The sequence below is a fragment of the Xyrauchen texanus genome, chromosome 39 (assembly GCF_025860055.1).
Source record: "Xyrauchen texanus isolate HMW12.3.18 chromosome 39, RBS_HiC_50CHRs, whole genome shotgun sequence".
NCBI classification, from domain to species: domain Eukaryota; kingdom Metazoa; phylum Chordata; class Actinopteri; order Cypriniformes; family Catostomidae; genus Xyrauchen; species Xyrauchen texanus.
Window position 1 is genome coordinate 22,035,323 of NC_068314.1, and position 72,089 is coordinate 22,107,411.

At 40.1% G+C, this 72,089-nt stretch overlaps 2 protein-coding genes across 8 annotated transcripts in view; one reads left to right on the plus strand and one right to left on the minus strand.

The window, feature by feature from the left end:
* Positions 1 to 9,168: 9,168 nt before the first annotated feature.
* LOC127632552 (microtubule-associated serine/threonine-protein kinase 3-like) lies at positions 9,169 to 58,789 on the plus strand. Of its 7 annotated transcripts, none has more exons than XM_052111187.1 (28): positions 9,169 to 9,453; positions 12,825 to 12,911; positions 14,855 to 14,937; positions 22,790 to 22,865; positions 23,067 to 23,087; positions 24,309 to 24,387; positions 25,401 to 25,558; positions 26,915 to 26,990; positions 27,099 to 27,308; positions 34,714 to 34,815; positions 34,914 to 35,046; positions 35,139 to 35,209; positions 35,302 to 35,390; positions 35,609 to 35,817; positions 39,088 to 39,226; positions 39,312 to 39,444; positions 39,983 to 40,148; positions 40,290 to 40,391; positions 41,131 to 41,253; positions 41,435 to 41,547; positions 44,157 to 44,326; positions 44,903 to 45,024; positions 48,067 to 48,267; positions 48,393 to 48,619; positions 49,078 to 49,200; positions 52,120 to 52,256; positions 52,367 to 52,548; positions 54,494 to 58,789. In XM_052111187.1, exons 1-28 carry the CDS (start codon positions 9,410 to 9,412, stop codon positions 55,519 to 55,521), a joined length of 4,404 nt encoding a protein of 1,467 aa, XP_051967147.1. In that variant the 5' UTR covers positions 9,169 to 9,409; the 3' UTR covers positions 55,522 to 58,789. The 7 variants fall into 7 exon arrangements, with proteins under 7 accessions (XP_051967147.1, XP_051967148.1, XP_051967144.1 ...); XM_052111188.1 differs by having other exon boundaries at positions 35,305 to 35,390; XM_052111184.1 differs by lacking the exon at positions 9,169 to 9,453 and having other exon boundaries at positions 12,622 to 12,911; positions 35,305 to 35,390.
* Positions 58,790 to 64,692: 5,903 nt separating this feature from the next.
* Positions 64,693 to 72,089, minus strand: part of LOC127632573 (bile salt export pump-like) — a 14,961-nt gene continuing 7,564 nt past the window's right edge. Inside the window, exons 21-28 of the mRNA XM_052111227.1 lie at positions 69,937 to 70,098; positions 68,635 to 68,838; positions 68,054 to 68,295; positions 67,700 to 67,856; positions 67,303 to 67,500; positions 66,952 to 67,158; positions 65,504 to 65,650; positions 64,693 to 65,424 (exon numbers count right to left, since the gene is read on the minus strand). Coding sequence (XP_051967187.1) covers positions 65,224 to 65,424; positions 65,504 to 65,650; positions 66,952 to 67,158; positions 67,303 to 67,500; positions 67,700 to 67,856; positions 68,054 to 68,295; positions 68,635 to 68,838; positions 69,937 to 70,098 — 1,518 coding nt within the window. The 3' untranslated portion in view covers positions 64,693 to 65,223. The remainder of the gene's footprint in view (positions 65,425 to 65,503; positions 65,651 to 66,951; positions 67,159 to 67,302; positions 67,501 to 67,699; positions 67,857 to 68,053; positions 68,296 to 68,634; positions 68,839 to 69,936; positions 70,099 to 72,089) is intronic.

Sequence of the window (72,089 nt, forward strand, 5' to 3'; positions counted from 1 at the left end):
CATAACAGTGGACAGCTTATTTTAAACTTCACAACTAAGAAATACAATTTGTCAATATAAATGTAACAAAAACGGCTCTATATTTTATGATTAGTTTTCTGCTGAACAGACTTCAAAGTGGTTTCTGAATGAAAGTATATGCTTTAAGTGTATGAAGACAAAACTTCTTACTGTGTTCTGTTGACATTTTCAATTATTTGTTGCTTTTTCCCTCCACTTAAACATAGACTAAACAAAGAGAATGCTGCGTTAGTCATTATTAGAGTTATTGTTTCAAATTTTAATTTAGTTTTTATTTCTACTTCATTTTCAATTTGTCAATTTAATTTAATTTAAAATGATCCCTATCTAAAGAAATAATAGTCTATAGTGAGATTTCTTTCTGAACCTTTTTTCTCTATCTGTCGACTAATTTGGGAAAATACAGTACAATACATACAAGCACTCGCTGAGAAGTTACATCTCACGATTTCACTGCAAATGCTACATCCAAAACACTGGAAAAGCCCACTGAAACTACTGTATTAGGGCCATGTCATCACAGACATGATTTTCTAGTTAATTTGCAGGAAACAGCACAATGCAGGGCAGATCTGCGTGCTGCTCGTATACTTAAATCCCTGATGCGTCCATGTGTGTCTTACAGCAGCTGCCGCAGAAGATAGAAAAACTATTATGATTGATATTTGCTTGAGTGGCAGCCATGTTGGTTTAAATACCAACCAAAGAAAATGTAATTGAGCTCTTCTTAAACTCAAAAATCTGGAGACTATTAATTCTGAGTAATACATTTAACAGAATTGTCCTTTAAAAATGTCAGAGATATAGGCTAAAAAAGACGTGCGTAAGTTACCCGGTGGTTTACAATAAAATTTTTATAATTTTATTTAAATAAAAATGTCATAATCAACTTAATTCATCTTGTAACATGAAGTTTAACTTCATACACAAACTCTGTCATTGAATAATATTTATTTAATTAGGGCGGCTGTGGCTCAGTTGGGATTGGTGGTTTGAATCCTGGCCCACACGACTCCACATGCCAAATTGTACTTGGGCAAGACACTGAACCCCATGTTGCTCCCAATGGCAGGCAAGCACGAGTGTGTGTGTGTGTGTGTGTGTGTGTGTGTGTGTGAGCGTGTATTTATCACTTTGTGGGGACCAAATGTCCCCATAAGGATAGTAAAACCCGAAATTTTTGACCTTGTGGGGACATTTTGTCGGTCCCCATGAGGAAAACAGCTTATAAATCATACTAAATTATGTTTTTTGAAAAGGTAAAAATGCAGAAAGTTTTCTGTGAGGGTTAGGTTTAGGGGTTGGGTTAGGTTTAGGGGATAGAATATAAAGTTTGTACAGTATAAAAACCATTATGTCTATGGAAAGTCCCCATAAAACATGGAAACACAACATGTGTGTGTGTGTGTGTGTGTGTGTGTGTGTGTGTGTGTGTGTGTGTGTGTGTGTGTGTGTGTGTGTGTGTGTGTGTGAATGAGTCACAGTGTAAAGCGCTTTGAATACCATTAAGGTTAAAAAGGTGCTACATAAGTGCAGACCATTTACCATATTTAAATTATAAACCAAAAATGTCACTGCCCAAAACATTCTAATATTTTATTGTGCATGGTTGAATGTTGTGAATGGTGGACAAATGCTGTAAAAGAAAGTATTTTAAGCAGCTCATCAATGCTTTGAAAATAGTAAATCAGTAATAAATAGGTGCTGTTTATCTGTTTAGAGTTGCTGTCTGCTTTAGCAATATCACTTTTTTCCCAGAATATTTAAAAAGACAGAGTTAATTCATCAAGCTATGGGCCAGTTCAAGCTGAATACATAATGCGAGCACCGTCTTGGCTGCACAAATGCCACACGCAATTTTACCAGTTGTCAGGTCCCGTGTCATGTAAAACTGCCTTGTTTAGTTTCTATTTGTTTTCGTCATGCAAGCCACCTCGGTAGTCAATGTTATACATTAGTCTCAGTAGTAACATTCAAGCATATTGATTTGAATGATGAGTGTGCCTGTGCACGTGTGTAAATGTGTGTGTGCATGTGTTTGCTTAAACTCAGTGAAACAACTCTGGTTATGTCTACGATTTCAGAGGCTAATACAGCTGCATGCAGACAGAGATGTGTTCGTTAATTTCTGTTTTGTTATTTGTATTTTTTTCATTGCATCACAAATGTCATGGACTCGGCTGGACCCAGTCCCAAAGGCTCGAGTCCGAGTCAAGTCTGAGTAAAAATGCATCCGTGTCCGTGACAAGTCCAAGTCCATTAAAATTGGACTTGTGACTCGTACTCGAGTCAGAGTGTAAACTTGAGTACCCCAACTCTACTTTCTAAAAGTGTAAAAGTGACAAAAAAAATAAAATAATACAAATAAAATACATGAAAAGTAAAAGCATATGCTGTTGCATCAACTTGATGATGTTCAGAGTGAAAGTTTCACATTCAAAAACAAGGGCATTCACAACAGTGCAGCTGTCTCTAAAATAAAATGTCAGTGTCCGTAAACTGAAGATGCAATGCAATGTGATGCAAAGGACGCCCTCCAGTCTGAACAACATTTTGTATTATAATGGGAGGATTTAGTTAACATCAAGTGACAGAGTAAAGTTGTGTTTTTGCTAAATTGATATATTGAGAGTTGTGGGACAAAATTGCAATTAAGTAATTAGTTATAATATAGTTGAAGTGTTATTAGCTATATTAGAGTACTATTATTCTTGTTTTACAGTCCCTTTTCGTCCAGCAATGCAACTTGGTCTGCTGGGCAGCATTTCTTCATCCCTTTACAGCAGTATGCTAATGATGAGGACGCATGATTAGTAGCCAAATTTATAAAACATACTAACAGCATATTCTGGATACAATTTGGGTATTCTCTATAGTTATGAGAAAAAAAGAAAAGAAAAAGAAAATAAATACATTGTTCATAACTACAGATTTGGATTTATTATGACTAGTAATGAGAGTCTAAACCTAACCCAGTATATCATTCTATTAAAGGGCACCTATTATGGCATTTAAAATGTTCCTAATATTGTTTTGGGAGTCCCCAACAACAGTTTTACATGCATGCAGTGACAAAAAATACTTTTGTTGTCTTATAATTGTAACGATGCAGGAGGAGGCAGACAAGGGGTTGGATCCAAATGCAGTGATTTTATTAACAACAGTAAAAACTAAACGGAAAAAACACAAACAAAGGAAATACCCGCGATGGGGAAACAAAACGCAAACACGGGAAACATCAAAGGCAGAACCAGCGGGATGAACATGAGGAGGAGCACGGAGACAGGCGTCCACAAACATCAACGATAGACAAGGGAATGGAGAACAAACAGGGTATATATACACTGGATACAAGATGATGACAAACTACAATCAGGTGAGCACAATGACACACGGCTGGCAGTGATGAGTGCTGGGGATCATGGGAAATGTAGTTCTAACACGAAGACAGTGAAACACGGGGCGGGCAACAAGGAAAACGTGACATGGACTGTGAACAGAGACGGGAGAAACAGAAAACACGGGACAGACAACAAGGGATCATAACATAGGCCCCCCTCAAAAGGACCGGATTCCAGACGGTCCTAGAGGGGAAAAGACCCACAAGAACAACAACAAGAAAAAATGACCAAGGAGTGAGGGGGTAGACCCGGGGGGAAAACAGACAGATGAAGGGGGCACAAGGGACACAGAGACAGACCAAGGAGATACAAGGGACAATTAGACAGACCAAAGGGAGGCAAGACAGGCAATCCCAGGGGGGCAACGTGGGGCAGATAGACAGTCCGGGGAGGCAACGAGGGGCAGGCAGGAAGTCCAAGGGGGCAAAGAGGGCAGGCAGGAAGTCCAATGGGGTACAAAGGGCAGGTAGGAAGTCCAAGGGGGCACAGAGGGTAGGCAGGAGGTCCAGGGGGGCACAGAGGGCAGGCAGGAAGTCCTGAGGGGCACCAAGGGCAAGGACAGGTTCAGGTGGTCTGGGAGCTGGCCACCGGGCAAGGACAGGTTTGTGGGGCCTGGGAGGAGGCCACCGGACAGGGACTGGGTCAGGGGGCCTGGGAAGAGGCCACAGGACTGGGACTGGGTCAGGAGGTCTGGGGGGAGGCCACAGGACGAGAACAGGGTCAGGAGGCCTGGGAGGAGGCCACAGGACGGGAACAGGGTCAGGAGGCCTGGGAGGAGGCCACAGGACAGGGACTGGGTCAGGAGGCCTGGGAGGAGGCCACAGGACAGGGACTAGGTCAGGGGTCCGGGGAGAAGGCCACACTAAGGGGACAGGTTTGGGTGGCCCGGGAGCTGGCCACAAGGCAAAGGCCAGTTCAGGGGACCTGGGAGGTGGCCATCGGACAGGGACAGGCCCAGAAGGCCTGGTAGGCAGCCTCAGGACAGGGCCAGGTCCCGGAGGCAGAGCTGAGAGGGGCTCTGGAGATGAAGCTGTGGGAGGTTCTGGAGGCCCAGGAGGCGGAGCCAAGAGAGGCGGACCCATGGAAAGCTCTGGAGGAGCAGGGGGCAGAGCTGAGGGAGGCTCTGGAGGCTCAGGAGGCGAAGCCGTAGGAGGCTCAGGAGACGGAGCTGAGGAAGGCCCAGGAGACGGAGCCGAGGATGGCTCAGGAGGTGGAGCCGAGGGCGGTGGCACCGCAGGAGGCTCCAGAGGCGAAGCTCTGGGAGGCTCGGGGTGAAGAGCCGAGGGAGGCCCCGGAGGCCGGGCCGAGGCAGGCCCAGGAGGCGGAGCCGAGGAAGGTTCAGGAGGTGGAGCCGAGGAAGGCTCAGGAGGCAGAGCCGAGGGAGGCTCTGAGAGCTCAGGAGGCAGAGCTGAGGGAGACTCCTGAGATGGAGCTGAGGGCGGTGGCGCCGTAGCGCAGCTCTAGAGGCAGGGCCAAGGAAGGCTCAGGAGACGGAGCCGTAGGAGGCTCTGGGGGCGGAGCCGTAGGAGGCTCGAGAGGCGGAGCCATAGAAGGCACGAGGGGCGGAGCCGTAGAAGGCTCTGGAGTCTCTGGGAGCAGAGCCGTAGGAGGCTCTGGAGGTGGAGCCGTAGGAGGCTCTGGAGTCTCTGGGAGCAGAGCCGTAGGAGGCTCTGGAGTCTCTGGGAGCAGAGCCATAGGAGGCTCGAGAGGCGGAGCCGTAGGAAGCTCGGGGGGCGGAGCCCTAGTAGGCTCGAAAGGCTTGGGGCGGTGCCCTGGGAGGCTCAGGAGACTTGAGAGGCGGAGCCTTGGAAGGCTCGAGAGACTTGAGGGGCGGAGCTCTGGAGGGCTCGAGAGGCTTGAGAGGCGGAGCCCTGGGTGGCTCGAGAAGCTTGAGAGGCGGAGCCCTGAGAGGCTCGAGAGACTCGAGAGGCGAAGCCCTGGGAGGCTCGAAAGGCTTGAGGGGCAGAGCTCTGAAAGGCTCGAGAGGCTTGGGGGCGGAGCCCTGGAAGGCTCGGGAAGCTTGGAAGGCAGAGCTCTGGAAAGCTCGGTAGGCTCGGAAGGCGGAGCTCTAGGAAGCTCGGGAGGCGGAGCTCTGGCAAGCTCGGAAGGCGGAGCTCTGGTTAGCTCGGTAGGCTTGGAAGGCGGAGCTCTAGGAAGCTCGGTAGGCTTGGAAGGCGGAGCTCTAGGAAGCTTGGGAGGCGGAGCTCTAGGAAGCTCGGGAGGCGGAGCTCTGGTAAGCTCGGTAGGCTTGGAAAGCGGAGCTCTAGGAAGCTCGGTAGGCTTGGAAGGCGGAGCCCTGGAAGGCTCGGGAAGCTCAGAAGGCGGAGCTCTGGAAAGCTCGGTAGGCTCGGAAGGCGCAGCTCTAGGAAGCTCGAGAAGCGGAGCTCTGGCAAGCTCGGAAGGCGGAGCTCTGGTTAGCTCGGTAGGCTTGGAAGGCGGAGCTCTAGGAAGCTCGGTAGGCTTGGAAGGCGGAGCTCTAGGAAGCTCGGGAGGCGGAGCTCTAGGAAGCTCGGGAGGCGGAGCTCTCGGAAGCTCGGGAGGCGGAGCTCTTGTAAGCTCGGTAGGCTTGGAAAGCGGAGCTCTGGAAAGCTCGGGAGGCGGAGCTCTGGAAAGCTCGGGAGGCTCGGAAGGCGGAGCTCTGGAAAGCTCGGGAGGCGGAGCTCTGGAAAGCTTGGGAGGTGTTGGGCCACAGATGCTGGCTCTGGGACGGTAGAGGCTACAGGCGCTGGCTCTGGGACGGTCGAGGCTAGAGGCGCTGGCTCTGGGACGGTCGAGGCTACAGGCGCTGGCTCTGGGACGGTCGAGGCTACAGGCGCTGGCTCTGGGACGGTAGAGGCTACAGGCGCTGGCTCTGGGACGGTAGAGGCTACAGGCGCTGGCTCGCTGACCGTGGCAGGTGTGGGCTCTGGCTCGCTGACCGTGGCAGGCGTGGGCTCTGGCTCGGTGACCGTGGCAGGCGTGGGCCCTGGCTCGCTGACCGTGGCAGGCGTGGGCTCTGGCTCGCTGACCGTGGCAAGTGTGGGTTGGGAGGCGGAAGCCTTCCTTCTCTTCCTCCTTCGGCCGGACGAAGTTGGCAGCGCTGGCACGTTGATCCGGGTAGGTAGGGGCTCAGGTTCGACAGCCGGAATCATGAGGGGTGGTTCCTCGGGCGCGAGTTTCCTCAGAACGAGACTCACGTACTTCCTCCACGGGTGGTCTCCGGGTTTCGGCGCCTCTCTCCGCCAGGATGATGGTAACCCGACCCAGTAAATGGTCCTCAGGGCGTCGTCGTCAAACCCGGTGTGGATGGCGACCGTGGAGAAGAGCCGTGAGTACTCGCGGAGGGGAAGATTTGCCTCAGCCAGTTCAAGGAAAACCGCTGCTAGATCCATAGGTGGTCTATCGTTCTGTAACGATGCAGGAGGAGGCAGACAAGGGGTTGGATCCAAATGCAGTGATTTTATTAACAACAGTAAAAACTAAACGGAAAAAACACAAACAAAGGAAATACCCGCGATGGGGAAACAAAACGCAAACACAGGAAACATCAAAGGCAGAACCAGCAGGATGAACATGAGGAGGAGCACGGAGACAGGCGTCCACAAACATCAACGATAGACAAGGGAATGGAGAACAAACAGGGTATATATACACTGGATACAAGATGATGACACACTACAATCAGGTGAGCACAATGACACACGGCTGGCAGTGATGAGTGCTGGGGATCATGGGAAATGTAGTTCTAACACGAAGACAGTGAAACACGGGGCGGACAACAAGGAAAACGTGACATGGACTGTGAACAGAGACGGTAGAAACAGAAAACACGGGACAGACAACAAGGGATCATAACAATAATATGCATTTATGTTTACCTGATTTGCTCACCGACTCCCAAATGATTCGTCCAACGACTCATTTTTCCAAACCCCTCCTTTGCGTGACGCTAATCTGCGGTGATTGGTCAGATTACCCAGTCAGTTGTGATTGGTATACTCTGTGCAGAGATTGTCGGAAACGGAACGCCCATCACCGCTTTGTAGTAAAAAAATCAAAATCAGAAGGAATTTGAGTTGATTTATGTTAGTGATCATAGCCCAAAGTTCAATGGTAAACACCCAATCAGTTATTGTTTGCGTTAGCCCAACGCATAAACATATTGGTAAAGCACTGCATTACTACAAGTTATTGCTCTATTCTTTATGACAACTCCAATAACATTGACAAACATTTCACATATTTCAAAAAAATTGACATTGGAGACCTAGAAGCTGCGCTGAGCGTAACTTACACAACACACACAAATACTTATTAAGCATGCTAAAAAACACATAAAAGCTACAATTATTAATAATACTTACAGGTTGTGATTCGGAGGAGGAAGCTGATCCAAATAAACTTGGTACTGAATCTTCCTTCAGTATCAACCGGCTCGCGAATCCACACTTGAAAGCATTCATGTTCGTAAAGCAATCGTCATTAAAATGACGCGAACACAGCACAAGGTTCGGGCTATACTTGTGTGGTATAGTTGTAAATATAAACTCTAGCCACTGATTCTTCACATGCTCGTCCCTGGGCAGTGAAAAAAAGGTCGCTTTTGATACGCACGTCTTGTTGTCGACATGATGTTTTCAAGTTTTCCCTGGTGTCTGCGATGCAATGAGTGGGCGTGGACAATTTGATAATTTTTCGTCTTGACATCACAACGAAAAGGAAAATGACTCATTGGAAAAACGATTCATTAAATTGACTCAGAGTCGACTCCTACTTTTGAGAGACAATACATTTTTTTACGGTGAACTTTCATATATAAAACTTTGCAGGATGTTTTTGTTCATTTAAATCTATGTTACACACTACATGAAAGGTAATATTCAAAATTCCATAATAGGTGCCCTTTAATATTAGAAATGTGTGTTAAAAGTGCCTGTGCATGTTCATGCATGCATGAAAACCTATAGCCATGCTACATTTAATCAGAATGAACTGTTTCAGTACCATTCACTGCCTCTATAACTCCACCACCAAAAATGTTGCATTTTATAGGCTAATCCAAAAACTAAAGTCGTTGTGACATATTAATGCTGTGTGATTGCAGAGTCCAAATGCAATTTATAATCAGCTAAAAAGAGAGGTAGAGAATAAGGTAGGTCCTCATCACCATGGTAACTGAGAGACCTCATCTCTCTCTCTCTCTCTCTCGCTCTCTCTCTATCTATCTCTCTCTTATTTACAGTAGCAGTGTTGAAGTCCTCAACAGAAAGAGAAAAGGCAGGAGGGAAAAGACAAAGAATAGTATGCATGAGTTAGTCAAGTGTATTTCGAAAAGCCACCCTATTTCACGTTTTCATCAGAACTTTTTAGTTTAACGTGTTTTAACATGTGCTTTATAAGGATGTGCACGTGTTGCATTAACACATGCATTTATATAATGTCATTCTTTGAAATCAAGGAGCAATATTTCTAACTGACCCAATGCATTTCTGCAATTTGTAATGCAGCCAAGAGATGCAACCAGCTCACCTGACCAATAATTGCATGCTAAGTTTTTAAGATAAGATGTCTCGCGCATAAATTGATACGGCAGGCCCAATGCTGGTTTCAGTGGTCTTTTTTAGTGTTGTTTGTTTCTCCACTTGTGATCAAACGGCGGTGTGTTGATGCGCATTGTTCGCACACCTCCCCTGAGCAGTCACATGGGAAAGGTGACCGCACCATTCAATTTCAAACTACGTTCACTCTCTCGTGTTGCCTACCAGAGTCGGTTTCCCAAAAAACATGGCATCACTTTAGAAAGAAAACATGCATGTCGTATTTTAACGGAAGTACCTGTACAAGTAGCCTACAGCTGAAAATATCACGCTGTCCTTGGGCAGATGTTAAACGGCGATGTGTAAACAACACCTGGCAATTTTTGGCAGCACTTTGTTGTCTCGCGTGAGATCTGAAACAAGCTTTTTATTTTCTCCTGATCGTGCTTCACAACCCGGGGCTTCATAGAGATGAAGAGGAGAAACAAGCTGAAAATCCCCTCCCTCACTTTGGAGTAAGCGCATATATATATTTTTCTGTATTCAAATATTCGTGATGAATTATTTACTCGTTGTGGGGGAAACCCCTCGGAAATGACGAGTTGTTGAGAAATGAGTCGAAAGCGACAGCAGCGACTTTCTATTTAACAGATATATTCATTTGGCATTGTGTTTTCAGAATTGGTGTTAATGTAAATAAAACGAGGTAAACTCGTAAGTAACGAGGTAAATTGAAGTATTCGGAGAGCACATTCGCAGAGAAGTGTTGTAAACAGGAAAACAACTGTAGGCTACCAGTGAATGGAGCGCATTGGGGTTCTGCGCCTCATAATACATTTGTTAGATTAAAGATCACATTTTATTACATTTAATATTAAATTAAAATACATACAAAATGTGTATGCATTTGTTTCATGCTCATACATAACCTTTGTGTGTTTGAAGATTATAATTAAAAAAAGAAATATTTTGAAACCATCAACTTGGTTCTAAAACCTACAATTAGAATGTAACATAAACGCCAGTTGTGATGTCCTGTGCGATTGACATCAACCTATGTTTGTTTTTAGTAGTTTCAGCAGTATGTTTGTACAATATTGTTGGGATGTGGTCTTTAATGTAGTGCTTTGCTGTCTATCACTTTATTGGATTATTTCCATATCCCATTTAATCACTGCTGTAGCTTTATTAGCATCCTTGTGCATAGATAAAGACACCACATTACACTTTATTGGCAGGAAGGTCAAATTGTGTTTGTGTGTGCGTGTTCATATCATGGGGGTTTGCTCTATATTGAGTGAACTTAATGTACTTAAAAGCAGCATAAAGGTAATCTGTGCACCAGTGTTTTAATCCATGTCTTCAGAAGCTATATAATAGGTGTGGGTGAGAAAGAGATAAATATTTAAGGCCTTTTTTACTATAAATTCTCCCCCTGCCCTGTAGGTGGCGATATGCACCAACAATGCGAATCGCCAAAAATAAAAGACGTTTCTGGAAGTGAAAGTGGACATTTATAGTAAAAAAGGACTTAAATATTGATCTATTACTCAACCACATCTATCACACCTTTTCAAAAGACATGGAAGATTTAAAAATTCTGGCCAATATTCACTTGCATTGTAGGGCTAAAATGCATTTTTCTTAAAAATGTTGTTTGTGTTCAGCAGAAGAAAGAAAGTCATACACATCTAGGATGGCATGAGGGTGAATAAATGATAAGAACATTTTGGGTGAACTATTCCTTTAAGTGAATCTCGATTCAGCCTTTCAGGTTCCTACTATGAGATTGGAGCCATTGATTGAGAACAAGAGTCTGAGGGTTTTGACACTTTCCTGATCGCATCTCGCAATGTTTTCCTGCTTTTCTGACGCTTCCTTCTGCCTGCCTTCAAAGATGATCACTGCAGCTTTTCAACCCTGCCTCCCACTCAGAGCTTTGAGTGAACATAGCCGACCCCCCAGCCCACTATATTTTCAATCTTAATGTGTAGGAGCGAACATCCAGAGCCTTCCATCAGCAAAGCTTCTCCAAAAATGATTGTGGATTACTGCCGATTTATTTATTTATTCATTTATTTTATCTTGGATTCCAAATACTCAGCAGCACCAATTTATAACAAGATACGTGGCTGTATATAAACAATTGGTGTGTTTTAGCAAACACAGTTTACACACTTACTCTGAATGCGAATGCAGTGAGAAATGTTGAAAATGCCATAACATCAGATTCATGGGACATCTCCAGCTCTCTCTCCTCACCATGACAACATCTTCACACTTTCACAGCACTCATTGCTACCGTTGCAATGTGCTGTGAGAATATCCAAACTGCCAGACGGTGGCAGCCTTATTTGTACAGTCATGCATATTTAATGTTCCAGTTAGCTTTCAGGTCACCAAAAGACAAATCTGTCTTGCATTAAAGTTGATCAAAGTTTGATTTGTACTCGCTACAGCACATCAGGGTATTTTAGGACAGAGTAGTCTAGCACTACGAGTACTCAAACAGCACATCAACCTAATCAAAGTCGCAATAATCAATACCTGTCCAAACTGGCTTCCTCTAACAACATGCCTTCAACTGCATGAAACCCTGTAAGGTTTCGTTTTGATTTGCTCCATTAATTCTGGTTCCGGTTTGATCCTAATCCCTCATCAGTGTGTTTGTACTTTACAAATAAATTCCTGTCTGGTTAGTTTGAATACGTATTAGGCAACTTAACTGATGACAACATTGAATACTATGAAGCAAACCTTAGAATTGCCTTTTATTTTGATGCCACTACAGCATCAAGTGTGATGGAACTGGAATTTATGATGGCAGTAAACCGTAGATACCTTTGAAGGTCACACATTAAAGGAATGTACTGAACTGATACTGGTAGGCCGAAAACACCAGATGCCTACAGGACAAAAAACTGAAAACTGGTGATGAAAGCAGTGAAATTTGTTGTAAACAGCTATAGGCATAAGACATAAGCTGTCATGTCTCTGATTATATGAATCCATACATGCATCTAATTTTGTCAGTTATGCAATTACATTGTCATAACAGCGTATTTAAAGGGATATGTACTGAAAAATTGTAAATTCTGTCATAATTTAATCATCTTCATGTTGTTCTAAACCCTTATGACTTTGTCAGTGCTTCTTCTGTGAAGCACTTCTTTGGAACAAATAAAGCCATATGGATTTGTAACAACATGAGGGTGATTAAATTATGATGATGGTGAAATATCTTTTTAAATATGCTGTTAGCAAGGTTTTATTTTATTTTAGATTAAAACTTGATTGCTGGGAACCCCCATTACTAAATTATTAAGCATTTTATATATATATATATATATATATATATATATATATATATATATATATATATATATATATATATATATATTTTGTTTATTATTAATTCTTAAAGTTAAAAACTAGGGCTGTCAATAGAATACTACATGCCCTCTTTTCAAAACCCCACCCTCCAAAGACATGTGAGATTGATTGACAGGGTGAGATTGATTGACAGGATGAGAAGTACCTCTAAGTTTTTGATTTGCTCAAATGAGTTGGCCACGAGTCACGACTCTTCTTTACGATCTACAGAAACTAGGGCTGTAGCCGAAATAGGTATGATTTCTCAGGGCAGCTATTTCAGTGAGAACATGCTGTTCACAACCTTCATCGTACAACCTGCTTCATTAATTTATTCATTTTTCCTTTCAGTCATTTCACTGTGTTGCAGCACCATGATGCCACTGGTTTGCTTCTTAAAACACTTTGATTTGCAACACAGCCAGAAAGCATGGAGAAAAACAAACAGACAGACATTCAGGCCACATGCAATTAGTCAGAGTGCTAATGCATGTAAACGTGTCTTGCTTTTCAGTTTGTCCCCCAGCCAGAGTCCCATCATCCTGAGTCCATGCAGTCCAGGCAGCCCCTGCAGTCCTTTACAGTCCCTTCATCCCTGGAGGTAAGAATCCCCATTTACATGCCAAAACCTGCTATCCTTCTGCGGAGAAACAGGACTGTCCTAAACATGACAAACACATCTCATTGACTTTTTCATTAAATGGGGAAATACACTGCCCATTTATTCCTCAGACATTTATATGAAAAGCTTGTGGTTCACATGGACACCAGAAGCAGCTTATTTTAGTTTTGCCCATATTGCAAATTCATGTTTTATAAAAAAAAAAAAAAATAAGCCCACCTCACCAGTAAGACAGGAAATATAATGTGGGAGCATTAATCTTATAATTACATGTGCAAGAGACATCTTTTAATAGAGAGTACTATGACACTTTCACAATAGATTTAATGTTCATTCTGCCTTCCACAGGTGTGCACAGGGACAGATTATGACTTGCAAAGGTCAAACATCATTTTTCATTATATAAAACTGGTCCTTCTCTTTTGTAACACATTGTTGACACAGAATTCATTTTTTCAAACTTGATTTAGAGCTACTTTCAATTTTCTTTGCTTTATTTTGATTAGCTCTCGCGTGAAGATCTGACGTCACTGGGGAAACGCTTGCGTTAGGTCATACCATCTTTGAGAGGATCGCCATGCATTAGATAGTAAAACAATATATATTTAGTGTAGATTTAGTAATTCTACAGTAAAGTACGTATGTTATTACCTTCAGTTTCCAAATATACTAGTCCATTAAAACAGATACTGTAGTCATAGCTTAGACTCGTCTCCCCCTGGTCACAAAGAGATGGTACATTGACATCTTATCACCCGGGCAATCAGTCAACGCTAGAGAAACAACCACAACACACACACACACACACCGCATGCTCACAAACATGGACTTACTACACTATGTAAGTCCAATTTCGAAATGTCCAGGAGCAAATAAATAACTTTCTGCCAGCTCAGGAGGATGTCGTATGGCGATTGGAACAGAATGTGAACATCTAAACTTTCAGCAAGTTGCAAGGCGATGACAGCGAGCAGCGGCGTGCCACACAAAGAAGCATCAGCCGGCAGAACAGAGATGAAGCACTGCGAACCAGAATGTGTTTTCTCGGTCTCCCGTATGCTTTCGTAAAGCCAAGAGGTGGACGCATGATTCGGAAGGGGTTACGGGTTTTGTCGCTTTGTGTTGCATAGTTGGTACTCTAACCGTATACTATTATGTCTGATCCATGTTACTGGAGCGGGTTGCCTGGCAGCAGCAAAGCCAATTTTGTGACGGGTACGATGCTTAAGCGATCCAAAAGGTAACTTGCAACATAATAGAAGAGATACACACATTACTAACAAAATGTATTGCTTTAACAACTGTAGAAGAGCGCAGACGGGCGCACCAACGCGTTAGGTGTGAACGCCCCCTTATCGAGTTTAATCAAATGTTACTGTTCAGTCGAATCGATTTGAACAACAAACAAAAAAGTGACTAAATACAATGATGCTATGCGAATTGTGACATGGTGATTAGGTTTTTGATGGTGGCAGAGACGGATATCTGTATCTGATAGAAATCTGTGGCTGCTCAGTGTAGCGAGATTCAGGAGTCATGCATGACTCTGCAAGAGGTGTTGGATGGGCAAGGGAGATGTGACATGCACCTCTTGAGTGTTTGTCACTAGGAAGTCTTGGGTAATGAAACTGACAGTTGGGTTGATGTCTAGAGCTTTTGGTTCCCAATGTAGTCTGTAGTGTTGCCAAAACTACACTGCATGCAGACATTGCATTATTTCTCATTGTTTTATTCTGAAACCAGGAGAGCAACATAATTCTTCCCTCTTGAGAGCCAGAGCTGCATTTATCTTGTGAATCCTTTGTCACTTGATCACAATTGATTTTTCACTTTTTTCCATAACAATGATTCAACAATGTGAGCTGGGCCAGATTATATTGAAAGATTTTTAAGAATCCCTCTCGTTTGTGTGTGTTTTACAGCTGTCGGAGCAGTAATAGGAAGAGCCTTGGTGTTGGAACGCCGTCGCCCACCCGGCCTCTCTCACCACTCTCTGCCCACACAGGTAAAACTCCCTGTCACATGACATCTGTAGTAGGACAACTGACATTGAGCTGAGCCATGACTGTTGAGGTTGGGTGTAGCTGGAGTAACACAAGCCTTTCCACCCCTTCCCCCTTGTCTATTTACTATTTGTTAATGGGATAGTTAACTCAAAAATGTTAATTCTCTAATTAATTTACTCACCCTCATGATATCCAAAGTATGTATGACTTTCTTCCTTCAGCAGAACACATTTGAGAAAAATTTGAAAAATATCTTAGTAGCTCAGTAGGTCCTTAAAATGCGATTGCGAGATTTTGACACTCCAAAAATCAAAGACAGTCAGCATAATCATCATCAATACTACTTCAGCAGTTATATTAATGTCTTCTAAAGCGATATGATTGCTTTTAGTGCAACAAAGATAATTATATAAGTACTTTCTAGCTCTAAATCATTGCTCCCAGTAAGCTTCACGAGAGGGTGGCGATCATGCGATCTCTCATGTGATGTATTTGCGTTGCCATGATACGGACGTAATCTCACATTCTCCTCTCAGTTGAGACATCCAGGATAAGTACACAAACACGCCATTGTAAGTAGGGATGCACCGAAATATCGGCCACCGAAAATTTTTGGCCGAAAATTGAATCGTTTTGTTTTGGCCGAAAGAGAAAAAATGCTGAAAATATATGCCTACCCACCCCTCAGTGCTCCGATTTCCCTCTCGATCGATCTAGCCAATATCACAACGCTACCAAGCAAAGGCCGAAGTCAGCGGTGTGGAAATACTTCAGTGCAGTACCGCTGCTCCCTACACGCATACTACGTAATCTGTGTAGAGCACCAATTCCCTAGGGGGGCACCAGAAAGTCCACGGGTGCCCTTGCTCGCACGTTACACGTTATTCAAGGACCCGAAAGCAGTTGCGGAACACAGACGATCGCTTCACGTTCATATCACACGAACGCGACAATCCTCTTGACTTATTGTACATGAACAAAGATCACTTTCCTTTGCTTGCGCGGACTGCCCCAAGCACCAGCATAGTCTTCTCTTGATGAGAAGAGGAACTGTCTCTCCTGCCAGAAAGCTGAGCAACTTTTGTTCTGAAGAGAAACCTGACACTTTTACTTAAATAGAAATCAGACCGATTTGCTATGTGTATAGCAATTACATTAATATTTGTTTAGCCCTGCAAAACTTTGTTCTTCACTTGAGGCTACATCTGTCGTTTACAGTTTGAGGTTGGTTTTAGTTCTATTACTGCTGTTTTATATTAAAGTATAAATATGTTTACATAAACAGAATAGAGGCCCTCTGCCGTTCTGTGTTTTGCCTGTTGTTTTTTGTATTTGCAATATGCTAGCTTAGAGCTGCCAACTTCATTACTTGACTGCTGTTTTGCATATATTATAGTTTTCAAGAATGTTACATTATTTGGATAACTGGTAAAAAAAATCTGATACATTTGATTGTTAAAAAACTGAATAAAGAATAATATATTTAATATGGTTTTAATATATTTTCTGTCCAATTTTGGTGTGTTACTTTCAATAAAAGTGTGATTTATTTTGTTTGTTTGTAGTTTTTCAATTTGGATTCATTCAATTCATGAAATTAATTAAAAAGTATAATGTGAATACAATTATTTAAAATAGGTATTAAAAAAAAAGTCGTTTTCTGACAAGTGCATCCTGAATTTTCGGCGCATCACTAATTGTAAGTAAAGAAACAGATAAAAACAGATCTAAACCAAAACCAACAAAGCTTCTGTACAGCGTTTGTCCTGCTCACTTAAAACAGCGATGCTTATCCAGCTGAGACTGGCGTGCATCAGTTCTTACGTGTTTCAAATGCAATGCGATTACATCATACGCACGTAGCACTTCAGACCGGAAGCATGATTTAGAGTTTAAATAAGTACTGAAAATATTAATCTTTTTCACACCAAAAGCTATCGCGTCACTTTAGAAGACATTAATTTAACAGCTGGTGTCGTATCGACTATGTTTATGCTGACTGTCTGTGATTTTTGGAGCTTCAAAAGAGAAATCTCTATTAACTTGCATTTTAAGGACCTACTGAGCTAAGATATTTTTCTTTTTTTCTTCAAATGTGTTCTGCTGAAGAAAGAAAGTCATAAACACCTGGGATATCATGAGGGTGAGTAAATAATGAGACAATTTTCATTTTGGGTGAACTATCACTTTAAAGCTGCTGTGCCAATTCAATTTTATTTGTATAGCACCTTTCACAACACACATCGTTTCAAAGCAGATTTACAGAAGATCAGGCATTAACAGATGATAAAACTGTAATATCTATAATGTCTTAGTCATCATTGTGTAGTTTGATTAAATATGATTTTGAATTGTTTAAAAATAAGTAATTCAATACTAATTGTATTTATAACCCCAATGAGCAAGCAAAGTCGACTGTGGCAAGGAACACATAACTCCACAAGATTTTGGATAATGTAGAAAAATAACCTTGGGAGAAACCAGACTCACTGTTGGGGCCAGTTCCCCTCTAGCTAACATCATGAACATAATGCCAGTATTACTCATGTATAGTGCAAGTCATGGTTTAAAATTATTTAACTAAGTAAGTGTTAAGGGACTGTGTTTAAACATCAATTTTGTTTGAACTGTAAGATTAATGACCAATGTGTTTATCCTGTATTAAGTCTTTAATCTAGACTTAAACTGAGTGAGTTTGTCTGCCTTTCAAACAGTGTTAGGGAGACTATTCCATAGTTTAGGAGCCAAATACGAAAAGGATCTTCCTCCTTTTGTGGATTTTGATATTCTAGGAACTATTAACAGCACAGAATTTTGCGATTGTAATGAACGTGATGGAATATAGCGTGGTAGAAGGTCACTTAAGTACTGTGGAGCAAGACCATTCAAATCTTTGTTTGTAGTTAACAGAATTTTAAAATGTATTCGAAATTTAACAGGTAGCCAATATAATAATGATAAAATGGGGCTAATGTGATCATATTACTTGGTTCTCGTCAGTACTCTGGCTGCTGCATTTTGAACCAATTTAAGTTTATTTATTGATCTTCCTGGACATTCTCCCAGTAATGCATTACAATAATCTAGTCTTGAGGTCATGAATGCATGAATTCGTTTTTCAGCATTAGCAACAAAGAGCATATGCTGTAATTGCAAGTCGGCCAGCACTCTGGCTGCCTCTCTACCGGAGACAGCACGGTCGAAAACTCGCTTCATCTCCGCGGAGAGTGCTTGAAAAGAGGTGCAGCATTCATCTTGATTCTCCCACACCGCCGTTCCCCAAAGGGCCGCTCTCCCAGAAAGTAGCGTCAGGACAAAAGCGTACCTTGGTTCTTTCATCACAGAATGTTCTGGGTTGTAAAGAAAAATGCATTGAGCATCGTGTTAGAAAAGCTCGGCAAAAATTAGGTTCACCTGAATATAGCTCTGGAACCGGTAGGCGGGGCTCCGACTGGGAGGGGCGCTGGTGGTGGTTGAGGAATCAGCGGTGCGGGTGGCGCAGTGGGAGCTCGCAGAAGTTGAATTTGCTGGGTGAGTCCGGACACCTGCGCCACTAGAGCCTGGACAGCCGAGCCGTGTCATTGAGATTCTTCTCCTGGTTCTCCATACGAAGTCTGCTGTTCATCACTTAATTCTTCTAGGCTGTCTGAATTGTTACTCGCTGCTTCCATCTTGTGGTCAGATCGTTCTGTGACGTAATGAAGCTAGGAAGCAAGTTGCAAGTTGACAATTAGTTTATTGACAGTCAAATTGAGAAGATAGGGGAAAAGTCCGGGTGATGGTCTAGTGGCGCAGAGTCTCCAATGGTCAGATGATGCGTGGTGAGAAGAGTGAAGAGAAGTGTTGAACAGACACGGCGAATCCGGGTAACAGCAAACAGGACACGAAACAGGGACAACGAGAGAACTGGACTGGAACTCTGAAGAGCGAACAACACCGGACATCACAAACAACGATCTGACAAGGAGATGAGAGAGTGGTGAGAATTTAAAGGGAATGGGAATGAGTAACAGCTGGTGAGAGGAGTGATTGCGGCAGAGCGCTAATCATGGTACAAACAACACGCCCACACATTCACGCACCCACACAACACACACTAAGAACAAGGCACGAGACAAGGAAGAGACATAGGATTAAATACCGTGACAGTAATTTAGCATATTTCTTAGGTGGAACAATGCTGTTCTACAAACATTGGTAATTTGATTTTCAAATGACAGACTGGTATCAAATATAACACCTAAGTCCTTCGCTGTTGAAGATGATGTAACAGTACATCCATTGAGAGTCCAATAATATTTTAGCAGCTTATTTTTAGAGGTTTTTGGTCCAATAACTTGTACCTCTGTTTTGTCGGAATTGAGTAGAAGGAAATTACTGGCCATCCAATCTTTTATTTCATTGATGCACTGCTAATTTGGAGAATTGTGATATCTCATCAGGTTTTGAAGAAATATAATGTTGGGTATCGTCGGCATAACAATGGAAACTTATTCCACGATTCCTGATAATGTCTCCCAGGGGTAGTGTATATACAAAGAGCAAAGCATAGGCCCTAAAACTGATCCCTGTGGCACTCCATACTTTTGTTTGATTTGACAATTCCTCAATTACATAGAGAAAGTGGTAGCGGTCTGCTAAATAGGACCTAAACCATGCTAATGCAACTCCACAAATGCCAACATAATTCTCTAGCCTATTCAAGAGAATGTTGTGATCTATCGTGTCGAATGCAGCACTAAGATCTAAAAGCACTAGAAGTGAAATGCAGCCGTGATCAGATGATAAGAGCAAGTCATTTGTAACTGATAAGTGCAGTCTCTGTTCTGTGATGATGCCTAAATCCTGACTGAAATTGTTCATATATATACTATTTCTCTGTAGAAATTAACATATTTGGGAGGATACTACCTTTTCTAGTATTTTCAACACAAACGGGAGATTTGAAATCGGTCTATAATTAGTAGAGATGCACCGATTGCAATTTTCTTGGCCGATTCAGATTTGTTTGCAAGTGTGACCTGCCAATACCGATTTTTTTTCCCGCTTTCCGCTTTTCTTTCTAAGAACTATTATTGACCAAATATACAAACAAAATCTACCTTTCTTCAATGCAAAATTTTCTTTTCATAATAAAATAAATTATTAAACATTACAATTTCCCCCAAACTGCACTAAGTTACAGGATCTTCTCTCACTTAAACAACTCTCAAAATAAAGTGCTCTGTGACTGGAAAGAGGTAGAAATAACAATTAACTGCAAATTAGTTGCTTTATATAACAGATGTCATTTTCCACTATTTTTATAAATTGACCTTTTTTTCTTTATTACTCGTCTAACAAAACAATTCCAAAGATTACAATGAACAAGACTGAAGTGTCCAATACGCTCACATTGACATTTTCATACGTTAGATGTCCAAATATCAGTTGTAAAACTGATTGCTGCTTCAGGATCTGTCAACACTCCCAGATTTCCCAAGAGTCTCCCGTATTTCACACCCTTCTGCTGCCCCTCTCCCTTTTTGTTATTCTCCCGGGAAACTCCCGTCATTTGTATGGCCCAAACCACGTTATATGAATAATCACAACATATATATTATTCCAAGGTTGTCCAGTTGCCGTTTTCACTTGTATGAAACGCATCCTACTCACACAATCAACACATCATACCAATTTCTAATAATTTGTGACCTCAACATGGCAACCAAAACCCAGCTGCTCTGTTGATGCGGGAAGTTAAATCAAGCATCACTGGTAGATTGGACAAGACTCAGGTGGTGCTCTAGCGGAAAAAAAAATATATATATATACACATGTAAATTTAACAACATCTGGACGGAAGAATTTAATTTCATATCCCGAAGCCATATCAACAATACCCACGCCTTTTGCAATGTGTGTCGCTCTGATTTTAATATCGTACATGGTGGGAAAAATTACATTACTCAGCACATTAAATCACAACATCACAATTTGTATGTATTGAGCCTGCCTCTGCCATCCAGCACCCCCCTTCCCCTCCCGTATTTGTGTACCCAAATGTTGACAGGTATGCTTGTAACAGGCTGCGTGTGTGACATGACACGAGATTAAACAACTCGGGCAACGCTACCTACTCTGTATCGAGGAAATTTATCAGATTTCTGAAACCTCTGTCCTCAACTATGGAGAACGGCTGGTCATTCAGGGCCATAAATTCCATAATTTTCTTCGTAATTGCTTTGGTCTTTTCACTGCTCATACCAAGGAAAGATAGGAGAGGCTGCTGACTTGTGGCTGGCTCTGAGCTCTGGCTAGCTTTAGCTGTTTTCACTTTTTTTAAATGGGCATTTTCAGCTGGGTGATGGTGTTTTAAGTGTCTAATTAGGTTTGTTGTTCCGAACGTTATTGTGGTGGTTCCCCCGCAATTTACTTTAGTCTTACAATTACAAATTGCGAACTTTATGTATTCTTCACTCACAGTGAAGATCTTCCACGCCAATGACATGTTTACATGCGGCTGTGACGTTATTGCCTGCGCCGCTGGCAACAAGACGGACCGGCTTGGAATCGGAAAGACGTGAGGCTGATTCCGGGCCGAGCATGCGGAAAATCGGCTGATTCCGGTCCCAGGCCGGTCGATCGGTGCATCTCTAATAATTAGCCAGTTCTCAAGGATCAAGTTGTGGCTTCTTAATAAGTGGTGTAATTTCCAAACTTTTCTCAGTTTTTCTGTGGTTTCCCAAACTAAGCTGCTAAAACAACTCATTCTCTACTTCCTCCACATTCTGATGTCATACTGTGGTAGACATTTGCATTTGACTGCATTCACAACAACACATCAACACATACAGTACCTTATAATTTCCATTGCTCGCACAGTCACTTGAGCAGTGAGATGGCAAGGAGAGAGCAGGTCAGTCAAGAGCAGAGAGCCAATCATTACAGTGGCCATTTATGGTCAAGTCTTAAAGGAAAAACAGCACCAAAACAGAGTGTGTCTGACAGAGGGTCAGAATGAGGGTGGAAAATGATCACGTTTTACAAATATTTTTTGTGTGCCAAAACCATTACTAATATTATAAATGAACCTCAAGGAACATATTAAAATAAATAAAAAATGCATGACCCCTTTTAATGTGCACTCAGTAACTTTTTCCTCATTAAATAGTTATTCTCTCCTTAAAGAAATACATTTTAATAATTTTTTTATATATATATTTATAAATCATGACCACTCACATGAGATGAAGACTCCTCACTAACCTGATAAAAGCTGTTTTGTTCTACATGTAGAGGGTCCTTGCATGGGGGCTGCCATGTTAGAATCACATGACCAGTTGAAAACTACTCACTTAATTTTCAAACAAGTTTCCCTAACACTACCCCATCTACTGTTGGCCAGACTAACAGACAATCTCGCCCTAAACTCACGGCATTGGTTGAGCCAATGTTGCTGCATCAGGCTGATCAGAATGCTCAAGCAAACAGCTATATTTTAAAAGCGAGAGCTGTGACAGAGCCACAGTGTTTACACTTTTACAGAAATGTTATTTTTGCATATTAAGCTGGGTAACAAAGTATTTTGCACTGGAAACACACTTCAACTTAAAAGAAGAATAGGAGACAGTATTTTGAAACTTTGAGAAAATCACACTCACCAACTTTAAATGACATAGACAGGACATTTGACCTAGAATTGTTGTCATAGTTTTGAATTGTTACGATTAGTTTTTTGTTGAACTTTGTTCCAAAGTAAGATATACTGAATGTCCTGAAATATCTGAGGTCAGTTAGTGACCTTTCTTTAATCCTGAAAATTGCATAACACTGTGCTGTGTTGAAATTTCCTCTTTGTTCCCCTTCCAGCTGCCAGCAGCCCTCTGGACAGCCCACGAAATGTGTCCACTGCTGTTTGCTCACTCAACTTCCCTTTTGCCCGCAGGTAGACAAATCTTTTTTATCATATGTTTCTAGTTCATAAACATGACAGGCCAACATTCTTGATTTTCATCAACATTTATGTGACTATCGACTCCATGTCAGGGTCTTATAATTGAATAATTTATTCTGCAGTGGATCTTCTATGTAGACTTCACTAAGCGTATCGTCTATTCTCTCTCTTCATTCCTTTATTTCTTCTCAGCCACCTGGCTCGAGCTGACAGGTAGCCAATCTCTCTTTCACACTATTATCTGGCCAAACTTCAATCACCCTTTGAGATTTTGTGACTTTGTATTCCCTTTTCAGGGGTCAACAGTAAGGGTTTTCTTAGCTTGTCTGATTGGGTCTAGTAGTTCAGATTTATTAGCTTTGCCCAGATTTCACTGCCCCATCAAAAAAAATATATATATATAAATAAATAATTTTATATATATATATATATATATATATATATATATATATATATATATATATATATATACACATTACTGTGCAAAAGTCTTGGGCACATAAGATGTTTCACAAAAGCAGTTGTCTTAAGATGGTTAGTTATATCTTCAGCTTTAGTGTGTCAATAGGAAATATAAATGTTATACTCCCAACCATTACTTTTGCAAATAGAGAACAGGGAGCCCTGCAACAGATGTCAATGATTGCGACTGTAAACATGCACAATGACTTGGTAACAATAGTTTGAAAATTATGAACCAATCAGTATGTTTTGAATTGTATGCCATCTTTTTCCAGCAAAAATATGTTTATGATTTCATATAATTAATATATAAAAATGTTTTATTTTATTTTATTTCATTAAATATGTTTCATTTACTAAAAGAACTGCACTTTTTATTTGCAATAATAGTTGGAAAATATTAATTATATTAAATCATAAACATTTTTGCTGGAAAAAGATGGCATACAATTCAAAACATACTGATTGGTTTATAATTTTCAAACTATTGTTACTAATGACTATTATCAAGTCATTCTCGCAATTTCTAAACAACATCATGTATGTTAGCCAGCTAGATGACATTAACTTGGGTTTAATCAGCAGGATTCACAGCAAAACTTATGTACAAGATCAATTAATGTAAGATTTGGTGACAAACGCAGCTCTGGCCAATTGGGCAAGAAACAGTTTCACAATGACCATCCTTATTGTTGAACCCTGATTTAGACAATACCTGATTTTTATTTGAATGTCATATGCTTTATCTACAGCTTATAAAATGAACCCTAAAATAATTTGTGCTTGTCAGACCACAATAAAAAAATTATCCAAAGGCATCTAGGGAATTCTGTCAATATGGGATTATTGGCATGGTGGAGAAAAATAATTTGATAAGAAAATAATTTGTTGTGGTCTGGCTCAGTGGCCACATAAAGTGTTGAGTGTTTGGTGGGAAATTCTAGTTCCTGAAATGCTTTTTTGTTTTCTCAGAGTGGAAGGTAGACGGTGGTCTTTGGCTTCCCTTCCATCATCAGGTTATGGGACCAACCCTCCCAGCTCAACTGTCTCTGTATGTGGCTATAAATACACAAGTAATCTGCTGTTACTACAGTAGAAGGGAATATTTTTCTGTTGTATACGCATATGTGTTTATTTATAGGTTTAAAAGCAATAGCACTAACCATGCATTATCAACTGATTTAACAATGCCTATACTGAATTATGAAATCTATATAAGAGTTATATCAAATGAAGAAACTGTCCAATTCAATCTTTTTTTTTTCTTTTTTTTAACACAAACCGTGTCTTTCCACAAACTTTTCACCCCATGCCAAGCACTTCTGCTGAAGAAACGATGTAAGATTTTGGAATGAACTATACTATGAAGAAACAAATACAAGCATCAAAGAAACATTTTTAATTAAGTTTATGGTTTTAAAAGAAAACAATACATTTTTCTTTTTTTTTTCTTTCAAGGTTCATTTCACTAATTTAAAGTAATTGTTTTCATTCATTATTTAATTTCTCTGCTCACATGTAGTCATGGCAGTTTGTCTGAAAGAACACAAAAGGGACTGATGTCTTCCACATGATTTACACATGGTCAGGAGTAGGTGTCAGTTTTGCTTGCACCAACTGACATATTGAGAATACGAAAAACAAGAAGTTTTATGAATCAGAGAATTTGAGTCAGACCAGCTTTCTGAACGATTTACGCAAAAATTTGTTCTGCTCCTGTTTCATGAACGCGGCCCAATGTACAAAGTTAATGTGTTCTTTTTTTCCATTGGAAAATACTAAGAAAGTTGAAAATATGTTTTACATTTTTTTATTTTTTTATCAAATTGTTTAAGAAAACAAATATTTGAAAATATTTCATAAATATAAATCATAAATGAAATATTTATGAAAACAACGTATCAATCCAATTGTAAAAATGCTAATTAGAAAATATTGAACTAAAAAAGAATAAAACTATCAATTTTCTCCAGTTGATTCTTCAACCCCACTGTATGTATTTAAGCCTTGTTGATTTTGGATTGTACCCATGTGGCTATGTGATGGAGGTTTGTTACTTTGCAGTCGTCATCCTCATCTCAAGAACGACTCCACCAGCTTCCATACCAACCCACACAGGACGAACTTCATTTCCTGTTCAAACACTTCCGAAGTTCGGAGAGCATGACTGATGAAGATGGACGACCCTCACCTTTTATACGGCCCCGGTCACGTAGCCTTAGGTAAACAATTATACACAAACACACATTAATTGCGATATAGGATGTCATTGTTTACATTTAATATGGTTATTTTGGGTTTATCATTTTACATGCGTGAGTGGAGTTTTAAGGTGACGTGTGTAATTTTTTAATAAAATATACTACTTTCACAGTTTAATGTTCAATCAGCTTCACGTAAGCCATTCGCAGATTGATTTTCCGAAAGGATAATACTGTGGCTATGTGGCAATATCCAGCACAACATGGCAGCATTGCATCAACCAAAGGTGTGAGCTTGGGGTGGGACAGGCTTTTTTTCTGCTTAGAGATGCTTGTGGCACAGAATGTACATGCTTCATCTTTAAGTAGTTTACTTAGAGGTTTATTAAAGTGCAGTGACTGTTTAAGAGCTATGGCCTTGTGGTTTGCACACGCTACAACACATTGACCTGTGGTGCTAATGTGGGTGACACAAGTCCAGCTCACTTAATTTATCGATCCTGTCCCTCACTCTTCTCCCCGTTGTTTAATAAAAGAGGCAAATGGCCTAAAAGAAATAATAATAATACAATATAAAAAAACAAAAGTGACTGTAATGTGTAAAGCTAAAATTTTTACTAAGTAATTTTCAGTGCAGTTTTTTGCCACACTTGCTGTCTGATGTGTAGACTCATGACTAATAAACAAAATATCCTGGCTTCCCCCTTCAAAACTGAAGTGTTTTTGTCTTGTGAAGAACCTCTCTCAAGCCTGAGTCAGTAAACTGGAGACTGAATTCGCTGTGGTGTAATTGAACACCGGGGGTTGAAATTTGCATTCAACCACTTGTGAGGTTCAGTATAATAGTATAATTTTTTTGGATAAATGACATCCTTCCTGAGCTTAGCTACAGTTAAGACAATCTATTTTGCTCAGCCTGCAGTGCAGTTGCTTACCTTTAGACCACATCTCTGCTTGATTCAGATCTTTAGATGTCCACCCACAGTGTGAAACACACACCCCTGCACACTTCACACTTCAAACAAGCCTCACACAAAGAAAACATTGCACACTTGGTTATAAGAGTTGTTTTCCTCACTGATGATATTGAAATATAAGCGCTTGAATGAACTCGGTTGTGACCACTGACATGCAAGTCAAAAACAAGTGATTCTTATGAGCTGTTTCTTTAATATTTTTTTTTAAATATAATGCACACAAACTCTTGATTAATCGGTTTAAATAATTCAAACAAATTATTTACCAAGTAGGGTAGAGGTCAAAGCAAAAACAGTTCTGTAGAAAATGCCAATCTTTGTCAATAAAGAGTATTGTGCATGTTTACAGTATTTGGCCTTAAACGTACATGATTTTCATCTTTCATTCTCCATGTTTTAGCCCTGGACGAACAGGTGGCTCATTTGATAATGAAATTATAATGATGAACCATGTCTATAAGGAGCGCTTTCCAAAGGTATGTGGTACCAAACTCAGATAAGACAGATAATATCTCCAAATTATAGCCAGTTTTTCCCCTGCAAGTGTACATTTTTGCTGTAATGTGAACTATTCTGCCATACAGGCCACTGCTCAGATGGAGGAGCATTTGCTGGATATCATCAGGCAGTGTTCCCCTGACAGCACTCTCCCATTGGGTGATGGGGTCTTGGGGTTTATCCAGCACCAGCTAATGGAGCTGGCCAGAGACTGTCTGGATAAATCCCAGAATGGCCTGATAACATCCCTGTACTTCATTGAGCTGCAGGATAAACTGGAAAAACTGCTGTATGAGGTGAGCTATGAATCTCATGCTTGGTTTAGTGATGTTTTCAAGGGCTGAGTATCATTGCCGATTCCTGATTCGATTCTGATTCACAAGCTCTCAAATCGATTAGATTTGCTATAGATTAATTTGGGTGTATTTCAGTTACAGTGAGGAAAATAAGTATTTGAACACCCTGCTATTTTGCAAGTTCTCCCACTTAGAAATCATGGAGGGGTCTGAAATTGTCATCGTAGGTGCATGTCCACTGTGAGAGACATAATCAAAAAAAAAAATCCAGAAATCACAATGTATGATTTTTTAACTATTTATTTGTATGATACAGCTGCAAATAAGTATTTGAACACCTGAGAAAATCAATGTTAATATTTGGTACAGTAGCCTTTGTTTGCAATTAAACGTTTCCTGTAGTTTTTCACCAGGTTTGCACACACTGCAGGAGGGATTTTGGCCCACTCCTCCACACAGATCTTCTCTAGATCAGTCAGGTTTCTGGGCTGTCGCTGAGAAACACAGAGTTTGAGCTCCCTCCAAAGATTCTCTATTGGGTTTAGGTCTGGAGACTGGCTAGGCCACGCCAGAACCTTGATATGCTTCTTACAGAGCCACTCCTTGGTTATCCTGGCTGTGTGCTTCAGGTCATTGTCATGTTGGAAGACCCAGCCTCGACCCATCTTCAATGCTCTAACTGAGGGAAGGAGGTTGTTCCCCAAAATCTCGCAATACATGGCCCCGGTCATCCTCTCCTTAATGCAGTGCAGTCGCCCTGTCCCATGTGCAGAAAAACACCCCCAAAGCATGATGCTACCACCCCCATGCTTCACAGTAGGGATGGTGTTCTTGGGATGGTACTCATCATTCTTCTTCTTCCAAACACGATTAGTGGAATTATGACCAAAAGTTCTATTTTGGTCTCATCTGACCACATGACTTTCTCCCATGACTCCTCTGGATCATCCAAATGGTCATTGGCAAACTTAAGACGGGCCTTGACATGTGCTGGTTTAAGCAGGGGAACCTTCCGTGCCATGCATGATTTCAAACCATGACGTCTTCGTGTATTACCAACAGTAACCTTGGAAGCGGTGGTCCCAGCTCTTTTCAGGTCATTGACCAGCTCCTCCCGTGTAGTTCGGGCTGATTTCTCACCTTTCTTAGGGTCATTGAGACCCCACGAGGTGAGATCTTGCATGGAGCCCCAGTCCGAGGGAGATTGACAGTCATGTTTAGCTTCTTCCATTTTCTAATGATTGCTCCAACAGTGGACCTTTTTTCACCAAGCTGCTTGGCAATTTCCCGTAGCCCTTTCCAGCCTTGTGGAGGTGTACAATTTTGTCTCTAGTGTCTTTGGACAGCTCTTTGGTCTTGGCCATGTTAGTAGTTGGATTCTTACTGATTGTATGGGGTGGACAGGTGTCTTTATGCAGCTAACGACCTCAAACAGGTGCATCTAATTTAGGATAATAAATGGAGTGGAGGTGGACATTTTAAAGGCAGACTAACAGGTCTTTGAGGGTCAGAATTCTAGCTGATAGACAGGTGTTCAAATACTTATTTGCAGCTGTATCATACAAATAAATAGTTAAAAAATCATATATTGTGATTTCTGGATTTTTTTTTTTAGATTATGTCTCTCACAGTGGACATGCACCTACGATGACAATTTCAGACCCCTCCATGATTTCTAAGTGGGAGAACTTGCAAAATAGCAGGGTGTTCAAATACTTATTTTCCTCACTGTATAATGCCCCTTTTGCTTGCATATGAAAGAAATTATTTTACAGCTAATCCTGTTAATTACACAGGGCCTTATTACAAAAATATTAATTTTACTAATAATATTTTATAAATTTTTCAGCATTTTGGTCACATTTTGGCTTTTTAAAAATGAAAAAATACTTGTACACCAGAGGTGCTGAAACCTCTTTGTACTAAGGGCCAAAAATCAGCGTCAGGGTCAGCGCTGCACTGTCTCTTACTGTGTCCTGTTCCTTTTAGTAATTTATTGTACTGTCCCATACTTTTTTGCACACGTTTGCACGTGCACTTTATGTAGAAATATTATATAGTCTCATGTGGTTCTGTGTTTGTCCTATGTTGTTTTATGTCCATGGTCCTGGAGGAACGTTGTCTCGTTTCACTGTGTACTGCACTAACTGTATATGGTTGAACGACAATAAAAAACCACTTGACTTGGCATAATGTTCTGGAATGAAGCTGCTTAAAAGGCACAGTTAACTTGGTGTATGTAAACACCTGATCCACTGGAATTGTGATGTAGTCGATTAAAAGTGAAAATCTGTGGATTTTTGGAAAAATTACTTGTGGCATGCACAAAGATGTACTAAACAACTTGCCAAAACTATAGTTTGGTAATATTAAATCTGTGGGGTGGTTAAAAAATTTGTTTTAATGACTTCAACTTAAGTGTATGTAAACTTCTGACTTCAACTGTAGCCTACCCTGTTTTACTGATAAGCAATGTTAAGACCATGTTAATTGTGTGCCCCTGCCTGTGAAATATGATTTATTTTGAGATTGTGTAGGTTTGTTCTGGTATGGGGATAGGATATTAATTATATTTGTTTAGGTCTTGAAAAGGGTCTTAAAATGTCTTACATTTAAAAAAAATATGCAGCAACCCTGCATACACATAAGCATTTGTGTGCCAGTGTAATTTTGCATTTCTCTTTGTGTATGTGTGCATGCTGTGGACCCTGCAGCTGTGGTTTTGATAAGAAATATAGATCACCTTATTCTAGCTCCATGCTCATCTCAACTACAGGGTGTTTGTTTCCATAGCAACCCTTACGCCCACCCTGCCTGTAGTGTTCAGACAACCCCAGGCAAGACTCGAGCGCGCTTTCAGATGGCTGGTGTGCTCTGGGTGTTGTCCTGAAAGATAAGGCTATTAAAGTGTTTCCCACTTCTCTTAGTCAGCTGTGCCAGGCGCTGGGATCCATATACTGCAGTTTGAGCTGCTATAACACTTCAAATATGATCCTGTTGTGATTCATTGTCAAATCCTGTGGATTAGTGTTGGCATGTGGTTTTAGTCTTTTTCCACTGTTCCAATGTCTCTACACTAATAGTCTTTGCTGCTTTCTTTCCACAGATTTTATGTTTAGAATCAGACTGCGTTGTTTTAAACCTGTGATTGTAGAAAAATACATGTTTTGCCACTTACGTCTATTGGGCAAAATCAATACATTTATTTGAACAGATGTTATCAATGCTAATTATCGGTAATTTAAAGTGTTAAAGCTATTTGTTTTATTTTTGGGAGCCCATTTGTGCCAGTGTTACTCAATTGTAATTAAAGTAATCAATTAATCTGTTAAACAATAATTTCTGAAATGCCTAAACATGGATAAATGTATACAGTATAAATCAACAATTGGAATAAAACTATTAATTAAAATATAGCTAAATTGAAAATGCAATATTCAGCTTAGCAATTCATATATAAATAAATCAATTAAGAACAGTTCATTTAAATAAACAATGAATCTGTTCTTAATTGTAATTTGTTTTATTTTCTGGGCCACCATTTATTTTAAAGAGACTGTTGAGAATTTGTCTCCTACACGAGCACAAGATCTTAAAGGGGTCATGACATGAGAAACCAAATTTGCCGTGATCTTTTGGTATATAAGAGGTCTTTGTATCATTAAAACGTCCTGCAAGTTTAATATTTTAAGACGTCCTCCCCATTCTAAACGAATCATTTATTTAATCAAGCTCAAAATACAGCTCGTTCTGGATTCATGGTTAGAAGTGACGTGACGGTTAGAAGTGACGTACCAGCGTTTGCATATGACCGCCTCCAGCACAAGATAACTACGCTTTAAGCGCAAGACAACTACTCTCATTTCAGTATCGCCGTCGCCTCACAAGTGTTCAGTCGTTGGACAGCGAGCTCTGACAGAGACTACTTGTGCACAGGAAAATTACGATGCCACACAGATGTGCTGTTCCTGGCTGTGGTCAAACAAAACCTCTGAATAAGCTGCCGAAAGATCCAGACGCCAGGGAAAAATGGATGCAGTTTATTTTTTGCGGACGTCCCAGTCACGGCAGTGTTAACTTAAGCGTTTGTTCTGTACATTTTAAGGATGACTGTTTTGAGAACAAATCTCAATATGATGCTGGCTTTGCCAGAAAACTGTTGCTCAAAGATAAGTCCGTGCCGACTATTCTGGGAACAACGACGACGCAAACTGTAAGTAATCTATTTTAAACTTTAAACTACTTTTTAAAGCGCAATTTCATTCATTATGAATAATCACAGTGTTTTTACTTAGTTTACTTGCATATTGTTCTGGCTGGGGGCGTCAATAATTGATACATAGGCACTGACGTTAGCCAATCATAACAGTGGGCGTTAACACTGAAGTCTTAAATGGAAAACGCCCCCAAAACAGACTGTTTGAATCAGAGGATGAGAAACAGGGTGGGAAAAGGTCATAAATCACTAGATTTTAAAAGTTTTTCTTAAAAAAAAAATATATTAATACTATAATTGCACCTAAGGGAACATAATAATACAATAAAAAAACCCATGTCATGACCCCTTTAATGTTTCAGTGCATATGTGCTAACCACCAGGCTGCATCTCTGACAAGTAATTGCAACTTTAATCTGTTTATTGCGTTTATCTAATGTCTTACTATTGATATTGATTTCACAGTTGGCTGAGTGGCACAAATGGGTCTCCATATTTAATGTCCTTGAACATTGTAGATTAGAAGGTTTGAGGCAGCTTTGTTCATGTAAGCAATAAGGACAATATGTTGTCAGGCACCAGCCACATGGGCACAAGTCACTGTATGTGAAGTCTGAGCTACCATCTGCATAGGATGAGAGAGATTGCAATGCTAAAATAGGAAATGGTTTGTTGTTTTGATGTCTACTTATTGGCATAAATGTTTCTCTCAAACAACTCTTCCAGTGGCATTTGGCTCTCTATGAAATGAGTCACACGTCTCATAGCGCAACGAGGCTCTTTAATGCTGATTTGACAGCACGCCTCTCTTGCTTTGTTCAGGCTCATCAAATTCATAAAAATGCAGTAATTTTAGTTTTTAACGTGGGAGTCGCCTGACTGAGCGTGATGCCTTGTTTACTCAGCTTTTCTCCTAAGAAGCATTACAGGAGGAGACATCAGCTCAAGATAGATTAAAATTGTTTTCTTTTGTTCAGGATGTATAATTTTGGAATATATGGTTCCATGTTTTGTGCGGTCTTCAAATTTAGCTGCATCTCACATCCAGATTCAGTGAGCATGCAGAGTTGATTCAAATTATCATGAGTACCTGGAAACGATTTTGATCCTATCAGACCAAAGCTCAAGTATTGCTCATTACCTCCCACTCTGCATCCCACAAGCCATCAGATTCACCTGCTCAAGCAAGTAATTACATTACAATCACTTAAAGGTGGGGTATGTGATTTGCAAAACGGCCGGCAGATTTTGAAAATACACAACTCTAAGGTCCTACCTTCTCTCCTCCAACGCTGGCCCTGACTCCACCCATTCGAAAAACATGGACGCGCAATCATGCACGAGCGAAAACTCAGATGCGCAGTGTTCTAGCAGTGTTCTAGACTCACTAGTCAAACAGTGCATTCACCTGGCAGACAATTTTTCAGAGCAAATTGTTGACACAGCAGGAGGAGGGGGTCGCATACCACTCTTGAAAGGTGTAGAGCTGATTTTCTCATAACTGTAAAAAAAAAAAGAACATCGCCAGCCCTGGCGTCTGTACAGCGGTCTTCTATTCAAAACAGGATTCATAGAAATGTGGAACAACCCCACTAGCACTATAAAAGCTCTATTCTCCATACATAAATACAATCGCTTCCTGTTACTGGGTCACGAGCTTTGAGTATGCGCACAAACGGGACACGCAGCCAGGGTGGTGGGGGAGGGGGCATGGTACGACCGTTTGATTGACACATTTTCTGTCCAATGATTCTAGATGGTCTTGAAAATGATTGGCTGGAGTTTTTCGAGTCCTGCCCGTTCCACAGATGATTAAATTGCTTAATTTTCATTTCAGTGCTTCTAATTTACAGCCAGTAAGTGGGTTAGGAATAGGATTTCAAGTTATTTTGAAAAAATGGTCAAAAAAGAAAATCACATACCCCACCTTTAAGCAAATACTCCTTTTGTTTAGGATGGACAAAGTGTTTCTATAGTCATTTTATGACTGGCACAGCGTGCAGACTTTTTTTTTTCTTCCACACAAATCTTATGATGAACCAAAGATAATTTAGGTTTATTTGACCAATGCTTTTGAATTAACCATATGCATTTCTGCAATACTGTAAACACAATATTTGTTTTGTGTAATGAAATAATCCAAATTATTGATTTGAAATTAATCAACAGCATGACACCAATGCTGTTGATATACAACCCCAATTCCCAACAAGTTGGGACAGTATGTAAAGTGCTAATTAACGCAAAGGAGTAATGTGTAAATTCTGTTCACCCTATGCTATATTGAAAGCACTTCAACAAATTATTTGATGATTTATCTTGTGAATTAATTTGTTGTTGTTGTTGATTTAAAATTTATACATTCATTTCTAATCAGATGAATGCAGCGCGCTCCAGAAATGTTGGGGCAGTCGAGTGTTTACCACTGTGTAACATAATTTCTTCTAAAAACACTTATTAAGCATTTTGGCACTAAAGACAAAATATTTTGCATGCAGAATTTCCCCCCATTCATCCATTATGCAGGTTTTACAGCAGCGCAATTATATGGGGCCTTAGTTTTGATCTTCATATTGTGCAACATATTCTCAAATGAAAATGGGTCAGGACTGCAGGCAGTCCAATCTAGCAACCACACTCTCTATGTATGCAGCCATGCACTTGGCTCCAGGCAGTATGGGGTTTGGCGTTGAATTGAGCCATACATGAACTCTGTCCATTATAGTGTTATTAGAAGTAATGGTGATGTTACACAGTGGAAAACACTTAACTGTCTCAACTTTTTTGGAGTGTGTTGCATCACCTGATTTGAAATGTATAAAAAAAAAAATAAATTCAGAAGTTAAAACATCAAATAATTTGTTGTAGTGCTTTCGATATAGTACAGGGTGAATAGAATTTAATTTCTATATAATACATTTTTTAATTGATTTTATTTTATTTAAAATATTTTTAATCAGCATTTTACATACTGTTCCAACCTTTTCCAAATTGATTGTAGCTTAACTTGTATTCAACCTGTAACATTCCTTTAATGTGGTTCCTTTACAATTACTATTTATGACCTATTTTTGCAGATCAGTTTTCTTTACAGTCGGGGTGAACTATGGAGGGCGCTATGCATTGTGAATGTTTAAATGAAGAGAAAACATCACACTGCCCCTTTAACTGTATGGTTGTCTTGTCAAGGCTCTGGAGCGCTCTGAGAGTGAGGAGGTTTCAGTTATCACCCAACTGGTGAAGAAGATTCTCATCATCATCTCACGGCCTGCACGACTGCTCGAGTGTCTGGTTAGATGCTGCAAAACACCTACACTGATTCTCAGTCCTCCACAGAATATTCCTGATGGTCTAACTTTTCCCTTACTGTGCTGCTGATTATTCTGCAGGAGTTTGACCCTGAAGAGTTTTATCATCTACTAGAGGCTGCAGAGGGTCACGCCAAAGTCGGCCAGGGCATCAAAACAGATATTCCCCGATATATAATCAGCCAGCTTGGTCTTAACCGAGATCCCCTTGATGGTGCGAGATCTGTCATTTTTCATATGATAAACTTTTATGCAAAGCCTGTGCATTGACTGTAATTTTGTTGCATCTCTCATCTCTTTTGACAGAAGTTGTGCAGTTAGAGGAGCAGTATGATTCTGGCCCCACACTGACTGTTGATTCGGAAGAATCTGCAGCAGTAAATTCACCCAAACAGAGCTGAATCAAAAAATAGCCTTGCTGAGTTTTATAAGATGTCACTAACGATACTTCTCTTCCTGATTCTTTCAGCAGAATAAATCCTTTCCCACACCCCCACGAAGGAAACCACTGGAGAGTGATTTTGAGACCATAAAACTCATCAGTAATGGGGCTTATGGGTAAGCAAATCACATCATGGCCCAGTTATGAAAATGATTACTTTAGAGACGGCACAAGGACACTTTTTCAGCTGCTGAAATGCTGTCATCATCTAGCTTTAATCTCATCCTAGCTCATTAAATTATCTTGGTATCTTTAAGTCAGCCAGTCCGTCAACTATATTGTTGTTCTTGAAACTCTATGCTGTATCTTGGTATGTTTTCAATCTGTCCTGCAGGGCTGTGTATCTAGTAAGACATAAAGAAACTCGGCAACGATTTGCCATGAAAAAGATCAATCGACAGAACCTGATTCTGCGGAACCAGATCCAGCAGGTGTTTGTGGAGCGAGACATCCTGACGTTTGCGGAGAACCCTTTTGTAGTTAGCATGTTCTGCTCCTTCGAGACACGCAGGCACCTGTGCATGGTCATAGAGTATGTGGAAGGTGAGGAACTGAACATAGTTTATATCAAGCTCAAAATGTAAAAGCTTAATTATGGGCTGTATTTTCAAAAATTCAATAAAAATTATAAAAAGGGCATAATACAAAGCATTAAAACAGATACCCGAATCCGTTTTAATGCTTTGTATTATGACTTTTTTATTTTTTATTACATTTTTCTAATTAAAATATAGACAAACCAACTGAAATACAGCCCATAATTAAGCCCAAAACAAAGGAAAGTGGAGCTCTTGCAAAAGTTGTTGAAAAAACCTTGTGAAAAACCTAGGTCTGATTAATGTATTTATTAGTAGGGGTTTAAATGACCATTATTTATAAGTAGTTTACATAAGGTAAAATACCCCCAAATTGTTTTTTAACTGAACTGGCATTTCAAAATGTTTTGCCAACATAATGCCACAAATCTCTAAATGAAAACATTAAATGTAACAGACATAGATTTGCACATGAACAGCTGTTGATCAAGGTGGCGTTATGTTCATGCACTATGGTTTTCCCTGCTTTTAATATTTTCAAAGCAAAATTTCAGGCTGGTAAAGCAAATTTAATAACATGCGTTTCACGATTTGTTCCTAATGCCCTGCTTGATATGCTTCACATCTAAAACGCACATTTGTGTGGCGCGATTGAAGCCTATTTTGCCTGAGTGTGGCGTGAGCTATCACAGAGCCACTCATGCTCTGCTCTATCCTTCTGTATCTCTGGAGCGCGTACATGCTCTCCTCCTTATTCCAACCACAAAACTCATGTTCTGTTCTTCTCTACTTTAAAAGAATATTCTGGGTTCAATACAAGTTATGCTCAACATAAAAATAGCAAATCTGGTTAAAGTGAGACACTAAGAATGGAAATGAATTGGGGCCAATTTTTGAACTGTAAAATACTCACTTTTTCAAAAGTATAGCCACAAGAAGACATAAACAATATGCATGTAAACATGTTTTTAGTGTAATAAAATCGGTTACTAACCTTTTCTGTGTAACGTTTTAGACAATTTTCCAACTTCGTTGCCATTATGATGTAATGTCAACAAACCTTAAAATCACTGTAAATATTACAATTTTAAACAACTTTATAGCTCAAATAATACATGAGTTTTAACAGAAGAATTAATGTAAGTGCTTTTATAGAATTATAAGCTTCAAATTTCTGCCTTATTAGCCCTCCAAATATTGGCCACATGCACTTTCATATGTACCTCACTGTAAGGGACAAGTCTAAATTAATTTTGTTTTTTTTTGTTTTTCTAAAGCTTTTTAAAAGAATATTTCAGCTCTGTTGGTCCATACAATGTAAGTGAATGGCTGTCAACATTTTATAGCTCAAAAAAGCACATTAAGGCAGCAAAAAAGTAATCCATAAAAATCTTCTGAAGCGATATGATGTTGTGCCAGATGGGCTGGTTTGAGGATTTCTGTTACTGCTGATCTCCTAGAATTTTCACGCACAACAGTCTCTAGAATTTCCTCTGAATTCTGCCAAAAACAAAAAAACATCCAGTGAGCGGCAGTTCTGTGGACGGAAATGCTTTGTTGATGAGAGAGTTCAACAGAGAATGGCCAGACTGATTTGAACTGACAAAGTCTACGGTAATTCAGATAAGCACTCTGTACAATTGCAGTGAGAAGAAAAGGATCTATTCTTAGATGCGGGTTGGTGCTGTTTTGGTGGCACCAGGGGAACCTACACAATATATAAATGTATATATAAACTCAGCAAAAAAGAAACTTCCCTTTTTCAGGACAATGTATTTTAAAAATCCAAATAATTTTACATATCTTTATTGTAAAGGGATTAAACAGTGTTTTCCGTGCTTGTTCAATGAACCATAAACGATTAATGAACATGCACCTGTGGAACGGTTAAGACACGAACAGCTTACAGATGGTAGGCTATTAAGGTCACAGTTATAAAAACTTAGGATACTAAAGATACCTTTCTACTGATTCTGAAAAACACCAAATGAAAGATGCCCAGGGTCCCTGCTTATCTGTGTAAATGTGCCTTAGGTATGCTGCATGGAGGCATGAGGACTGCAGATGTTGCCAGGGCAATAAATTGCAATGTCTGTACTGTGAGATGCCGAAAACAGCACTACAGGGAGACAGGAAGGACCGCTGATCAGCTTCGTAGTGGCAGACCACGTGTAACAACACCTGCACAGGATCGGTACATCCGAATATCACACAGGTACAGGATGGCAACAACGACTGCCCGAGTTACACCAGGAATGCACAATCCCTCCATCAGTGCTCTGACTATCTGTAGGCTGAGAGAGACTGGACTGAGGGCTTTTAGGCCTATTGTAAGGCAGGTCCTTACCATCATTGGCAACAACATCGCCTTTTGGCACAAACCCGCTGGACCAGACAGGATTGGCAAAATTGCTCTTCACTGACGAGTCATACATTTATTGTCGAAGTAATGAGTGTTACACCGAGTCCTGTATACTGGAGTGGGATCGATTTGGAGGTGGAGGGTCCGTCATGGTCTGGGGCGGTGTGTCAAAGCATCATTGGACTTAGCTTGTTGTCATTGCAGGCCATCTCTATGCAGTGTGTTACCCTTCCTGCAGGCTCATCCTGACATGACCCTCCAGCATGACAATGCAACCAGCCATACTGCTCGTTCTGTGCTTGATTTCCTGCAAGACAGGAATGTCAGTGTTCTGCCATGGCCAGCCAAGAGCCCGGATCTCCATCCCATTGAGGACCTGTTGGATCAGAGTGTGAGGAGTAGGGCCATTCCCCCTAGAAATGTCTGGGAACTTGTAAGTTTCTTGGTGGAAGGGTGGGGTAACATCTCACAGCAAGAACTGTCAAATCTGGTGCTGTCCATGAGGAGGAAATGCACTGCAGTACATAATGCAGCTGGTGGCCACACCTGATACTGAATGTTACTTTTGATTTTGACTCCCCCTTTGTTCAAGGACACATTATTCCATTTATGTTATTCGCATGTTTATGTCTTAGTTGTTGAGTCTTTTTATGTTCATACAAATATTTAGATGTCAAGTTTGCTGAAAATAAAAGCAGTTGAAAGTGAGAGGACGTTTCTTTTTTTGCTGAGTTTATATGTATATAATGACTGCTAAACACTATAATTCACAGTTGTCCTAGTCAACGGAGTTCGAGTCCATATTATAAGGAGGATAATTATAAATCAGCCAGCTATTGTGATGATGACCAGCTGACTACGTTTTATCCCTTATTACCACCTCAATAACAATGTTTGGGGTGATTTAATTTCCAGGTGGAGACTGTGCCACTCTGCTGAAGAACATGGGCCCACTTCCTGTGGATATGACCATGATGTACTTTGCTGAGACAGTTCTGGCATTGGAGTACCTCCACAGTTATGGCATTGTGCACAGGGATCTCAAACCAGATAAGTGAGAAAATGCAAAAATTGCACAACATTCATGGAGCTGTATGAGAATGCAATTGTTGTTAAATATTTGTGTTAACATTTTGCAGCCTTTTGATTACTTCGATGGGACATATTAAACTCACTGACTTTGGGCTCTCTAAAATTGGCCTCATGAACATGACCACCAATCTGTACGAAGGCCACATTGAGAAAGACACCAGGGAGTTCATCGACATGCAGGTGAGCTTTTTTATTTTAGTGGTGCCTGATATGACCTGAGCCATATACAGGGTACAGGGTAGGCTCTTGGGCCATTAAACTACCACCTATTAATACACAGAGCACCTTAGCAGTCACATTGCAAAACTTAAATTAGAATTATTGCTAGTTTACAATGCTTTTAATGATATTAGTTATGTGTTTTATGTATTTTGTTGGATTGAGCAAGAGACAGACACAGGGGGTGTGGTTTCATATCTCGGAGAGGTGTTAATTTAAAAAACAAAAAACAACAGCAAAAAGTCCAAAAGGGATAAAATAGCTTCATTGGGGAAGTGTCCAAAACAAAGGGGAATCTGGCATCCTCATGGTGAAAAGGGGCTTAGTGAAAGTTGGGGAGTGCCTATAATTCTTTGGTCCAGGAATAAGGGCGGGGTCTGGCAGTTGCACGTGAACCACTCCTGGGTCCCGGGTCAAGGGCAATAGTGGCACGGCATCCTGACCCATCAGCTGTAAAGGATGCTTTCTGTGTTTCATTATTTAAAATGATTTGCTATAGGTTTGTGGCACTCCGGAGTACATCGCCCCAGAAGTGATCCTGCGGCAGGGCTACGGGAAACCTGTGGACTGGTGGGCTATGGGCATCATTCTGTATGAGTTCCTGGTTGGATGTGTTCCGTTCTTCGGAGACACAACTGAAGAGCTCTTTGGGCAGGTTGTCAGTGGTGAGCTCAGATGAATGTTTAAACTCTATGCCCTGATAGATTGTTGAACACTGATTCAGATCAAAGGATCAGGAAGCTTTACAGACCGCTTTGAAATTAAACTGGCAGGAAAGAATTTGATACACTGTGTTCTTTATGCAGATGAGATTATCTGGCCAGATGGAGATGATACCCTTCCTGTAGATGCCCAGGACATGATCACACAATTACTGAATCAAAGCCCCCTCGAGAGACTTGGAACAGGTACTCTATTTTTAATTTATGCTTGGAGCTGGGCGATATAGCTAAAACTTTTATGTTTTATTTTTCAGACTCTTAATGTTTATAATATAAATCTGAATATGTATGTAGTTACTCCTTTTGCTCAAACAAACAAAATTCAATATTAAAATGTGTAAATTAAAACAGTAAAACATTTAGTAAAAAAAAAATTAAGGACTTTTCCACATTGTTTTCCACTAAATGAAAATAACACTAATATAACAGTACATTTAGTATACTGTTATATTAGTGTTATGCACTAATATAACAGTACATAGAAATAAAATGCATAAGGTGCCCTGTGGGGACTTCATTGACATTTTTGATTGATGATGCAAATTAATCTTTGAATTGGCGTTTTGAATAAGTGTTTTAACCAGCTCATTGAAATGGAGAGTTTAAACAACTGATTCACGTACATGAACATCCCAACTCCATAACCGTTGTTGATACTAAGAGTTATGATGCAATTAAAATATCTTGATGGTGTCATACTCAAGTCATGAAACTTATTTGCCAAGTTATTGGCAAATAATATAATAATTAAAATAATTTGCAATATGTGCAATGTTAGTTAATTTAATGGCTGTCCAATTTAAATGTAATGTATCACGTACCCCTAGTTTGAAACCGATGTAATCCTGAGCGTCATTCATTCAACTACATTTTTAGGAATGTGCACATGTTTGTGAATTCTTAAGAAATTCAATGTGTGTGGTAGGTGGGGCCCCAGAGGTTAAGCAGCACATGTTCTTCAATGGTCTGGATTGGAATGGACTCCTGCGTCAGAAAGCTGAGTTCATCCCTCAGCTGGAGGCAGAAGACGACACTAGTTATTTTGACAGTGAGTTCCAAAAATTCAGCATACAGAGGACATTATTTAAACTATGAATAAGCCTGAAGCCAAGCACTCTGAAAATGTCAGCTCATTCTTCCGGCGCATCCACTGAGATGCAGTTATTATTTCTCCATTAAGCTTACCTTTTGCCCCCTAAATCTTTTAAAAATGTTCTCTCTCTGTGTAGCACGATCTGAACGCTACCATCATTTGGCCTCTGATGAGGATGATGAAACTAACGACGAAGAGTCTTCCCTTGAAATACGACGATTTTCCTCATGGTCTAATCGCTTCAGCAAGGTTGGTTTTTTAAGTCTCTGTGCTTTATTGCAGAAAAAATTAACTGTGTTATGATAAACATTTAAAATGTCTTATTGCTGCTGCTTGTATATCAAGACTAAAAGAATAAAAAGGTATCAAATGGAAAAACATGGAGATGCATTTTGTTATCCTATAAACTAAGTTAAGTTTTGCCCATGCACTGCTGCCAATAGAGAGAGGGCGTTTACACTCGAGTCTTAAATAGAACATCTCTTTCATTTGAACCAATAGTGACTTGAAAAAGAACCAAGTATTCAAATTGTACATGGACTTTAAAGTGGGCTCAGATCTCTTCATTTGACACTTTGTTGTTTACATTTACACTAAATACTACTATTATTTTCATTTACATTTTTTTTAAATGTAATAAAAAAATAAATGTTGTTAATTAAAAATAAAAGAGGCCCTATTATGCTTATTGGGATTTTACCTTTCCTTTAGTGTGTAATATAGCTGTTTTGCATGTAAAAGGTCTGCAAAGTTACAAAGCACAAAGTCCACACAAAAAGAGTTATTCTCTCCCACAGACACCTCAAGAACTCAATAATGTATCTACGTCACTATTTAACACATCTGCATAATGCCCGTCTAAGTGCTACTGTGGCCCGCCCTCAAACAAATGTATTTATAGCCAAGGCCAGGATGAGTTGGGTTAGTGTTGTCGTTATGTCGAGAAGATGCTGTGTTCTTCACTGCGAGAGCGAAACCTCTGTTTGGACTTCCAAATGCAGAGGAATTGAAGAATCAGTAGTTAAAATGTATTTTTAATTATTTAGCAGTACGACCACTTGTTTCAGGACCACAGCTTTTAAGTATGCCTGATTATTTGTGGATTTATCTGCAATTGAGAGTTCAAATGCAGAGTTTTATGTTGTAGCTACCATGTACACCCAGTGAACAGCTGTAGGCCTCTGCTAACCTGCTAGCTAATGTTATTGTGTTGAAATAGTTTTGCTAATCAGGTGCGGGCCAGCTTTTATCAGCAATTGTGTAGAATTATGCAGTTTGTTTGTCGTTCTTACTATCATGAATAGTGATCAAGTGTGGAGATGGATTTAGTTTTACAAATTGACATTTTACATGTGCAATCCATGCTAGTGCTGTGTAATGTTATTGTTGTGGTAAGGGTTTACTATTCAGCTGTAGGCCGGTTTTACCTAAAACTGTGTATCAAAATGGTCGATCTCAAGAATCATATATGATTACAAGCTGTAATGTTATGGCCGCTATCGATAGTCCACAGCTAGTCAAAACCTCTCTAATAACCCGGTAATGTCCAAATGGGAGTAAGACTTTCTTCTCCATTCATACCGTGGGCGAAAATAGTTCAGCTACACCCATTCTAGCAAAAGATGACTAAATTATATGCACGATGTGTCTTTCTTGAAGCTTTGTTAGGTTCACAATGACCAACAGTGTACTTGTAAGAAAGGTACTAAATTAAAACTTACTACTGTGAAACGTCCTGGTCAAGTCGTGCTTGCGAATGTGGTTCGGGTCAATCAGCTCGTTCTTCCATTGGACTCAAAATGCTACCAACGCTTATTGTTACCATAGTTACAGTAGTGTTTAAAGCTGCTCAAGAATCCTGAAACTCCATTATGGTCAGGGGCATAACATTTCCACCACATGCTGAATGCAGTTGACCAATCACAACAGACTAGGCCAGATGACCAATCAGAGTAGACTGGGCTTTTCGGAAAGGGGGACTTTAAAGAGACAGGACCTAAAGCGTTTAAGCCAGAGGATGAAAATAGATTTAGCAAAAATGTACAGTATGAGAAAAAGAATGTGTTTTTTGAACATTAAAGCAAGTAAACCTATTCTAGTAGACCCCCAAAACAAAATTATGAACCTGTAAATAAACATAATATGGGCTCTTTAAAAATAATAATAATAATAATGACTAGTAAAGTAAAAATAATGATGTTAATCTAAAAAATTAAAAAATTGTTTGTATGTGTTATATTAGATATGAGTATTTTTAGTAAACTAGTATTATATTACACTCTTGGTAGTATAATTCCTTCATTTTGGCTGAAATGCTTGTGCTTGGAGTATTTGCTTTGCAGGAGTGCTGCTCATTTACTGAAGTTATATCGCAGCCTTTTATGGTTTAATATTCGCTCTTGGTCACTTTTGCACTTCTTGGTGCATTTTTGTTATAATTTTGTTATAAAGCAGTCCTATTAGATATTGTTTGTTTATTAAATTTGACATAACTGTGTATTCTGTTTTGTGTTCATTTCAGGTTTGTGTTCTGTGTTTGCATTTCCCATTTGTTTTGGTGCATTTTGCGAAATATAGAATCTGTTGTAGCCAATTGTGCTAGTGGGACAAGTAAAGCGTGCTGTTGCAAGTATCTACATTATGAGCATCAGCCATATGTAACCAAACCTAATAATGCTTTTTAGGAACCCAATCAACTTGAATATTACACACAGTAGATTTGCCTGTAAATAGGGTATTTCTAAAATGCTTCGGTGTCCATAAATATTTGCTTTTGCCTTGTGCTGCATCCACGGCAGCAGCTGTCAGTATAAAGTCCACGGCCACTGTCATGGACACTTTCATCCACTGTTTCGTAGGTTTACAGTAGCACAGAGCACCTAGCCACCCCATCCAACCTGAGTTTCTCCTCCGACCGGAGTCACAGTGAAGAGATAGAGGACCGGGCAGATGTGAGAGAGACTCACTGCCCTGGAGAGATCCAACGACAGGCCTCCACTGGAGACAAGAGGCTCTCACAGAGGGCATGGTGAGAGGGCACATTTAAAAGAACAATTCACCCAAATGGGAAATCATCATTTACTCGCTCTCATGTAATTCCAAACCTGTATGAAGCTATATCTTTTGTGGCACACTAAATACTAAACAATATTTACATTGTTTTCCTTACAACCAATGTGATGGGACTGGATTTTGTTAAGTCGTTATTCTATAAAACTCGTATTGTCACAGCTGTATATTCAAACTGCTGCATCAGGACAACAAACAAGATTTGAGAGCTTCAGCTCTCATTGATGAACAACTTTGGTCTGTTTCACACACAGATCCATCAAATGCCTTCAAAAGATTTGGAATATAAAGCCGTAGTCTTATTGACCAGTGTTATTGTACTTTTTTGTCATTTGTGAAGCTTGATAACCCCAGTTGCCATTCACTTTCATTGTGTGAAAAGGTAGGTCATACAGGTTTGCAACGACACGAATGAACAAATAATGACAGAATTTTCCTTTCTACTTGTCCGGAATGTTCTATGAATCTGTAATTTAAATCACAGAAGGTGCTGTTTGGTAGCAGTTATACTCCATGTATTTGTGATCTCTCTCAGCCTGCGACCTCGAACTTCCTCCAGCTCCTCTCAGCCTGAGCGTGCCGTGAGCCCCTTAGTGGTTAGCAGCACACACAGCCTGGAGGCCATGCCTCGATTTGCCCTGTCCACAGATGATGAGGGTAAGCTGTCTATAAGAAAAATTCTTAATTTAATGTACCACTAAATGTAAATTAAAGCTATAAGTCACAAGAAGCTGTTAGTGATTTTTACAAGTAAGAAGAGGCACCACAGTCCAATACATTGTTAAAGGTGCTGTAAGCGATTATAGCTCATTTTGAAGCTTTCATGTGACTGAGCTGTTGAATTTGCCATGCACCCTCATTTCAAACCCCACCCTCCAAAAAAGCAGCATTGTTTGTTTCTGTGGCTGTCAAATTCAAAGTTGCACAGTAGTGCCCTCAACTGACAAACATTATGAATCATAGCCTCAAAGATCTGCTTCAAATACAACTCTGTGAGTGAGCAAAATGATTGACAGGTGAAAAGTGTCTATGTGCGGACACATTTTTGTTTTCTGTTTACAAAGTCTACAGCTGTCACAGAGACTGGTGAGGTATCTCAGGACAAATATCTTTAAGGGAGTAGGAACTTTTCTGCATACGTTTCCATGAACAAACCTTTAATATATAACTAGGGCTGTCAATCAATTACAATTTTAAATCGTATTAATTATGTGATATGCCGAGTCAAACTGTGTTTTTAGGTGAATGTGTCAAGATAAACATAGTTTGAAACTTATAAAACATCTCAAGATCCCTGCATACGGAATTGCGCTCAATCCAGCAGTGTTTGAACACAAGAATGCGTTCACATTACGTGCTGTTGCTAGTGTCCAGCAAGCCTAAAACCTAATGTATACTTAAATAATAATAATAATAATAATATAAATACTTCGTATCATTTATTTAATCGTATTTGTTTTTTTTCAAGCTCTACTGACAGAGTGACAGGAAATTCAGGAATTATTTTCTGACTGCTTAAATCCCTTTTTTTTTTTTTTTTTTTGGAAAGTTGTGTAAACTTTAAAAGGTTTGTTCTCTCAAAATTTTTAATTATCACATAATTTACTCCTCCTCAAGCCATCCTAGGTGTATATGACTTTCTTTTTTCAGCCAAACACAATCGGAGTTATATTAAAAAATATCCTGGCTCTTCCAAGTTATATAATGGGAGTGAGTGGTACCTTAGATTTTGAAGCCCAAAAAAGCACATCCATCCATCAAAAAAGTAATCCATACGGCTCCAGGGGGTTAATAAAAGCCTTCTGAAGCAAAGCGTTTTTGTAAGAAAAATATCCATATTTATAACTTTATAAACTGTAGTCTCTGGCTTCCGGTAACGGCCGTCCACGCATTCGTGAGAGAGTTGAGTTCCAGCGTATGACGTAGGCGTAGCGTAAGCTCCGGTGAGAAGTGACGAACGTGGAAGTGCAGAGGATAGAGGAAGCCAGTGATTATACTTGATAAAGTTATAAATATGGATATTTTTCTGTTAAATTAACTATTAAATGAAAATGACATCAGCTGTTTGAGCTTTTAAAGTAATGTCCTATTATTATTAATAATTAACATATACTGTAGGTGCGCGACAGCACAGCCAGTCTGCTCCTGTCTGTACCTTTAACTCAGTGGTTCTCAACTGGTTTTGCTTCAGGACAGATTTTACATTGGAAATCAAAGGCGACTCACCATAGCAAAAACATAACCTGTGTTTAATGTATCCTGGGTCGCATTTCCTTTTATGTTTCATAGTTTTGTTCATGGTTTTCAAGTACATGCCTCAAGTGACATTATTTTTGTTGTTGATGTCAAACTAATTTCAAACATAATTCAATCAGAACATACATATTACACAGGAGGAAAGGCTCCTCGTTAACATGGTTATGTCAGTGTAGCTAGTCTTAAATAATAATAATAATTTATAATATTTATGAAAAAAATAAATACTAGCTGAAACAGCATAAAAACTAACTACAAATGCCACTGTTGATTTAAAATGAGGTCTAATAGATTCTACCTTTTAGATTATTTCATATGAAATATAACATTTTGTCAAAATATAAGTTACTTTTACTCATGTAAAATCATGAAACAATTTTGTAAAGGTGATGATGCATAAAGAAGAAAAATGTTCACGCATAGCACAGTGGTGCTCTTTTCCTCCTCAATGCTGTTTGGCATGTTGGGGCTGACTACTGTTTGAGAGGTTTGACTTGACTTCCTCCGTAAGGCTTTAAACTAGAAAAGTCTCACTAGAATTTAAATCGTTCTCACCAGTTTTGAGGTCTGCGCTCCACAATAGGGAAGCCTGTTTGTTGCACGCATGCGCCAGAGAGCAGAGCAGATCAATAGCGCGAGTTGGTTCCATTACACTCGTGCGAAAGTGCAGATGAGAAGCCTTTAGCTGATTGCGAGATTATCATTAAATCTGCCTTGGAAGTCCTAAATAGACTATCACTTGGGAGGCCACCGATATATCTTCAATGGGAGAACCATGGCATTGTTCTTTCCCTGCTGTCCCAGTCCAAATAGACTTGCGACCCACCAGCTGAGAAACACTGCTTTAACTTGCACACACTCAATTATGTCAGACCCCCCTCGCCTCGCTTCTCTCTGAAAATTTATCTGCTGCGCGTGTGTGTGTGTGTGGCACAAGTTGACGAGTCTGACAGGCAGACGAGGAGGAAAGCAGATGCACACGCACAGGTTAGATTCTCTGTCCGGTTGCATTTTTTTCTCAATACCGTAGATAAGCAAATGTACATGGTATGATAACAGTCCATTTTCATACCATGGTATACCATGAAACTGGTATACCGCTGCAACCATTCTAGTAATATAGTATAAACCTTACTGTCGGCCATCTTTGGTTGCCAAACAAAACTGCAACTTGGAGCATTAAAATAGAAAGTGCTTTCACAGGCGTTTTAATAGTAATTTTACAACTGCTTTCATCCAATCAGAATCTGTCTGTCCTAAACATTTTATAATAAAAAAACCAACTATGAACTGGCACCCAAATTTTCATCAGCAATTTGCATATTTTTGTAGAATAAACTTCATCCTCCCATCATGTTATATTTAGCCACAAGGTGCATTTGTCCCAGTGCTAAATGTGTTCGGGTAGAGATGTGTTCTGTGGTAAACCCTTTTATCATGCAGCTGAAGTCGTTGTATCCAACCTGCGGCGAATCAGACTACGTAGCAACAGCACTGGAACAAAACACTCGTCACCAAGGGAACAAGGGTGTCCTCAGTGCTTTGGAAACCAGCTGGAGACGCCTGACAGGCAGCTCCTCTCACCTGGGTGCAAAGTCCCCAAGTCTGCTTCAGCGTCCACTCTCTCACTCATTATCACACCAGGTCAGAAAGCAAACACGGCAACAAATATGGCACCTTTCCTCATATATTTAAGATGCTCCAGTATTTCTTGGCCACTTGTCATATAAGATAATTAGTGACATTGATGTTACCTCCTTGTTCTCCAGATGATGGGAGTGGCAGCCTGCATGCTCGATCAGTTTCCCCTCGCTCATTTTCTTCTAACCCATCATCCCGAGACTCTTCCCCCAACCGAGACTTGTCCCTCAGCATCAGCAGACTCCGCCCACCCATCATCATCCACTGCTCTGGGAAGAAATACGGCTTCACCCTGCAGACCATTCGTGTTTACTTGGGGACCAGTGACATCTACACCATACACCACATGGTCTCGGTGAGCAGCAAGCAGTGTTCAACAGAAACACTCTTAGAATAGGCTGGTATTTATGTACTCTCAAAGAAATTCCCAAAACAAATTGTGAACTTCTGTTCAAAAACCTCAGCTCATCAAAACAGGTGCATGCTGTAAGGAATAGATAGACATAACGGATCAATTGATAAGCCAGCAAGAAAGAAGGGTGGGTAGAAAGAAAGAGAGTTTGGCAGAGGCTTCTGCTTGGTTGTTGTTTAGGTGGCTGGCTACAATTGTTTTCTTTGCACCATAAAAACTAATGGTTATTTCTCAATGTGAAGGGGGGAATTTAATAATTGGCTCCCAGTTGGTTGCTATACCCTTGCATCAATACCAACTTGCTACAGTAACTAAGCTTTAAAGTTGGAATAATCATTCTACTTATTCTGAATTCTCTTGCTCTTTTTTTTTTTTCTGTTCTCTCTCTGCGTCTTTCTCAGGGTGTGGAGGAGGGCAGCCCTGCTCATGAGGCTGGCCTCCGAGCAGGAGATCTGATCACTCATGTGAATGGAGAGTCTGTGCAGGGTCTCGTGCACACAGAGATGATGGAGCTTCTTTTGAAGGTGATGCTGAGATTTACTTGAGCACTTAAAAGAATGCTGAAATGTCTTGCTCGAGCAAAAAGTGTGTGTGATAGATCTCTATCTTTCTTCCCAAGGAGGAAGCAAGGGACGAGTAAACGCTATTTTCACACACTTTCCTGTATTTTCACCACTGTTTGCTTTTCAGCTCAACATGAACACACACACGAACACTGCTGCGTGCATCTTTCTCTCTCCCCTCCGGCTGTCTGGACCCCATTTTTATCCCTCTCCAGCACTCACTGTAACACAGAACAGCTGTTAGAAATAATTTGCCACAGGTGTCAATCCTTACCGTTCTACCTCTTCCAGCCTTGCTCTCCAGACGTCGCTCGGCCACACCCACATCACCACAATGGTGTCATCTAAATGGGCAGCGCTTAAGCAGTGTGCTGTTTGAGGATTTGGTTCATGAGCCACTGAAACGTAGCAGGGTCCCCGAACAAACCAAACGGAAGCGTCAAAAATGAGTTTTCCGAACGGTGTGGAAAATGCCATCTTTTCACAGAACATGGGAGTTAAGGGGATCTGCTAATATCCCTTCATTAAATGGGGTGTCGAATAAAAGCAAGCCGTGCTTAACCAATCGAGCAGCTCATCAATCCGAGGCATCGGGTATGCATCAAATATAGACACCGCATTGGCTTTTCTGTAATCCGCACAGAACCGGACCAAGCCGTCACTCATAGGATCCAAAACCACTGGGATGGCCCAGTCACTGTGGGATTCTTCTATTATCCTCATCCAGCATGGCATTTAATTCTTCCCAAACCACTTTTTTGTGCTCTGGTAATTGTTAAGGACAATTACGTACCACTACCCTTGGGGTAGTTTCGATATGGTGCTCTGAGATTCGTACGACCAGGCAGAGGCGAGAACACGTCGGAAAGTTCTCCTTGCAACCTCTGTGACTTGGGATGGTAAGAGGTGGTCCCCACAAGTGACGCAATCGGTGGATTTTATGTTCACCTTCGGTCTGAGCTCCTCCCTCTCCGGAACCATCATCGCCAAAGTCATGGGGACCACCTCTCTCCACAGTTTTAGGAGGTTGATGTGGTAAATCTGATGTGCTCCGCCTCTACACATTCGTTTCACCTCATAATCGATTTCTCCAACTCGCGTGTGACCTCAAATGGTCCTTGCCACTTGGTGAGCAATTTAAAGATCAAGGTTGGGGCAATACAAGGACTTTATCTCCCAGTGTAAATTCCCATAGTCAAGTACCCCTATTATACAGCTGGGCTTGACGTTCTTAATCCTGAAGCAAATTCTCATGTGGTAATTGCCCCAGTGTGTGGAGTTTTGCTCTCAGGTTAAGAATGTATTTAATTTAGTTTTTGCTGTTCCTTCCTCCCAATTTTCCATATGATTCCTTAAATCATATTCTTTAGGGTCTGATTAAATTGTTCGACCAAGCCATCCATTTGGAGATGGTAAACGCTGCCCGAATCAACTCAATCCTCAATAATTCGTACAGTTCGCGTAGTGTATGTGACATAAACATAGTGCCCTGAATGATGAGGATTTCTTTTGGAATCTCCACTCGGGAGATTATTCTGAAGAGTGCCTTCGCAACACTTTGCGCTGAAATGTTGTGCAAAAGCACTGCTTCCGGATATCCCATTGCGTAGTCCACCAGAACAACACAAAGCAATGTCCTTGTGCGGTCCGTTCTAATTCTTTCCTCGACACTATGCTTTTGTCCCCGAAATTGAATAATGACCATCACTAAGGGTAATACTGTATACAGTTGAAGTCAGAAGTTTACATACACAAGTGATTTAAAACTCATTTTTTAACCACTCCACATATTTTATATTAGCACCTCCATCGCGGGACACTGGTCCACCAGACCGGCCCAGACTTCATGCCCACACCCGCAGTAGCGGATTCACCAGCCTGTTGTGTGGTCAACGGAGAGAAGAGAGAGAAAAGGGCTTGTGAATATGCCGCCAAATGGATTGCCAGCTAGATTGCCTCCATCAGCGAGGCTGGGCAGAGCACAGGACCCACTCAGCTGTCCCTTTCAGTAAGTGGCAGACAAACTGCTCCAGCACCACGAGGTTGATGACAGCCCGGCGTCGCGATCCTGTGGTAGCAGTCACACTTGAAATGGCTTGTTTCAAGTCGAGTTTTTGGGCTGCCAGTTGAGCTTCTCCCAACAACAGCAGCCAGACAGCCCACTGGGTCTCCGGCCAATTGATGCTTCTGCCGCCCGCTCAAATAACTCCACGAACACCTCCGGGTCGTCTTCTGGTCCCATCTTGGTGAGCGTGAAGTGAGGCACGGCGGGGCCAGCAGCCTGGGTCACTTCAGTAGAATCCTCCTGGGGCATCATGCTGTTGATTGTCCGCTTGAGCCTGAAGGAGAGCCTGGAAGCGCTGGTCCTTTTCCTGACACGGCTCAAGCAGAGACTGATGTTGAGTTTGGTGGATGCTGACAAGGCTCTGGAGAGGTTCGGCGAAGGACGAGGACTCCATGATTGTGTATCTTCCTCTAAAAATTCCTGGGTTTCAGCAACACTTTGATAGATCTCTAGCTTTCATCTCAAGGAGAAAGCAAGGGCCTGGTAAACATTCAACACTAGTCTTTATTTTCACACACACTTTCCAATATTTTCACCACTATTTGCTTTTCAGCACAGCATGAACACACTCGAACACTGCTGCGTGCATCTCTCTCTCCCTGGCAGTCTGGACTCCCTTTTATATTCCTCTCCAGCTGTTAGAGATAATTTCCCACAGGTGTCAATCCTTACCGTTCTTCCTCTCCTGGCTTTGCTCTCCACAGACATTGCTTGGCCACGCCCACATCACCACAGTGTGCAAGAGTTCAAATATAATGCATGCGTTTGATGTGTATCAACCAGCTTCATCAAATTTGCTTTCTCTTAATGTGCAGAGTGGAAACCAGGTGGCCCTGCAGACCATCGCCCTGGAAGACACGTCCATTAAGATCGGGCCAGCACGTAAGAGCAGCTGTAAGGGAAAGATGGCCCGGCGCAGCAAGAGAAGCAAGTGGAGGGACAATCAGGACCGGTCAGGAGAAGTCTTGCATTTTAATGCTATCATTTGTCTAAAGTTGTAACAGATGAGCATCGAGACATTCAGAACAGTTTTATACGAAGTACAATTTTGTGTTAACCCAGGAGGCGCGGTGTACTGAAGAAGCTGTCTAAACAGAGCAATGCCATACAAGGTAGCCGGAGTTTCTCCTCTGGGCTGCATCATTCTGTGTCTTCCAGTGAGAGTTTGCCAGGGTCTCCCACCCGCAGCCTTTCCTCTGGACCCACCACACCCTGCCAAAGCCCCGTCCCTGACCACACCTCTGGTATGACCCGATACATAAAAATGTTGGTGGGATTAATTCTGCTTATGGTATTTACCTTAGGAGAAGTCTGACATAAACACTACAAGTCATAACTTAAGACAGACCTACTCAATTTTCCCCTCCACATTTTAGAATCTCAACCAACTTTGAGGTATCCACCTGAGGTATTGAATAAGGTTGGGTGATATAAGCAAAACCTATATCATGATATTCTTACAATTTTTGTTTGAATGATATGTCAATAAACAATTTTTTTTAGAAAAGTAATTAAAAAAGTTCTGTAAATATCTTGAAAATGCAGGTCTGTAAAGCACAATCTAAAACACAACATTTGAGTTGTTTTTGGTCAAAAAAATTTGCACAGCAGAGCATCACATTACATGAAAGCTCTGATGAAAACATATTCAGTACTGCAGCATTCTTGCTTGTGTAAATGTGGAACGCACATTCCCTACCGTACAGTCGCTGCATAAATTATAACTCCGATAGAAAGCATTCTCGTTTATGAAGATTCATACCGGTTGACATTTCAATGATGAAAGTTCATATGGGTTGGCATATTTCTTTAATGGTATAATCACCCACACCTAGTATTGAAGGAGTTTCCATCTAAGCCAGCAAATTAAGGTATCTGCTTTTTCTTTACCGTCTGGTCCAACTCATCCATTTAATGCATTTGTTAGTTTTTTTATTTTATTATTAGAATTTTTGATTTTTAAAGGGTAACTAAACCCTAAACCAACTTTTTTTAGTTAATGATCTGTAAGCATGGGGCTTTATTAGTACTGGTCATTGATTCAAGTAATTTTTTTGACATTTGTGTATAAAGTGTTTTAATTCTACAATATATGGTGTAAAAACGTCTGAGTGCTGCCCTCTTCAGGTTGAACGGTGGCTACTGCAGTTGAATTTTCCTATTGGCTGTTGCGGTACTTCGTGACGTAAGCGGTGACAGCTGACGTAAGCAGGTTCCAGCTCACCACGCCAGATTCATGTACATGTCGTCTTGCGACCGTGTGAGGAATAATAATAACATAGAGTCTGACAACAGCTGTCAATTAATCCGTCACTACGAGTCTCAGGTGCTCCCCGCCGCTCAGCCCCGCACTCGGTTCGTTCCCTCTATCCCCGCCGGGGTCTGCCCACTTTTCCTGCATTTTCAAATATTTCTAGTGGGTGGAGTTAGACTCTGAGCAGGTGTTTAGTTACCCTTTAAAGAAATTCATGCACAACATATCTACAAAATAATTTAAAGAATTTAAAGGGATAGTTCACCCAACAAATTCTCATCATTTACTCACCTTCATTCTGTCCCAGATGTGTATGACTTTCTTCTGCAGAACACAAATGTACCATGAACCATTTCAGTGGTTCCAATGAAAGTGGATCGTCCTTTACCGGTGTTCATCGCTGCAGTAACCTATGCTACACGGCTAACCTGCTCCATGGCAGGTTTTGTTCTTGGTAACAGGTGCTGAACCAATCAGCTGGGAGTAAAGTGACATCTCTTAATGCAATTAAGTAATTCCCCCTTAATTCTTTTTTTTTTTTTTTTTTAAGAAATCCACAAAATTAACTCTTAATGGGATCAGCAAATTATTTATCTAAATATAAATTTTTAAACCCCTAGAATGTCATGAGGGTGAGTAAATGATGAGAGAATTTTTCATTTTTGATTGAACTTTAACTTTAAGGATTAGCTTTAAGAAGGTTTATAAGATCATGAAGAACAAATGTATTCATATGGATAAAATCTTTAGACTGTTACTGTAAAAATACTATTGAGAACTGTCTTTTGGGTTTATTTAGACTGGAAAAAAATAACTCTGAACGTTTTCATGAATGTTTACATTTAAGTAATAAACTCTACACTCACGCATAATGCTCTCTCAAATACAACATTTTCTTTTGCGTGTAACAAATTGTAACATTGCCATCCATGCAGATGCCAACCTCCCCCAGAACACCTCTCCATGCTCCAGCTCCCCAAGTTCACCAGCTGTCCAGATGCGACCCAGTTCACTGCATGGCCTCAGCTCCAAACTCAGCAACCAATGCTACACTAAAGTGGGAAGACGGAAGTCCACCAGCAATATCCCACCCTCTCCATTGGCCTGCACCTCCACGTCACAGGCCCTTTCCCCCCAGCGTTCCCCTTCTCCCTTACCCAACATGTCCAAAACTCTCTACCACTCTTTCCACGGCAAAACACTCTCTCCTCCCACCATCATTCGGCACGTGGTCAGACCCAGAAGTGCAGAACCTCCCCGTTCCCCTCTGTTGAAGAGAGTCCAGTCAGCAGAGAAACTTTCAGGCGCCTTATACGCTGATAAAAAGGCCACACGCAGACACGCACTGGAGGTCCCCCATTGTGAGCTGGATGTACCAGGGGACGTTGAGGCAGAGGGGCCAGTATATACAGCAGATCACAGCAGGCTGGGTGGGTACCTGTGTGCGCAAAGACTGCGGGACTGGCCTGGTGAGCGAATGGAACAGATCATTGTAATGCGCAAACTTAATCTTTCAGAGCGCCGAGATTCCTTCAAGAAACAGGAAGCTGTGCAGGAAGTGAGCTTCGACGAGCCAGATGACAGAGCTCCCCAGATCCCTGCTCAGACGACCACATCAACTGGTACACGACCCACACAGCCAAAAGGGACGATGGGCGAAATGCAATCAGACGATGAGGGTTTGGCGAGGAGGAATCCACTGGTTCCTCAGATCGCTGTACAAGGATCGGAGAGCGAAGAGGCTGATGACTGGAGGCTTTGTTCGGATGAGGAGGAAAAGGCAGAAGAAAAGGAAAGCATCTCACACACTCGGAGTCATGGTGAACCTCGGGCTGACTGCACTACCAGAGACGGGACACACGCCTCAGCAGCTGCACATGAAACCACTGAGGTGAATGCAGATGCAATAAAGCCAGGAAAGAAGCACCAGAGTCCAGAGAAAGGCAAACTGAAAGAGAGATAAATGAGTGAAAGAGAGCTTAATTTGCACTGGCTTCTCATGTTTGTTCTGACTCAGAATTAAAACAATTGAGTTTATGTATTTTATTAAAGGAATAGTTCAACAAAAAAGGAAAATTCTGTAATTATTTACTTTTCTGAGTCAATTGCGACAGTATTTGAATTTTTGGCTGAAGTATTCCTTATGTAATTTGGAGTAAGCTAGTCTTATGCAGGGAATATTTATGCTTTTAATTTCTGATGCACATGAGAGGTACTGAGGAGAGAAATGGAACTACTTGATTTTTCTGTTAAAATGTACAAAAGCTTTTGAATCCATTTCGTCTTCCAAGAGCTCAAACTTTTCATTTCTGCACCAACTTTGTGTTTGATTTAAAAGCTACTGGTTCAAATGATGTTTGAATGAAATTGTCATGTGGCCCTTTTTATATATAATTCCACAGAATCTCATAGAGATGCCAGAGCAAGACATTTTGAATAATTTGTACTAAAAAAGGACTAAGTGTGTGTGTCTACTGTTGGGATTGAAACTGTGGGAACCCCACAAATCACTTGAAACAGTTATTTGTCATTCATGCAGGTTCGTCCAAAAAGGTCAACCAAATCTTCACATTTTTTTTTTTTTTGGATTTTACATAATCATTTTAAAACAATGTCCCTCCCTAATGCTCTCCTTAGTGATATGTCTGATGTTGATTTTAATTTAGCAGTCCCTTTTCAAACAAGACTTGGATTTATGACATTCGTTTTGTTTACTAGCAGTGTTCATCTTGTTTAACATGAATAGGTAACATTAACTTTAAAGGTAAAAGTATTTACCTATTATTTTTTCACTGTTCCCCCATGTTGGATGATTTTTTTTGTCATTCCAAATAGTGATAATGTTTGTAAATGATTCTAAGTCAGTTTATTGGAAACCTAAAAAATAAATCAAATATTCATGAGTGATGAACTGTTTCACAGATACTACTAAATTATACTCATTTGTTACAATATTAAGCATGCAGTCGCTGCATAAATTATACTAGTGGGAACTCATCTGGGTGCACAGAAATCACTGTTACAACCCACAAGAGTTTTTCATGGACTGTTGGCCTATGTGGAGTTCTCAAGCTTTTGTACTTGGAATAATGTTAAAATTTTTTAGATATGTTGATTTCTACTATGCGAAAGGGATCTGTGTATGAGTGTGATTGGGTGATTGGGACACAGTGTAAAGCGCTTTGGTAACCTCTATAGTACAGTATTTTTTATTGCACACATTGTTATAATTTGCATGAAAAGGTGCAAGTTGTTTGGATGTTAATTTGTTTGAACTTGATTGTTACTGTTTATTTATATAGGAACTTTGAAGGAACAGCATGCACATGCTTTACAAGCTAAAGGAAACATTTCTATGTTTGGTTTGTGTTAATTGCAACCACTGTCTCTGCACTACTTTATGCATCAGGCTACTGTATTCAGTGTTATTGAAATCATAAGCATTCCATGTGTGACAAACATTGGTGAAAATGTCAGTAGGCTCAATTTTTTATTTTTAGAATGTCAGCCAACCAATTTGCATGCTGCTTGTTCAGTAAATACACCAAGCGCTGGCATGGCAACCTGAGTGCAGTATGTGTTAAATGGTCAACTATAACCAAGCCTTTATGCTACAGTAATGTTATTCAAATATGTGGGTCATGCAGACCCTGTTTTGATATCTTATTCCTTTATATTACAGACTTTAGATTTTGTGGATGAAAAGTTTGCTGTATCTAAAGCTGTTGTGTGGAACCCAGAGCCACGCTTATACCCGTTCAGACAAAACAGAGTGACTGCGTGCCCTGTGCACTGCTACATTCACACTAGAGCTTCACAGGTTGCAACATGAGTCATCTTTGTATCTTGAGCTAAAGGTTTCCCAGAATCATCTGAGTTCTTAAATTTTGGTTTGTATTTGTTAAATAATAATTTTATTAATTTGTTTAATGATGTCATAACTGTTTGTCTCATGATGTTTTGTAATAAAGCATTCACTGTTTAATAGGGAAGATCGATGATAATTATTTTGCTTAAAGCACAGGATGGAGTGGTGGTGGTGTAGTGGGCTAAAGCACATATCTGTTAATCAGAAGGTCACTGGTTCGAGCCCCATGGCCACCACCATTGTGTCCTTGAGCAAGTCACTTAACTCCAGGTTGCTCTTGGGGTATTGTCCCTGTAATAAGTGCACTGTAAGTCACTTTGGATAAAAGCGTCTGCCAAATGTGTAAATGTAAATGGTTGGGTTTGTATATGCTAGTCAGTTTGTGTCTTGGCTATAAAATAGCTTAATGAATAACATATTTGTTGGCTTATTAATGTTAGGGCGATTCTAAAGGCACAGGACCAGAACAAACATAGGGTCCAGCAGAATTCCCAGTCTTATCTTTAATTTATTTAACTACTTCAAAGAGTTTGCATCAAAAGATCCTCCACGTGCAGCAATGACAGCTTTACAGATCCTTGGCATTCTAGCTGTCAGTTTGTCCAGATACTCGGGTGACATTTCACTCCACACTTCCTGTAGCACTTGCCATAGATGTTGCTGTCTTGTTCAGCACTTCTCACGCACCTTACAGTCTTGCTGATACCACTAAAGCTCAATGGAGTTAAGATCCATAACACTCTTTTCCAGTTATCTGTTGTCCAAAGTCTGTTTCTTTGCATACTCTAACTTTCAAAAGTAGCTATTTCATTGTAATTCTTCCCATAAGGCTGCACCCCTGATTCTTTTCTTTACTGTTGTACATGAAACTGGTGTTGAGCGGGTAGAATTTAATAAAGCTGTCAGCTGAGGACATGTGAGGTGTCTATTTCTCAAACTAGAGACTCCGTACCTGTCCCACATGCTTGATATTCGGATGTACCGATCCTGTGCAGGTGATGTTACACATGGTCTGCCACTACGAGGACGATCAGCTGTCCTTCCTGTCTCCCTATAGCGCTGTCTTAGCACGGACTCACAGTACGGACATTGAAATGTATTGCCCTGGCCACATCTGCAGTCCTCATGCCTTCATGCAGCATACCTAAGGCACATTTACACAGATAAGCAGGGACCCTGGGTATCTTTCATTTGGTGTTTTTCAGAGTCAGTAGAAAGGTATCTTTAGTATCCTAAGTTTTTATAACTGTGACCTTAATAGCCTACCATCTGTAAGCTGTTAGTGTCTTAATGACTGTTCCACCGGGGAATGTTCATTAATTGTTTATGGTTCATTGATTAAGTATGGGAAACACTTTCAATGGTTTAAACCCTTTACAATAAAGATCTGTAAAGTTATTTGGATTTTTACAAAATTATCTTTCAAATACATTGTCCTGAAAAAGGGATATTTCTTTTTTTGTTGTTGAGTTTCTATATATATATAAACTGGACCGAAACACTTTGATGTTCGCAATAAAATAAGTCTGAAAATGTCTGTTTGTATCTTACCTCAGTTTCAGTGAACTTGTTTACATTCAGCTGATCTGTTCACTGATGAAGTTTGTTAGAGGTGGATACTGTTTGATACAGATATACATAACTTGCATAAACTCATCAGGTATGTCTGCAAGCTTGGTATTAATTAACTTTTCTAAAATAACACTAAATAGTCATCATTATTGCTTGCAGACATACCTGATGAATTTATGGTTGGTGTCTATGTGCACCAGGTACTTGGGGTAAGGAACACTATATCTTCTCCAAGCAATACATCTCAAGTTGGTCATCCTGGAGAGAACACCAACACTGTCCACACGATGCATGGATGCACACACCCTATCCCATTCTACACGGTGCCCCTGTGCCAGTAGAGCCCCTCGAACCATACGATATCCTGTGTCTGGCATGGAGGTCTTAATCTCTGTGACAAGGGCATCAAGCTCTTCATCTGTACATGTGCTGTACAAAGCTCTCACAGATAAGTTGTTTTCATTCATCCTCCTGAACAGTGTTGCACAAGACACAAGTAAATTTGCAATAGACTGGGTTGGAAGCCCGAGTTCTATTAGATGGGTAAGGTTGATCTCATAGAAATTGAAATTCTTGGACGTCCATGTCCTGGTTCCAGCTCCATTGTTACAGATACCTCCTCCAAAGCCTCCATATCCCTCTGACGCTGTATAAGGTTGCTCAGATTTGTAAGAGCTACCATTACATCCTCTGACACATGTACTATTTCACCCAGGGCACTAAAAAGTAGTTCCTGTCTGCAAATAAACTCTAGGTAGTCAACGTTCAGTGGCTGTCTCTCCAAGACATGAACTAAACGATCATGAAGTCGCTGAAGAATATACTGCTTTAGATATTCCTAAATTATAAGAAGAGAAGATGCATTTCAATGTACAGACAATGTTTCTAAATATCTGATGTTGTTTATCTTGATCGAACTACATTGCTTCAACGTAGTGGTTAACAGTAACTAGGCTACATGTTTTGAAATGTATTATTGTAATAAGTTTACACTGACCTAAAAGACATACATTTATAAAACAATATTATTTAGAATTATAATTTCACAACACTCAAAATGTTACTTTAGTCTGTACAGGTCTTTCTTTTTACTATCCTGATTGCAGTTTAATTTATAATTACTGTAATTGTCCTGTTACAACTGTATCGTTTTCTAACTAGAAAAACTGTCTTGATTGAATGTGTAAACGATAAAACGTGTAAACTCAGACTTTTATGAAATAAACTGAACTCTTACCTGTGCTTCCCGTTCTTCGTTCGCCATGCTGGATTACTGATGTAAAGGCTTCATTTCCGTTCTAATTAATCCATATTGCGCAGTGCTCCTTGAATGCACTCTCAGTGGCTTATGCTATGATTGGTTAAGCTCGCATCTCATTGGCTAAATAGTACGACAGACCCACGTGGGAAGTGAGCTCTGAGTCTCAAAAACACACACACACAAATCCGAGGGGATTCACATTTGCACATTCAGATTCATGGATACACTCGTACATTTTAAACATTCGAAGCTTTTTGCGACTAGTTGTATATCTATGAAGTATGTTTTGCGTTTGTAAAATGTATTTTACGTATGCATACTTTTATTTTGCGCATGTGAATATCTTTTTGTGAATATATATTTTTTTCACGCACGTGATTTTTTTTTGTGTGTACGTGAATTAGGTTTCATGCATGTAAAATTGTCTACGCATGTGCGAATCATTTTTTGTGCGTGAATTATTAATGAGATTGATTTGGCTCCATAGAAAGTCTAAAGCAAGCACTGTATGTGATTTTTGTTTTTGTTTTTTGCATAGCTATTACTCTATTAAGACGGACAGAAAACATGGACAAGTTCTTGAAAAGGAAAAATATTGACGATGGTTATCTTAAGTGGGATAGTGGTGGGTGTAGAATTTGTTAGTCATAAAAAGTGTGCCGTTGCAGAAAAAATGTTGTGAAACACTGGATAAGCTTCAGCGCTTTAGAAGAATTGGAATGTAGCGCACAAGTCTCATGGACTACTTTTTTGATAATGATATTTTGGAGCTTGACAATTAATAGTGTAAAGTTGTAACGGAGTACCGTAGAAACACTGTGAATAATTCCCTTTTAATGCAAGTTTTAACTTTACAGTAATCTTCAGTATGCATATGCATTAGCATCTCTATAGCATCCTCTTTCTGTGTAAAACATTTCAATAACATAGTCCACATTGAAGAGAAAATATTAGATAACTTCAGTTTTGGAGGTAATCAGGCAATCATGCAAGGTAATCAGCAAGGTACAGCTGTAAAACTGTGTTAAAACTGTCCCGCTACACAAGTAACATGGTTGCCAAAGCCCCTTCTAAAGTTTGTTAGCTTTTATTCGGTTGGAAAGCTTAGGTAAGTTAGCAAATCAAATTAATAAAGACAGACAGACAGATGATAGATAGATAGATAGATAGATGGATGGATGGATGGATGGATGGATGGATGGATGGATGGATGGATGTGTCAGTATATTTCACTGAAGTTAGGCATAGTTCCTTATTTAGCGCATTACAACTGTCCCGGGGTAGTATTACACCTGGTATGGTGACAGTTGTAACAAAAGCATTCCTTGTCTTCAAACACCAATCTTAGATAATAGGAACAATGTATGCAGGTTTTTGGTCTTGATTTCGAAAGATAAAAGTATCTCATGTGAAAAAATGTCATGTTTATTCTGCTCTTTACTTGTGACGTACAGCAAAAAGTGTTACAACTAAACTCTGTCTACCCTATTATAAACTGTCCATTGTATGCCAGCTCTGTACAGATTCTCCCAAAAATTCTCATTTACATTCCACAAATGCAGCGACAACAGAGTGAGTTAGCTAAATAAAGTCAGAATTTTCATTCTGGGTGAACTAGACCTATTCCTTGACTGTATGCCAGTGGTGATTTTGTGTTCATTTGTGTATACTAGAACTAAAGTCAGCCAAATTGAAGGACATTCAGGCTAATATGGCAAAGTTGGCAACCCTAAAATGTAAAGACAATAGCCTTTATCCATCCTTCTATAGTACGTATAGCTTAATCTCTTGAATTGGATGTCATTACATTTCTGATATCATCTGTACTTCATGAGATACAATATTCCACTAATGAAACACACCTACTGGACCACACAAGTGCTACGACTTTCCATTATCTGATATTCATACACTCAATTGGATCCTGAAATTTCTATAATATTGTTGGTTAATTTATTTTCCAGCCTTAGTGTGGTCAGCCAGAAAGTTTCTACATTTTGAAGAAAAATTGTGAGGACAGTAATGTGCACTAATAGATTGTGCACAATAAGACTCAGAACGTGTATTATGAAAGAAAAAAGGCCCAATTTTGAATTTCATGTTGACTAAAGCATTTTAATCTGTGTTACTGTTTAACCTGCCTTGTCTCAATATTTGTTTTTGTATTGATTAAAGCATGTACTTTGCCACAGTCTTTTCTAAGTTACATAGCAGGATCACTGATATCTTCATGTTTGACCCACTAGCAATACTGGGAAAGAAAAGAGACACTACGCTTTTCAAGCATGGGAAATCATCCCTGCACCCCATCTGCAGCAACTATAAGTAGTATTTACAGGGTTGCCTTGGACAATCGGATTATCCCTGACATCACTCTTGATGAAACGGTGGCAAACCTGCTGTCCCTCAATTCAAGCACTGCGCTCAACCTGCAGTATGCTGCCACCCAGCAGCACCTCACCAGAGACCAACTCACGGGTTTAGACAACAACCTGACCTCTATTTTTGGACAGAGCACAAATGTGTCTTATGGAGGTGTGGGAGTTGTGGCACTCGCTTTGTCTTTCCTCCTTGATGTCCTTGTGTCCAATATTGTTGGCCAGACAGGAGGTGTGATCACAGATCCATTTAAGAGAACATTCGGATCAGACAACTCTTCTGAAATCGCCAGCATTGTGAGTGAATACCTAAAACTTGTGTCGAAGAGGGCAAATGACAAAGAGGAAATGGAAGATATAACTGAGCTTTATGACCAGAAGCTAAAATACGCTCTAATTGAGCTCTATGAGAGCATGACTGTGGATCATCAGCTAAACAGTTTCAGCATCAAGCAGTGGATCAACGGAGCAGCAATCCACCTGCATATGAGGATTCATGGGATTCGTCTGGCATCCGTCCCTAAGGGCACAGCTGAATCTCTGCGTCTGTCCTATAGAACAGGGCTGGGGAGATTAATACAGCTCTACACAACTTACTTGAGGCACTATGTAAAGGAGCGGTCCACTACACAAGAACCTCCGGTGAAGGCGGGATTCTTAATCACTGAACCTGGCAAGAAGGTCAGACACCGTGTGGTCCATAACCCCTGCCAATCACAGGCTATTGCCACTGCAATGGTGGCTCGAATTTTATCTGCACAAAATATTGGAATGATAGAAATGTTTTTTGATGAAAGTGGTCGAATCTTAGACCAGTTGCTTCATCAGCGAGAAAGTTTTGAACTACACAGAGAACAGAAAATAAAATCTTAAACTGGAAATGGACTTTCTTCTGAGGTGACTAAACAAATATCACATTTACATAAATATTTCACTATTACTACATAGTCTTTACTTTGATTTGTCAGTGTACTCTGATAACTTCATTTAGTGCTGGATGTTAATAATTATTTAATAAAGAAGCCCACACGCTATAAATAAGGTGATACCGGTATCTTGGCGGATCTTTGGAACGTCAAGAAACAAGAACATTTCCATCAAAAATGCAAGAAATATATCATAATTAAGGTTTGTAGTCATTTAAATTATGATTCATCCTCTTTCTAATTGTATTTGACACATTTAATGGACAACTACACACATTAAAGAAGATCTTTCAAGAGCAATCCTTGCCTTAATTATTGACCGGGAATAATTTGAAGGACAGCATTGTCATTCAAAATGTAGGCTTATACTATAATTGTTTACAGACAAATGCTTTAAACAAATAGCCTAAAGGAGCTGTATGTGATTTCAGCCATTTTGCCTACTTCCCCCATTTTGCTAACTACAACAACATGCCATCCAAACACGTCAGCAACAACCCAGATAGCACTTGTGCATCTACGAGATGTCTGGAAAGCATCACATTATAATTAACATCTTATAAACATCTTAAAAAGAGCACATTTTACATCTTAGACATCTCAAAGACATCTGCTGAATGAAGTAGCGAAGCCAGAAACATTTGGGTGGGCAAAGAGAAAATATCGATTGCATGAAATCCATTCATCTATTTTCTATATAGCCACTTGTCCAATGTAGGGTTGTAGGAAGTGCTGGAGACTATCCCAGCTGCCAATGGCAGGGAAACACCCTCACAGGTGGCCAGTACATCACATCTTAGAAAATAAAGTGAATGGAATTTAGAATCTTTGGAGTTTTTGAGAGCATTTTATCACCCAAAATTATTTACAGTAATTCAGCATTTTATGTCAACATAATCTGGTTTGGATGAACATGTCAGAAGTTATAGAAAAATGACTTAATTAATACAATTCAAAGCAATCAATTCACATATGACATTTGTTACAAATATTTTGTTAGATGGAGAAACTAAAGTGGTTGGAGCCGCTGCACTACTTTAATCATTTAGCAGACAAAGCATTGAAAAACAGCTTCTTTCCAAAAACAAACTCCAGAAAGCACAAGCTGTGAAAATAAGATGTGATCTAGGACCTATATACAGCTTTATACAGCCATTGAAGAGACAGCATACGCTGAAACAATTACTGTAATCCAAAATCATCCAATCAGCATTGATTGCATATGAAATATGCTGTCTTTTTTTTTTTTACATAAATTGTCATCAAGCCACTATCATAAATATTAGACAGACAGACAGACAGACAGACAGACAGATAGATAGATTCGATCGATCGATCTATGTTTTCAGATTAACTAAGGTTCCTTTCCTGGTTTATGACATATACAGATTATATTATAATTTCCTAATTGCTGTGTGTAAAAATGACAACTAACAGTGTATTAAAATGTAAATATAGCAATTGAGATTTACACAGAATATGCTGAAATTAAATGAAAATTATTATACAATATTTAATTGAAATTCATAAAAAATATTTATTTTCAAAGCAGACACAGATATTCAGCCAAAGGTCGGCCGATTTACCAGTCTGCCTGATTTAGTGTCTATTACTAAAAGTACATAATCTGAGCAAGTTCTAATATGTGATGGATGTCAGATTAGCTGATTGGAGCTCCAGTTGTAACGAGTTTGTAGTATGCTCCCTTCAGGCCCATGAGATAGTCATGAGTACCCTTCTCGATGACATAGCCCCGTGACATCACAGCTATAATGTCAGAGTTCTGGATGGTAGAAAGACGGTGAGCAATGACGATACAAGTTCTGCCTTCTCTCGCTTTATCCAAAGCCTCCTGTACAGTCTGGAACACACAAGTACAAATATAGAACAATGTAATGAAAATTAACCACTTAAACTCTTTTTATTTCATTCCTGCTCACCTTCTCGCTTTCTGTATCCAGCGCTGAGGTGGCCTCATCCAGCAAAAGTATTTTGGGGTCTCGTACGATTGCTCTAGCAATGGCAATGCGTTGCTTTTGACCCCGAGAAAGCTGCGAACCTTGGGAACCAACATTAGTGTCGTATTTCTGCATGATTGAAGGAAAAAAATAATCGTAATTTTTTACACCAACAAGAAAAATGCCTAATGCGTTAAACATTATAGTAAAATTATCTAAGAGCAATTCAACTTCATAAGTGGTAATCAGTTCAGATACTGTACTTTTGATGTGATTAGGCATATATACTGTGTTCACGTCAGGTTTGCTTTGTCGTAATTACAAGTTTCCAACCAGTAAAAACGGTCACATCTTTTTCAGATTTCATGAAGACTTCTCCCACTTGACTATTGTGATGTCACTGTGGCATGGGGGGCATGGTGATGTGTCGTTCTGTGGGAGAGGGAGAGCGGTAAGGCTCATCACCTGGGTCGTAATTATCTCTAACACATGTCTCTCATTATAGTGATGGCAGAGGGAGATCTGATAAGGCACGCCAGAGCATCAGTGGGGGAGAGAGAGTGTCTCCTTCATTGTCTACTGACTCCTTTTACAATCCCGGGTTTCGGCACCACTGTAAAAGGATCTCAGTTCGTGTGCAATGGAGGAGTCAGGAGACAACTAAGCAGGTTCAAGGTCAGACTTTTAATCTTCAGCTTTTCATACATTTCAGACGGTAACGTCAAAAGAAATAAATCATTCATAAATAATGGGTAAAACACTCTCTGTGCTTGGCTGTTGGTTTGCGGGTCACTCTCTCTCCCCCACTGATGCTCTGGTGTGCATTATCAGGTCTCCCTCCACCATCACTATAATGAGAGACAGGTGTTAGAGATTATTATGACCCAGGTGACGAGCCTTAGCGCTCTCCCTCTCCAGCAGACCAACACATGACCACACTCCCATGCCACATTCATGTAAAAATTCAACAGTTATAGATGATTAAATGGCTTCCTATTTAGTATTTACATTAGAGCCAATGTGCACATTTTTGTTCTTCAAGATTTCGCAAAAGATTATTGAGATGAATCAATGTATTGAAGTATTTTGCTGTCATCGAAAACAAAGTACATAAACACATATATCCACTGTGCGAACCATTAAATTATCTTTTGCCGCTCCAGCACAGTTAGCCAGACGTCGACTATCTTGAAGACTTTTAAACAATTTTGTTGTATTCAAATATTTCAATCTTTTGTTAATGTCCCATCTGATAAAGATCCATAATGAACAAATATGCTCGAGAAGCCTACTGCTGCATGAGTCTGAGGATATAAACAGTTAGAAGTACAATCTCAGAGTTGTCATCTCATAATTATGATAATTCCAACACAACGAGAATATAGCATTAATCCTAATTTCTGATAACTTGAAAAATCCCCAGTTTCAACCTCAGGAAGTGACATGACAAAGTCATGCAACTGGGCCTTCTTGGCTGCAGAGATGACATCATCCAAGCTGAGCTCTCGCTGATTATCTCCATAGCGGATGTTCTCTGCAATACTGCAGTCAAACAGAATTGGCTCCTGAGAGACGATCCCAATCTTAGAGCGCAGGAAAGCAACATTGACCCGAGCAGATTCACGGCCATCAATGAGCTAATCAATAAAGAAAGAACAATTTGACTCTGCAAAATTTATGTAATGTTTACAAATAAGTTTAAAATCTAAAATTTACAGCAGAAACTCAACCCAAAATATTTGAAAACTCATCGCCACAGGCAAAATACTGAGTTTTCTTACCACACGTCCATTGTCAGGATCGTAGAATCTCTCCAATAGTTGTACACTAGTGCTCTTGCCGCAGCCACTGCTGCCCACAAAGGCCAAAGTCTGACCTGGCCTAACACTCACATTCAACCCATTCAGAACCTGAATATCTGGTCTGGAGGGGTATGTGAACTTGCAGTCTATAAATTCAATGTCCCCTTTAAAATGATCCTAGACAAGAATGCAAGAGAGACACTGAATGAGAGACTGGCTTTTTATAGTCACAAAACCCTGTACCTCACATTTCTATACGATAAGAACTCAAAATATGATTAAAAATTTAAGTTTAAATAACAGTTAACTGGATAAATATGCATAAATGTGGTATTGTAGCATTGAGAGGTCCTTTCAATATGAATATTTAAATTACCCATTTATAGCCTTCATTGCTGTAGACACTTATTTTCGGAATGCGATCGAGGAGCTGGAAGAATCTTGCAGCAGAGATCTTGGCTTTGGCATAGTCTGGTGTATAGGAGGAGGCTCGACCCAGAGCTGTGCCACTTGTTACAATCGCTGAAATCACCCTACAGTGACAGAAACAGCTCTAAAACCTCACTATCAGCTAATCCAAGCATGTGTCAGGAGGAAAGCAGTCGTTACATACTTTTGGGGTTGTGATTATCAGAATTCAATGAACATGCTCCTTCAAATGATACTGGTGAACTCTACTGACTCTACTATACCATGTAAATTAACAAGGAATGTGTCATTGCCATCTCACCTGAAAACCATACTAAAGTGTAGCCCCTCTTGACGGACCAGGTATCCACCAAATCGGTAGGAAGCAGAGTTTGCCATGAAGACCACGCACTGGGCAAACCCGTAGCAGGCACCATAAACATTAGCTTTCTTTAACGCAGCATGGTACGGTGCCTCCAGCTGTATTTCAAACATTTCCACAAATTTACGTTCTTTCCCCAGGCCAGCAATGGTGCGGATGTTATTTAGAGCCTCCCCAGATATCTAAGCACAGAAAACGACAGAGAGGCATTTCAAATACCATTGCATTGCACATGCTGATACATCACCCTATACCCTGCTTAAAAGCTCAACTTAGACCAGCATGAGATTCCATATTAGTTTATACTGATAAGTGCTGGTTTGGTGCTGGCCTGGCTGGTGTATTAGAATAGCCATTCTGCTCGCAAAACTTTGACTATCTGGTGAAGCTGGTTTACAAAAGTAGTCTAGCTAAACTAGTTATGATTCCTGGTGGGTATTCTTGCATCACATACTTGAGTCCAGCATAAAAACTAAGTATGCTGGTGAATTTATTTTAACCAATCTCTGGGATGAGCTCACTTGTCCTGCTGACTCCATGGCCTCTTTGTCCTGCTTAGCAAATCCAGTTAGCATCTTGGCCTGGAATCCCCCAGAGAGTGCCAGGAAGGGCAAGAAGCACAAGATGACCATAGTGAGTTTCCAGCTGAAGTAGAAGGAGATGATAATGGCCACACCGATGTTGGTCAGAGAATTTACGATCATACCAATCTGAGACCCTGTGGCCTAGGATGACAGAGCAGTCACACAATTAATCTTAATTTTGATATTTGTATGAAATGTCACTTGGAACATAATCTGGCAGGTAGTTAAAAAAGGATCAGCTATTTTATTTTGACATTTATTTAAATGTTGCCTCAAGCATATGGCTGAACCCTAAATGACGTATTAATAAATCCCCTTTCTGTTGGTCAGAGTGGATTGTGAGGGGGGTTACTCCACTCGGTGACCTGTATGAGAGTGGAGTGTTGAGATCTTTTGAGAATTTGGTTCATCATTTTGAGATTCCCAGATCTCAGTTCTATAGGTATTTACAGCTGCGCCACCTGCTCTGTATTGTTTTTGGGAGTAGCACACACACCCCTAAAGTGGCAGATACCCTGGAAGAGGTGATTACTGCTTTTGGAAAAGGTAATGAGGCATCAGTGTATTACTCCCAGCTAATTCAGAGTTTGGGGGATGGAACTTTAATTTCTATCAAGAGATTATGGGAGAAAGATTTGAACTGGGCATTGGAGAAAGGAGTGTGGACTAGGATTCTAAAAAATGTCAAGTCTGAGAGTCGTATGGCACCGTGACTTTGGCCACAGGGATGATTGTTGGGGGTCAGGGTGGGGTTGGGGATTGGGAGGGGGGAAGGGAAACAATAGGGTTTAATGGTTGACTGTATATTAATGTTTTGTTTGTTATGTGTTATGTTGAAAAGCAACCAATAAAACTGTTAATCTGAAGAAAAAAAAAGTCAAGTCTGCATCTAGAGATGAAAGGGTTTGCCTTTTGCTATTAAACATTTTACATAAATTCTAATGGACCCCCTCTAGATTATATAGACTTGGTCTTTAAAACACACCCACCTGCTGGTGATGTCAATCAGAAGTTGGAGACACACCCCATGTCTTTTGGGGTTGTGTTACGATCCAAGATTTTTGGTTGAAGGTTCAGAGTTATTTGTGTGACATTTTGGGCACTTCAATTTTATTTAAGTAATACAGGGGGTTAAGTATTGATTCTGTTTGTATATGATTTACTTTTATTTGTTTAATATATGAATAAAAAAAACTATTTAATCACAAAAAAGGATCAGCTAAAGGATAGTTTTCTTACTCCCTGCACTTGTGAGGCATCAGTGGCCAGCCTTGTTGTCAAAGCACCAGGGCTGTTTTTATGGTCATCAAACCAGCCAATCTCCTGTCCCAACATTGCCTGAAAACCCAGACGCCTCAATCTACGAGTCAGCAACTCCCCAGATTTAGAGAATGCATAGCCCTGAGAGGAAGAGAGAGAGAGAGAGAGAGAGAGAGAGAGAGAGAGAGAGAGAAGGAAAAAAGAGAGAGAAAGAAGGAAAAAGAATGCAATAGTAGCCATGGTAAATGTTGTAACTTGTGTGAGCATCTAGTCATTTTAAAAACAAATAAGGCCCAAGACACACTCTATGCAAGAATGCGTTTTTTGCAGTGCAAGTTATAACTTTTCGAAATGTCTCAGAAAACAATTCTTAATGCAACAAATATATACATATATATATATTGCTTTCTCAGAGTTGGCAAAAGGAGCCCTATGGGGGACTTTAGCGTAGCGTATTCTCCTACGATCGGTTTTCCCTTGCAGGTAAACTACTATTATAATGTCACCATAGTTTGAAGAGGACCTTGCTAAGCAAATTAGATAGTATGTAGGTAACTCTTGGGTTCTTTCATTTGTTACCACCACAGTAATGCAAGAATGCATGTTAAGTATGTTCAACAGGACTGCATGCTTGCAATTCGTTGGCAAAGCTTTGTGTATTTGCAGGGGTGTGAAGTAACAAATTTAAAATACTTACTTTACTGTAATTAACTACTTTTTCCCAAGAATTGTACTTTTTTATGTAGTAAAAAAAAAATTATACTTGTACTTTTACTTGAGTAAATTTTAAGTGCTGTAACTGTACTTTTAATGAGCTATTTTCCCACTGTCTGTGTTCGCTACTTCCCTGTCCGGATTTTATTTTTATCTATCAATATGATTGGCTACAGAGAGTCCCGTGACTCCAAATCAAATATAAAAAACTTGAACAGCAGCTGTAGATCAGTGCCAACTGTGGAGAATTCCTCAAGCACAGTTCAACACCTGAACATCTCGGCCGAACCTGGAAGGGCTTTTCACAGTGAAGAAGGCCAATTGCTTGATCATGTCATGTGAGTTTAACTTGCTCAAGCCAGATATCAGAATTAATCCTGCCTCTAATTTGAAGAAACATATCGAGGTAAATTTCATATTTCTGCTTACTAGATTCTGTGAGTCTATAACATAGCCTGTAATTTAACTCTATCACTGAGATTATTGGGATGCTGTGAGAGATAAATGCAATAGGGCTGGGCAATAAAATTATCTAGATGTTTTTCGGAAAAAAGAGAGATGTCCTCGATCAAACTTTTGAGTAGTTTTATATATTTAGCCTATATTTTACATCTAGAACAGGGGTGTTCATTGCATCAATCACGATAGCAAGAGCACCACTGGTTGGTTGATCTAGAAGATGAAATATAAAAGATTGACTTTTTATTTCCTGACGTCTGTAGCTGTGCACTGTTTGATTGACAGGCAGCTAATGTTTGTGCGTTAATACGGTTCATGCCTAAATGATCAAATACACTTTATTATTCCGCCAATGCCCGTCTTGATGTTCTATGTCTAAATGGGACAAAAAGCATAATTGTAACAAAATGTTGGACTTGAAGTGTACATGTAAAAGAATTGAGCACTGTCTAATAGGCTTTGTCATATAAAGGCTAATAATCAAACAACATTAACAAGGAAATGAGAAAACCACTCATAATATTTTTAATAATAATATTTTTTTAAAGTATTTTTAGTTTTTTAATAATACTGACCCCTGATGTCTTGTCTTAAAATATACAAGAACTAAATCAATTTTGAACATTGTATCTCAAAAGGAGGACAATGTGTTCCCCCATGTGATACTTAAAGAAATAATTCACACAAAAATTAAAATTCTCTTATTTATTTACCCTCATGCCCTCTGTAGGTCCATTCAATGCATGCGAAGGGGTGCCAAAATTTTGACGCCCCAAAAAACATATAAAAGCAGCATAAACGTAATACATACAACTCCAGTGGTTTAATCCACAAATTCAGAATTGAATGATGGGTGAGAAACTGATCAATATTTCAGTAGATTTTTGCTAGAAATTATTCTCTCTGCCAGTAGGTGTCGATATGCATGAAGAATGTGAATCACCAATAACACAAGAAGA

Excerpts from the sequence above, each read along its gene's own strand:
- LOC127632552 (XM_052111183.1), top strand. The coding sequence starts at position 12,685 with ATGATGCCACTGGTTTGCTTCTTAAAACACTTTGATTTGCAACACAGC. Across the intron at positions 40,392-41,130 it reads CCTCGAGAGACTTGGAACAG|GTGGGGCCCCAGAGGTTAAG; the intron begins GTACTCTATTTT and ends TGTGTGTGGTAG. Across the intron at positions 41,548-44,156 it reads GGTCTAATCGCTTCAGCAAG|GTTTACAGTAGCACAGAGCA; the intron begins GTTGGTTTTTTA and ends ACTGTTTCGTAG.